This window comes from Somniosus microcephalus, chromosome 24 (assembly GCF_052327205.1).
Source record: "Somniosus microcephalus isolate GS21.2 chromosome 24, FLI_Smic_1.0, whole genome shotgun sequence".
Lineage (NCBI taxonomy): Eukaryota > Metazoa > Chordata > Chondrichthyes > Squaliformes > Somniosidae > Somniosus > Somniosus microcephalus.
In genome coordinates, this window is record NC_141010.1 from 4,238,537 (window position 1) to 4,309,791 (window position 71,255).

Genomic DNA, 71,255 nt, shown 5'->3' on the forward strand with positions numbered 1-71,255 from the left:
TCGTGGCCACAAATTCCCGGAGCTCCCTGATGGGAATAAGAACGAGGGGGGTCCCGGCGAGGGGCGCGAGGTCATCCATCGCCTCGTCGGCGATGGATTCTAAATCTTCCTCCGCCCCCACCACCGAGTCCCCGTCCTCCTCCGGGGGGGTCGCCACCGGCGGCCGAACCGTCCGCCACGCAGTGCGCATTGGGCGGCCCGGCCGCGACAGCCGGCCCCGCCTCCGCCCGGATCCCACCCCCAGGATCGGCAGCGGAGGATTCCCCCCCGGGCTCCTCTAGGGGGGCCGGGCCAGAAGGCGGCGGCGGTCCGGAGACCCCCTCCGCCCCAGGCGCCGGAACGACCGGAGAGACCGGAGAGACGGGAGAACACGTGTAACCGATCATCTCCAAGTCGCCCGGCGCCGGAGACACAGACGGAGGGCCCCCCTCTGCTACGCCACCGGCCTCCGACCCAGCAGATGGGGTAATTTTCCCACAGACCTCGACGAAGTCGAGCAGCACCTGGGAAAGGTCCGGGCCGCTCTGGGCGAGCTCATCATCGGATGACTCGCCCGGCCCGGTCCCCTGGCCGCCCGACCCGTCGAGGGGTAACGCCACCAACAGAGGATCCATCCCCGCCGCGGGTTGTCCCGCGACCCCCACCACGGGCAGGGTCTCGTCCCCGTCCCCGGGAGGCACGAGCTGGGCAGACGCTTCTGCCTCAGCCTCCCCGGGGACAGGCGACCCCTGCCATTCGCTCGCGATGGTGATAGCGGTGAGGTGGGGCGCAGCGCCCGCGGCGGGCGACGACTCCCCCTGACCGGAGGGACCTTCCACCTCCCGGTCCCCCCCCTTGTCCCGGGAGTCGCGCCTTCGCTTGAGCGCGGAGGGGTAGAGGGAGGCCTCCATGTCTTCAGGGGCCTCCCCTGCTCCTTCCAGAGGAGCGAGTTCTTTGGGTCCCCCGGACCCAAGCCCGGCCGCAGGTTCTGGTGGTCCCGCCTCGGCGGTCGCGGCCACGGGCTCAGGCACGGGGTCCCCCCCAGCTCCGCACTCCACTAACAACGCCGCGATGCTCTCGGGCGTCAAGGGGTCCATATTAAAGGGTTCGCCCTCCTCGGGGGGACCCACCCTACGGTGTTTACTTTTTCCCAGCGCCTTCTTCGCGACCGGACCTCCCTCCTCCCCCCCGCCGGAGGCCTGGATGACGATGGCCTCCGACGACGACCGCGCCCCGTTAGCTTTTGTTCGGGAGGGGGCGCGGCTAGACCCGGAGGGAGGAGCGGCGGCGGCGCCAGCCTTGGTCGCGCCAGATGACTTGGCGGCCTTGGAGGCGGGGCAGTTTTTCCGCACGTGCCCCACCTCCCTACAGGCGTGGCACCGCACGCCGTCCGTGGTCCAAAAGACGCGGTACGGGGTCCCCCCGTGGAGGACCGTGAAAGCCCCGTCCGTCTCCCCCTCCCGCGCCAGCTGGACAAAGGCCTGGCGCCGGAAGGAGAAGACATGGCGAAGGCTGCTTTCCCGGAGCCCGAGCGGGATCGGGGAAATCCCCGACCTCACCTCCCCGAGTTGACGAAGGTGGGGGAGGAGGAGCTCACCGGTGATATAGGGCGGGACATTCGACAAGACGACCCTCTGCGCGGTGGCCTCCAGCGGGTCCACCGGCAGGAAAGTCCCGCCCACGGTGAGCCCCTGGGCGATGGCCAGGGCCACCGCCCGCTCGGACTCCAGGAAGAAGACAGCCTTCCCGTACATTTTTGAGGCGGCGACTATGGCCGGAGGGCCGACAACCCCGGCCATAGCCTTCACGCACGCCTCAATAGTCATGTCGGGGTGGGTGTAGCTCTTCACCCCGAGCTTGATGGTCATCAGCCGGAACGGCGCCGGGGCGGCGGCAGCAGCGGGAGCGGCCGAGGCTTTGGCCGCCGCCGCCGCATAGGTCATCGCCGGCCCCGTCACCGCCGAAGAAGTACTGGCCATCATGGGGTGGTTCTTAAAAAAAAAAAAAGAGCTACACACACCCCAACTTTGTCGCAGGCCTGGAGGTGTTCAATGGCCTCGGAAAAAGAGTCCTGAGCAGAGGGAGTGTAAATGTACTGGGCCACCTCTCCCCTTGATGGAATAAATTGGGAGGGGGCCCTTCCTTCCCTCTGCTCAATTAGTAATAATAAATGAGGAAAGAGGTGCCTTTTGGAGAGGCAGAGAGAGGACAAAGAGAGAGAGAGGGGGGGGTGGGAAGGAGGGGGGGGGGGCCGCAAAGGCAGGGTCCCCACTCAAGGATGGTAGACGGTGGGTGGGCGTCGGCAGGGGGTGCACTCCCCGATGGAAAAATAAATAAAGTCTCTGCGGATGGTCTTCAGGCAGGGGGAGAAGATGTCTTCGCCTGGGAAGCTGGAGAAAAGCCCAGGCTCCGCCCCACACCAGGTCTTCGCGATGAAGGCTTCACCTGGGCAGCTCCAGCTAACCCAGGCCAGGCAATGGAAGGGGCTTTTGACACCCCTTTGTCTTCCGGCCCGGTCTTCTTTCCTCCCCCTACCCACAATACAAAGTCTTTGGCGAATGCACGAATGACACCCCCCTGCAGAAGTTCAAACAGAAAAGAAGTTGCTCCTACCCTCCTTCCAAGCAGTGGGTGTTGAAGGCCGCTCCTCTCCCCTCTCTCCCTCTCCTGGAATGGAGGCCAATTTGGGGAGGCAGTGATGGAAAAAGCCTCTCTTGTTGTAAATGCTGGCCTCCTTTTTCCCTCTCCTCCTCTCTCTCCAGGCACCTCGGTAGATGAAGTTGGTAGATGGTTGAAGGTAGTGGTGGCCTGGGGTCTCTCCTTCCCCTCCACTCCCTGGTCAAGGCGACCACCACTTTACACAGCAGCTGCAGCACAACCTGCTCCACAGACAGCAAGGTCCAGAATGAGTGTGAGGGTGCCAGTCAGTTCCTTCTTGTCACCTCTAGATGGCACCTTCACTTGTTCCTCTTTTGGTAAAACCATAAATTTAGACAGATAAAAACTGTAAATAAACCATTAAAACTGTAAATAAACCAATAAAACTGTAATAAACCAATAAAACTTCAAATAAACCTTAATAATCAAATTAAAATTTGGTTCTCCAGCCCAATCATGCACTCCAGTCCCCGCGGCGCCCACCGGTCACGAAAGTGAACTAGCGCGCCGGCGGACACCGCGTGCTCCAGCTCTAGGGCCACCCGGGCGCGAACATGGCCACGGAAGAGAGGGAGGCAATCCGGCCGGACGACCCCCTCGACCGCCCGCTGCCTGGACCAATTAATGGCCTTCTTCGCCAGGCCCAGGAGCAGACCCACGAGGAGGTCCTCCGACCCGCCCGCTCCCCTCCGCACCGGGTGGCCGTAGATCAAGAGCGTGGGACTGAAGTGCAACCAAAACTTGAGGAGCAGCCCCTTCAAATAATGGAAGAGGGGCTGCAACCTCTCACACCCCGTGTAAACGTGAAAGACGGACTCCTCCAGACCGCAAAACAAACAGGCGGTCTGGGAGTCCGTAAACCTACTTAAAAATCTATTGCACGGAACTGCTCTGTGCAACACCCTCCAGGCCAAATCCCCGATAGAACACGGGAGGACTCCCGCATAGAGAGCCCCCCATTGGGGACCTCCGCCTCCGTCCGGAGGTAAAACGGCACGCCACGGCGTGTCCGGACGGCAGGCGAAGATGGCAAAGTGGAAGGTGTGCAAGAGCAGCCCGTACAGGAAACCCCTCCGCGCAGAGTGAAAAAGCATGGAGGGTATTTCTTCGAGACGGCTCAAGTTGTGAGGCGCCGATCCCCGAGGGGAGTCTCGGGGCAAGGCGCCGATAAGGAATTCCATCCGAACGGGAGTAAGCTCGGACGGGATCTCCCCACGTGCCCGAGCCGCCTCGACGCACCTTGTGGCGCCGGGGGGCAGCATTGCTTTCACCGCCCCGATGGCATCGACCGCGAGCCGGACGTCGTCCCAGGACATGCTTTGTTAATGTTTCTTGTTTTCTTTGTTAATTGCTCCTTGCTTTCTGTGTTAAGTTTTAAACAGCCTGTTAGCTGTTTATGGGTGGCACCTGGTTTTCTTGGTATATAAGTTCTGTTGTTGTTTCACTCAGGGCTCAGTTCTCACTAGGGTGAACCAGGGAGTTAGTCTTGACAATGGTCCTTGTCTTGACTAGGTTCTCTGTGTGACTAGCCTTTCCTCTATGGCAGCTTGCCTTCACAAGCTGGCTGCCATAGTTCTCTTGAGCTATGTATCTAAGTCTGTGTTCTAGTTCTCTCGAGTTATGTATCTAAGTCTGTGCCATAGTTCTCTCGAGTTATGTATCTAAGTCTGTGTTCTAGTTCTCTCGAGCTATGTACCTAAATTTGTGTTCTAGTTCTCTCGAGCTATGTATCTAAGTCTGTGTTCTTGTTTCTGGATTTAAGATGTATTTAAGTCTTGTTCTGTTGAGCTGCTTGTCTTGGTAAGGTGCTGTTTGGACTAGCGTGTTGCTATGTGGGAGCCGTTGGGATCTTGTCTTGAGCTTTGCATTGATAAGCCGATTACCCTTGGGGTAGCTTGTCTGGAGTTTAGCCTCGGCAAGCCGGTTGCCCCTTGTGGTAGCTTGTCGCAAGCTCAGTATAGACAAGTGGGCTTCCTCATGGAAGCTGTCCTGAGTTCCTATCTTGACTAGCTGTCTTGTAACTTGTCTCTAGTTCTTATGTTTCTGTCTCGAGTTCTCTTGTCTCTAGTTCTTATGTATATTGCTGTGTTAATCTAGTTATGTGTGAATCTAGTAAAGTTCAAACAAAGTACTGTATATGTGTCTCTTGTCTGGTTTCTGCACTTGGGTCCAGAACCTACCTCGCCCGGAGAGCACGGCCTCGTATTTATACGGCCCCGTGGCTCCCCAACCCTGACAACCTTAGAAACTATAAACCAAGGAGATTTAAGCTTAAAAAGGGAGAAATACTTACCAACCAATCACTTACCTGCTTTGTGGTGACGTCACACCTTGAATACTTTTTACCTCTCTCCTTCCCTGAGATTGGTGAGGCCTACCTGAGCCTCTGGGGCCTCTTGTAGTCGCTCTGCCGCTCAGCTCTGCCTCCACCCACTGCCGATGCCGCACTGGGGCCTACCTGAGCCTCTGGGGCCTCTTGTAGTCGCTCTGCCGCTCAGCTCTGCCTCCACCCGCTGCCGATGCCGCACTGGGGCCTACCTGAGCCTCTGGGGCCTCTTGTAGTTGCTCTGCCGCTCAGCTCCGCCTCCACCCGCTGCCGATGCCGCACTGGGGCCCACCTGAGCCTCTGGGGCCTCTTGTAGTCGCTCTGCCGCTCAGCTCTGCCTCCACCCGCTGCCGATGCCGCACTGGGGCCTACCTGAGCCTCTGGGGCCTCTTGTAGTCGCTCTGCCGCTCAGCTCCGCCTCCACCTGCTGCCGATGCCGCACTATCCTCCCACTAGATTTGGCTACCTTATATGCCCTTGTTTTTAGTCAGATACTATCCTTTATTACTTTACTTAGCCACAGATGGCTGTCTTTTCTTTTACACCCTTTTTTTCTCAGTGGAATATATATTTTTTGAAAGTTGTAAAATAACTCCTTGAATGTACACCACTGATCATGTACCGTCTTACCCTTTAATCTATTTTCCCAGTCCACTCTAATCAATTCCGCTCTCATACCTTCATAGTCTCCTTTATTCAAGCTCAGTACGTTTGTTTGAGATCCAACCTTCTCACCTTCTAATTGAATATGGAATTCAACCATGTTATGGTCACTCGTTCCAAGGGGATCCTTTACTAGGACATTTTTTATTAATCCTGTCTCATTACACAGGACCAGATCTAAGATTGCATGCCCCCTGGTCGGTTCAGTTACATACTGCTCAAGAAACCCATCCCTAATACACTCAATGAACTCTTCCTCAAGGCTGCCCTGCCCAATTTGATTTCTCCAGTTAATATGAAAGTTAAAATCCCCTATAATTATAGCTGTTCCCTTATTACAAGCCCCAACTATTTCCTGATTAATACTCCGTTCATTAGAGTTGCAAATGTTAGGAGGCCTATAGACTACGCCCATTAGTGTTTTTTTCCCCTTATTATTCGTTACCTCCACCCAAACTGTTTCATTATCCTGATCCTTTGACCCAATATCATTTCTCTGTATTGCAGTGATTCCTTCCTTTATTAACATAGCCACCCCACCTCCCCTTCCTTCCTGCCTGTCCTTCCTGATTGTTAAATACCCTCGTATGTTTAATTCCCAGTCATGGTCACCCTGCAGCCATGTTTCTGTAATAGCCACAAGACCATACCCATATGTAGTTATTTGTCCCGTCAACTCGTCCGTTTTGTTACGAATGCTACGTGCATTCAGATAAAGAACTTTCAAATATGTTTCGTGACACTTAGTTCCTGCTTTTTCCCCTTTTACTACTTTACCTTTTACTCCATACATTCTGTCCCTTCCTGACACTCTCTGGTTTTTAATTCCCCCACTGCTACCTAGGTCTATGACCTTCTCCGTTGTCATTTTTATTATTTGCTCTCTAGAAACCTCCCCCCCGACTAATTAGTTTAAAGCCCTCTCTACAGCCCTAGTTATATGGTTCACCAGGAGTCTAGTCCCAGCACTGGCCAGCTGAAGTCCGTCCCAACGGAACAGCTCTTTCCTGTCCCAGTACTGGTGCCAGTGTCCCAAGAAGCAAAACCCATTTCTCCCACACCAGTCTTTGAGCCATGCATTTAACACTCTAATTTTATTTATCCTAGCCCAATTCGCTCGTGGCTCAGGTAATAATCCAGAGATTATTACTCTTGTGGTTCTGTTTTTTAATTTGACCCCTAACTGCTCATACTCCTTTAACAGAACCTTCTTCCTTGTTTTATCTATGTCGTTGGTACCAACATGGACCACGACAACTGGATCCTCCCCCTCCCACTCCAAGTTTCTCTCCAGCCCAGAAGAGATGTCCTTAACCCTGGCACCAGGCAGACAACACAGCCTTCGGGACTCCCGCTCTCGACTGCAGAGAACCCTATCTATCCCCCTAATGATACGCTCCCCTACCACTACAACATTTCTATTTACTCCCCCCTCTTGAATGGCCCCCTGCTCCACGGTGCTGTGGCCAGGTTGCTCATCCTCCCTGCAGTCCCCACTCCCGCCCCCACAGGGAGTAAGAACCTCGAACCTGTTTGACGAGAGCAAGGGCTGCGGCTCCTTCAACATTACCTCCTGGATTCCCGTACCTGCCTCACTCATAGTCACACCGTCCTGTCCCTGACCACTGACTACATCTGAATTAATTAATTTCATAGGTGTGACTACCTTCTGAAACATAGAGTCCAGGTACTTCCCCCCCTCTCTGATGTGTCGCAGTGTCTGAAGCTCGGTCTCAAGCACATCAACATGGTGCCGGAGTTCATCTAGCAGCAAACACTTGTCGCAAATGTATTCACCGTGAGCATCAATGGTGTCCACCGGCTCCCACATTTCACAGCAGTAACACATCACCTACTCACCCATTCTATATAATTAATTAAATTTCTTATTATTAGTTATGAAGACCCTCTGCCCCGATATTCTATCAGTTACATCCTCAAAAAATTCCAGTAGATTAGTCAAGCACGATTTACCTTTTGTAAATCCATGTTGACTTTGTCCGATCCTGTCACTGTTTTCCAAGTGCTCTGCTATTACATCTTTTATAATGGACTCTAGTATTTTCCCCACTACCGATGTCAGGCTTACCGGTCTATAATTCCCCGTTTTCTCGCTACCACTTTTTTTGAATAGTGGGGTAACATTAGCTACCCTCTAATCCATGGGAACTGTTCCAGAGTCTATAGAATTTTGGAAGATGACCAGCAATGCATCTGCTATTTCTAGGGCCACTTCCTTAAGTACCCTAGGATGTAGATTATCAGGCCCTGGGGATTTATCGGCCTTCAATCCCGTCAATTTCCCTAACACCATTTCCCTACAAATACTGATTTCATTCAGTTCCTCCCTCTCATTAGACCCTATGTTCCCGACATCTCTGGGCAATTATTTGTGTCCTCCTTTGTGAAGACAGAACCAAAGCATGTATTTAATTGGTCTGCCATTTCTTTGTTCCCCATTATTAATTCCCCTGATTCTGACTGCAAGGGACCTACGCTTGACTTCACCAATCTTTTTCTCTTCACATATCTATAGAAGCTTTTACAGTCAGTTTTTATGTTCCATGCAAGCTTACTCTCATACTCTATTTTCCCCCTCTTAATTAATCCCTCTGTCCTCCTTTGCTGAATCCTAAACTGCTCCCAATCCTCAGGTTTACTGCTTTTTCTGGCAAACTTATATGTCCTCTCCTTGGATCTTATGCTATCCCTAATTTCCCTTGTTAGCCACGGTTGAGTCACCTTTTTTGTTTTATTTTTATGCCAAACAGGGATGAACAAATTCTGTAGTTCATCCATGCGATCTTTAAATGTTTGCCATTGTCTATCCACCGTCAACCCTTTGAGTGACATTCCCCAATCCATCCTAGCCAACTCGAACCTCATACCATCGTAGTTTCCTTTATTTAAATTCAGGACCCTAGGGGGAAAAATTCAGTTGTTAGCGCCACCCGTTAGCGCCTTAAGAGGGCGCTAAGTGGGGCGCAAACCAACTAGCGCCCGGGCGCGGTGATATCTACGCCTCTCGCGAAATTGACCGGACATTTTGTGGCGGCGCTAAACACTACTGCCATGATCTCCTGCGCCGGCAGATCGTGACGTCAGTCGAGTGCGCAACGCCCCGGTAGCGCCCGGACTGGAAATTGAGTGGCGCCCCCCTGCCTTAACGCCTGCCACTAGCAACGACAGGTTGAGGGGAGCGTTTTGCAGTCGGGTAGGGACTGGGGGAGCGCTATTTAAAGGTGACCGTTTCCTGCCTTTTTTTGTTGGTGACATTTTTGCACCACGCATTCTGTGAGAGAGAAAGAGACTTCTGGAGAGATTCAACGCTGTGTGAAGGAGTTTTGCATACTGAGCAGCACTTTGCAGGTTCATTTTGATTTGCCCTTCCTTGTATCGATTTAGAAGAGACTGTGGGAGCTGCACTCTGAGCTCTTTCCCTGGGTCTCTGCATTGTTCTTTCCAGCAGATTTGATGTACAGGTCTCTCCAGGCCGAGACTCAAGGCGTGGACGGAGACCAAGATAAACCCTCCCCTTTAAGATAAAAACAGAAAATGCTGGAGAAACTCAGCATGTCAAGCAGCATCTGTGAAGAGAGAAACAGAGTTAACATTTCAGGTCGATGACCATTCATCAGAACTCCCCTTTAAGAATTGGCCAGTGCCAGTGTGTCTGTGTTCCATTGCTGACTGACATCACATGAGCTTCGCCAGCGCTGTGAGTTAGCACCTCGCTCCTTGGCCTTTGCGCCTTAAGACAGGTGTGAAGCGCCTGATTTAGCGCTCCAATCACCTCCACGGGCGATAAAAGCCAAGTTTGCAGTCAGAGGCAATAATTAGCGCCAGGCGCTAATCTTTGCACCCGGCCGATAATTGTGCCCCAAATGGGGCGATACCGAATTTCTCCCCCCTAGTCTCTGAGTCAACTCCTTCACTCTCCATCTTAATGAAGAATTCTATCATATTATGATCGCTCCTCCCCAAGGGGCCTCGCACAACAAGATTGCTAATTATTCCTTTCTCATTACAAAATACCCAGTCTAAGATGGCCTGATCTCGAGTTGGTTCCTCGACATATTGGTCCAGGAAACCATCCCGTATACACTCTAGGAATTCCTCCTCCACAGTATTGTTACTAATTTGGTTAGCCCAATCTATATGTAGATTAAAGTCACCCATGATAACTGCTGTGCCGTTATTGCACGCGTCTCTAATTTCCCGTTGAATGCCATTCCCAACCTCAGCATTACTGTTTGGGAGTCTGTATAGAACTCTCACTAATGTTTTCTGCCCCTTGGTATTTCTCAGCTCTACCCATACAGATTCCACATCATCAGAGCTAATATCCTTCCTTACAATTGTGTTAATCTCCTCTTTAACCAGCAATGCTACCCCACCTCCTTTTCATTTTTGCCTATCTTTCCTGAATATTGAATACCCCTGGATGTTGAGTTCCCAACCTTGGTCACCCTGGAGCCATGTCTCCGTAATCCCAATCATATCATATCCGTTTATATCTATTTGCGCAGCTAATTCATCCACCTTATTATGAATGCTCCTCACATTAAGACACAAAGCCTTCAGGCTTGTTTTTTTAACACTCTTAGACCTTTTAGAATTATTATTTACTGTGGCCATTGTGATAATAATAATAACTTCCGGGAAGTTATGTCATCACTTCCTGTGAACTGTGAACTGTGTACATACCTCACTTCCTGTCATATGTCACTTCCTGTTGGACTGGTATAAATACTGGTCTGTTCAGTATTGTCAGAGGCATGGTAAAGACCTCTCTTGTATATAGTGTGTTTATAAGTTACTTAAAGCTTACTTTAAAGTTACTTGATGGTAAGACTCCTTTTTCTTACATCAATTTAAGTAACTTAAATTGATGTGCAGTATTGTAAGAGGCTTCTACCAGAGGCATGGTAAAGACCTCTCTTGTATATAGTGTGTTTATAAGTTACTTAAAGCTTACTTTAAAGTTACTTGATGGTAAGACTCCTTTTTCTTACATCAGCCATGTTTGATTTAAACCCGTGATTTCACTGACTGCCACTTTTGCTTTTCTCCTTCCTGTCTTTTGTTTCTATCCTTGTTTCCCTTTCCTCTGTCTCCCTGCACAGGTTCCCAACCCCCTGCCAGTTTAGTTTAAACCCTCCCCACAGCACTAGCAAACACTCCCCCTAGGACATCGGTCCCGGTCCTGCCCAGGTGCAAACTGTCCAGTTTGTACTGGTCCCACCTCCCCCAGAACCGGTTCCAATGTCCCAGGAATTTGAATTCCTCCCCCTTGCACCATTCCTCTAGCCATGTATTCAGCTGAAATATCCTTCTATTTCTACTCTGACTAGCACATGGCACTGGTAGCAATCCTGAGATTAATACCTTTGAGGTCCATTTTTAAAATTTACCTCCTAACTCCCTGTATTCAGCTTTTAGGACCGCATCCCATTTTTTACCTATATCGTTGGTACCTATATGCACCATGACAACTGGCTGTTCACCCTCCCCTTCCAAAATGCTCTGCAGCCACTCCAAGACATCCTTGACCCTTGCACCAGGGAGGTAACATACCATCCTGGAGTCTTGTTTGCGGCTGCAGAAATGCCTATCTATTCCCCTTACAATAGCATCCCCTATTACTATAGCTCTTCCACTCTTTTTCCTCCCGTCCTGTGCAGCAGAACCACCCATGGTGCCAGGAAGTTGGCTGCTGCTGTCTTCCCCGATAAGCCATCTCCCTCAATAATATCCAAAGCGGTATATCTGTTTGAGAGGGGGATGGCCACAGAGGACCCCTGCACTACCTGCTTGCACCTACTACTCTGCCTGGCAGTCACCCATTCCCTTCCTGCCTGTGCAGCCTTTATCTGTGGTGTGACCAACTCATTAAACATGCTATCCACGACATCCTCAGTATCATGAATGCTCCAGTATGTATCCATTCGCAGCTCCAGCGCCGCAATGCGGTCTGCCAGTAGGTGCAGCTGGATACACTTCCTGCACACATGGTCATCAGGGACACAGGAAGTGTTCCTGATTTCCCACATAGTGCAGGAGGAGCATACCACGGTGCCGAGCTGTACTGCCGTGACTTACCCTTTAATTAATTCAAAATAAATTAAACCAAATCAATCCCACCAATTACACTACAATTAAATGATATACTCAAGGGCCCTTGTTTACCAGCAGTCCCCACTACACAACAGAGACCTTAGCAACTATAAACCACAAAATTTAAGTTTGGAAAAAAGCGAGAAAGAGAGAAATACTCATCAACCAATCACTTACCTGCTTTCTGGTGATGTCACACTTCGATTATTTTTTACTTCTCTCTCTCATCTCGCTGACTCTGTGCCTCACGTAGGTCCACCGCCCAGCTCCGGTCCCAGGCCTCTGCACTCTTTTTATCCTCCTCTCGCTGACTCTGTGCCTCTCACAGGTCCGCCGTTCAGCTCCGAGCAGGGGAGTTCTCCCCGGCATCCTGGGCCAATATTTATCCCTCAATCAACATCACTAAAAAACAGATTATCTGGTCATTATCACATTGCTGTGTGTGGGAGCTTGCTGCCATGTTTCTTACATTATAACACTGACTACACTTGAAAAAGTACTTCATTGGCTGTAAAGCACTTTGGGAAGTCCTGAGGTCGTGAAAGGCGCTATATAAATGCAAGTCGGCTTGGATTGTGTTTGTGACTGCGAGGGGTCACAGTCTCAAGATTCAGGGCAGGATATACTGTCTGTGTGGAGTTTGCACATTCTCCCCGTGTTTGTGTGGGTTTACTCCGGGTGCTCCGGTTTCCTTCCACAGTCCAAAGATGTGCGGGTTAGGTTGATTGGCTATGATAAATTGACCCTTAGTGTTAGGGGGATTAAATACGTGGGGTTACGGGGATAGGGTGGGATGTGTGTTGGTGTAGGGGTTGCGGGGATCGGGTGGGATATGTGTCGGTGCAGGCTCGATGGGCCGAAATGGCCTCTATCTGCACTGTGTGGTTTCTGTGATTTCTGTGATTTCTGTGATTTAGGACTGAGATGAGGAGAAATTTCTTCACTCAGAGGGTGGTGAACCTGTGGAATTCTCTGCCACAGAAGGCTGTGGAGGCCAAGTCACTGAATATATTTAAGAAGGAGATAGATAGATTTCTAGACACAAAAGGCATCAAGGGGTATGGGGAGAGAGTGGGAATATGGTATTGAGATAGAGGATCAGCCATGATCATATTGAATGGTGGAGCAGACTCGAAGGGCCGAATGGCCGACTCCTGCTCCTATTTTTCTATGTTTCCTATGTTTCTAAGTCTTACTTTTCTATACAAAAATATTCAGGTCAGTTCTTAGCTTCGAGTAGGGCAGAGACCTGAAAAAACCCAAATCCTTCGGTGACATATTTCCCAAACTGCAACACTTCAAGGTTTACCCCCCATTTCTTTCTAAGCCAATTCCTCCCCTCTACCACTCCCCTCAGGGTGTTGACTCCTTTGGTGGTCTATGGGACCATAGGTTCTGGTCCTATGTCCAAGAAACCACCCTCATGTGTGAACATAGAGGAACCCGGTCTGAATTTTTTTGCCCCCTTTCTATCTCATTGGCATTGAGTGCACGGAATAGCACCTTGCCAATTCATCTAACTCAACACAGACGAGGCATTGGATCCGGCCCTTCTTATCTGTACAGCCTCAGGATTAGAGTTTAATAGCACTGCTAGCCTCTCGGAGCACAGCCACTTCTCATGATAGTGGCATTTGTGGGAATAGTCTGGGGGCTGTTTGCTTTCACTCTCTGGCCACCCACCCAAAGGGAGTACGGACTTCACTGAGGTACTAGGTGAAGAATTTCAGGTGGATTTTAACCCTTCCCGCTTGTCAGAAGCTGGGTGGCTAAGCAGTTAAAATCCATCGGGTTGCTTACCCGGTGATGTCCCGCCCCTTGTTTCCGACTGATACCAGCGGGTCCTTCCTTCAACAGGCAGATCGGGGTCTGATCACCTCATTAGTTTGCAGGTGACACTAAGTTAGAATCATAGAATCACACGGCACAGAAGGAGGCTATTCGGCCCATCGTGCCTGTGCCGGCTCTTTGAACGAGCTCTCCAATTAGTCCCACTCCCCCCTGCTCTTTCCCCAGAGCCCTGCAAATATTCCCCTTCAAGTATTTATCCAATTCCCTTTTGAAAGTTACTATTGAATCTGCTTCCACCGCCCTTTCAGGCAGCGCATTCCAGATCACAACAACTCGCTGCGTAAAAAAACTCTCCTCATCTCCTCCTCTGGTTCTTTTGCAAATTGGTTAATGACCCTCCTGCCAGTGGAAACAGTTTCTCCTTATTTACTCGATCAAAACCCCTCATAACCTTGAGCACCTCTATTAAATCACCCCTTAACTTCCTCATAGAGTCATAACCGCACAGAAGGAGACCACTCAGCCCATCGAGTCCACGCCGGCTCTCCAGCAACCCAGTCAGTCCCATTCCCCCGCTCTATCCCCGCAACCCTGCAAGTTTATTTCCCCCAAGTGCCTATCCAGTCTCCCCTTGAAAACATTGAGGCCTAGAAATTCAGTGGCCTGCGCCACCAGTTTGCGCCCAAAGAGGGCTTTTGCGCCACTGGCCACACCTACCGCGATATTTAGCGGGGCGCTAATGGCGGCGTTAGCCAGTAGCGCTGCGCCACCACCGATAATGTCATCGGTGTGCGTATCGCCCCGCTGGCCATATTTGGTCGCGCCCGCCTCCTCCGCGCTGGCCGCAAACAGCGACCGGTACACAGGGGCCTACCTGTGCCGGTAGTGGGGCGAGTTAAGGTGGAGGTGCGGCCGGCCGCTTTTTCGGCGGCCGCCTGCCCGCACCTCCGTCCCCGGCCTCCTACACCACCCACCCACCCCCCCCCCCGCGGCATTGCCGGCTGTTTCCCGAGAGCCCGGCACTTCTCCTTGGTGCCGGGTTCATTTGCCGGCACTCGTGAGCGGGGATCGCGCTGTTGCAGGCACCTCCCCCTTAACAGTGGGAGGAAGGCCTGCAGTACCGCAGCGTGCCGTGCTGCAGCGGGTGGCGCTGCGGCACTTTACGCGCCGATATTCAGTTTCAGCGCCCCAAGCGGGGCGCCGAAACCCTTGTTTAGCGGCCGGCTTCCACTTGGGGCACTGAAACTGAATATCCCGCTGGCGCAAGTGGCTCTGCGCGCAGCGGTAATTCCGGCGCCCAGGCAAGCTGGGCGCCCCAAACTGAATTTTTAGCCCAGAGTGTCTCCGCTTCCACCACTTCCGTCGGCAGCGAGTTCCAGGTCCTCACCACTCGCTGCGTAAAAAAGTTTTTCCTCACATCCCCCCTGTATCTCTTGCCCAAAACCTTAAATCTGTGTCCCCTAGTCCTTGTACCATCAACTAGTGGGAACAGCCTTTCCCCGTCTAGCCTATCCAAACCCGTCATGATGTTGTACACCTCTATCAAATCAGCCCTCAACCTCCTTTGCTCAAATGAAAACAAATCCAGCTTCTCCAACCTGTCCTTGTAGTTAAGATCCCCCATCCCCGGAACCATTCTGGTAAATCTCCTCTGCACCCTCTCAAGGGCCTTCACATCCTTCCTTAAGTGCGGAGCCCAGAACTGGCCACAATACTCCAGCTGGGGCCTAACCACGGATTTATAAAGGTTTAGCGTCACGTCCTTGCTTAGGAGGAACTGTAAGTGCAGATGGGAGCAGGAAGTTACAAAGGGACAGAGACAAACTAAGTGAGTGGGCAAAACTGTGGCAGGTGGCATTCAATGTGGGGAAGTGTGAGGTCATCCACTTTGGAACCATGAAAGACAAGTCGTAATCTTTTCTCAATGGCGAGGGACTAGAAACTGTGGAGGAGCAGAGAGACTTGGGTGGCCAGGTGCACAAACCACTAAAAGCCAGTGGATGGGTACAGAATGTCATCCAAAAGGCGAATGGAATGTTGGTCTTTATCTCCAGGGGCTGGAATACAAAGGGGAGGAAGTGATGCTTCCGCTGTGCAGAGCCTTGGCCGCTGTATCTGGAGGGGGGCAGCGCTGATTTACCAGGATGACACCGGTGCTAAAAGGGTTAAATCATGGGGACACCTTGCATAGACTAAGCTTGTATTCCCTTGACTTGAGAAGGTTCAGGTGTTTAAAATGGTTAAGAGATTCGATAGGGTAGATGGGCTGCCCCTCCGACAGTGCAGTGCCCCCTCAGTACTGCCCCTCCGACAATACAGCGTTCCCTCAGTACTGCCCCTCCGACAGTGCAGCGTTCCCTCAGTACTGCCCCTCCGACAGTGCAGCGCCACCCCAGTACTGCCCCTTCAACAGTGCAGCGCTCCCTCAGTACTGCCCCTCCGACAGTGCAGCGCCCCCTCGGTACTGCTCCTCCGACAGTGCGGTGCTCCCTCAGTACTGTCCCTCCGACAGTGCAGCGCTCCCTCAGTACTGCCCCTCCGACAGTGCAGCACTCCCTCAGTACTGCCCCTCCGACAATGCAGCGCTCCCTCAGTACTGCCCCTCCGACAGTGCAGCGCTCCCTCAGTACTGCCCCTCTGACAGTGCAGCGTTCCCTCAGTACTGCCCCTCCGACAGTGCCGCGCTCCCTCAGTACTGCCCCTCCGACAGTGCAGCGCCACCTCAGTACTGCCCCTCTGACAGTGCAGCGTTCCCTCAGTACTGCCCCTCCGACAGTGCAGCGTTCCCTCAGTAGTGCCCCTCCGACAGTGCCGCGCTCCCTCAGTACTGCCCCTCCGACAGTGCCGCGCTCCCTCAGTACTGCCCCTCCGACAGTGCAGCGCTCCCTCAGTACTGCCCTTCCGACAGTGCAGCGCTCCCTCAGTACTGCCCCTCCGACAATGCAGCGCTCCCTCAGTACTGCCCCTCTGACAGTGCAGCGCTCCCTCAGTACTGCCCCTCTGACAGTGCAGCGCTCCCTCAGTACTGCCCCTCTGACAGTGCAGCGCCACCTCAGTACTGCCCCTCTGACAGTGCAGCGTTCCCTCAGTACTGCCCCTCCGACAGTGCAGCGTTCCCTCAGTAGTGCCCCTCCGACAGTGCCGCGCTCCCTCAGTACTGCCCTTCCGACAATGCAGCGCTCCCTCAGTACTGCCCCTCCGACAGTGCAGCGCTCCCTCAGTACTGCCCTTCCGACAGTGGAGCGCTCCCTCAGTACTGCCCCTCCGACAGTGCAGCGCTCCCTCAGTACTGCCCTTCCGACAATGCAGCGCTCCCTCAGTACTGCCCCTCCGACAGTGCAGCGCTCCCTCAGTACTGCCCCTCCGACAATGCATTGCTCCCTCAGTACTGCCCCTCCAACAGTGCAGCGCTCCCTCAGTACTGCCCTTCCGACAGTGCAGTGCTCCCTCAGTACTGCCCCTCCGACAGTGCATTGCTCCCTCAGTACTGCCCTTCCGACAGTGGAGCGCTCCCTCAGTACTGCCCCTCCGACAGTGCATTGCTCCCTCAGTACTGCCCCTCCGACAGTGCAGCACTCCCTCAGTACTGCCCCTCCGACAGTGCAGCACTCCCTCAGTACTATCCCTCCGACAGTGCAGCGCTCCCTCAGTACTGCCCCTCCGACAGTGCAGCACTCCCTCAGTACTGCCCCTCCGACAGTGCAGCGCTCCCTCAGTACTGCCCCTCCGACAGTGCAGCACTCCCTCAGTACTGCCCCTCCGACAGTGCAGCGCTCCCTCAGTACTGCCCCTCCGACAGTGCAGCGCTCCCTCAGTACTGCCCCTCCGACAATGCAGCGCTCCCTCAGTACTGCCCCTCCGACAATGCAGCGCTCCCTCAGTACTGCCCCTCCGACAGTGCAGCGCTCCCTCAGTACTGCCCCTCCGACAGTGCAGCGCTCCCTCAGTACTGCCCCTCCGACAATGCATTGCTCCCTCAGTACTGCCCCTCCAACAGTGCAGCGCTCCCTCAGTACTGCCCTTCCGACAGTGCAGTGCTCCCTCAGTACTGCCCCTCCGACAGTGCATTGCTCCCTCAGTACTGCCCCTCCGACAGTGCAGCACTCCCTCAGTACTGCCCCTCCGACAGTGCAGCACTCCCTCAGTACTGTCCCTCCGACAGTGGAGCGCTCCCTCAGTACTGCCCCTCCGACAGTGCATTGCTCCCTCAGTACTGCCCCTCCGACAGTGCAGCACTCCCTCAGTACTGCCCCTCCGACAGTGCAGCACTCCCTCAGTACTGCCCCTCCGACAGTGCAGCGCTCCCTCAGTACTGCCCCTCCGACAGTGCAGCACTCCCTCAGTACTGCCCCTCCGACAGTGCAGCACTCCCTCAGTACTGCCCCTCTGACAGTGCAGCGCTCCCTCAATACTGCCCCTCCAACAGTGCAGCGCTCCCTCAGTACTGCCCCTCCGACAATGCAGCGCTCCCTCAGTACTGCCCCTCCTAAAGTGCAGCGCTCCCTCAGTACTGACCCTCCGACAGTGCAGCACTCCCTCAGTACTGCCCCTCCGACAGTGCAGCACTCCCTCAGTACTGCCCCTCCGACAGTGCAGCGCTCCCTCAGTACTGCCCCTCCGACAGTGCAGCGCTCCCTCAGTACTGCCCCTCCGACAGTGCAGTGCTCCCTCAGTACTGCCCCTCCGACAATGCAGCGCTCCCTCAGTACTGCCCCTCCGACAGTGCAGCACTCCCTCAGTACTGCCCCTCCGACAGTGCAGCGCTCCCTCAGTACTGCCCCTCCGACAATGCAGCGCTCCCTCAGTACTGCCCCTCCGACAATGCAGCGCTCCCTCAGTACTGCCCCTCCGACAATGCATTGCTCCCTCAGTACTGCCCCTCCGACAGTGCAGCACTCCCTCAGTACTGCCCTTCCGACAATGCATTGCTCCCTCAGTACTGCCCCTCCGACAGTGCAGCGCTCCCTCAGTACTGCCCTTCCGACAATGCAGCGCTCCCTCAGTACTGCCCCTCCGACAGTGCAGCGCTCCCTCAGTACTGCCCCTCCGACAATGCATTGCTCCCTCAGTACTGCCCCTCCAACAGTGCAGCGCTCCCTCAGTACTGCCCTTCCGACAGTGCAGTGCTCCCTCAGTACTGCCCCTCCGACAGTGCATTGCTCCCTCAGTACTGCCCCTCCGACAGTGCAGCACTCCCTCAGTACTGCCACTCCGACAGTGCAGCATTCCCTCAGTACTGTCCCTCCGACAGTGGAGCGCTCCCTCAGTACTGCCCCTCCGACAGTGCAGCGCTCCCTCAGTACTGCCACTCCGACAGTGCAGCATTCCCTCAGTACTGTCCCTCCGACAGTGGAGCGCTCCCTCAGTAGTGCCCCTCCGACAGTGCCGCGCTCCCTCAGTACTGCCCCTCCGACAGTGCCGCGCTCCCTCAGTACTGCCCCTCCGACAGTGCAGCGCTCCCTCAGTACTGCCCTTCCGACAGTGCAGCGCTCCCTCAGTACTGCCCCTCTGACAATGCAGCGCTCCCTCAGTACTGCCCCTCTGACAGTGCAGCGCTCCCTCAGTACTGCCCCTCTGACAGTGCAGCGCTCCCTCAGTACTGCCCCTCTGACAGTGCAGCGCCACCTCAGTACTGCCCCTCTGACAGTGCAGCGTTCCCTCAGTACTGCCCCTCCGACAATGCAGCGTTCCCTCAGTAGTGCCCCTCCGACAGTGCCGCGCTCCCTCAGTACTGCCCTTCCGACAATGCAGCGCTCCCTCAGTACTGCCCCTCCGACAGTGCAGCGCTCCCTCAGTACTGCCCTTCCGACAGTGGAGCGCTCCCTCAGTACTGCCCCTCCGACAGTGCAGCGCTCCCTCAGTACTGCCCTTCCGACAATGCAGCGCTCCCTCAGTACTGCCCCTCCGACAGTGCAGCGCTCCCTCAGTACTGCCCCTCCGACAATGCATTGCTCCCTCAGTACTGCCCCTCCAACAGTGCAGCGCTCCCTCAGTACTGCCCTTCCGACAGTGCAGTGCTCCCTCAGTACTGCCCCTCCGACAGTGCATTGCTCCCTCAGTACTGCCCTTCCGACAGTGGAGCGTTCCCTCAGTACTGCCCCTCCGACAGTGCATTGCTCCCTCAGTACTGCCCCTCCGACAGTGCAGCACTCCCTCAGTACTGCCCCTCCGACAGTGCAGCACTCCCTCAGTACTATCCCTCCGACAGTGCAGCGCTCCCTCAGTACTGCCCCTCCGACAGTGCAGCACTCCCTCAGTACTGCCCCTCCGACAGTGCAGCGCTCCCTCAGTACTGCCCCTCCGACAGTGCAGCACTCCCTCAGTACTGCCCCTCCGACAGTGCAGCGCTCCCTCAGTACTGCCCCTCCGACAGTGCAGCGCTCCCTCAGTACTGCCCCTCCGACAATGCAGCGCTCCCTCAGTACTGCCCCTCCGACAATGCAGCGCTCCCTCAGTACTGCCCCTCCGACAGTGCAGCGCTCCCTCAGTACTGCCCCTCCGACAGTGCAGCGCTCCCTCAGTACTGCCCCTCCGACAATGCATTGCTCCCTCAGTACTGCCCCTCCAACAGTGCAGCGCTCCCTCAGTACTGCCCTTCCGACAGTGCAGTGCTCCCTCAGTACTGCCCCTCCGACAGTGCATTGCTCCCTCAGTACTGCCCCTCCGACAGTGCAGCACTCCCTCAGTACTGCCCCTCCGACAGTGCAGCACTCCCTCAGTACTGTCCCTCCGACAGTGGAGCGCTCCCTCAGTACTGCCCCTCCGACAGTGCATTGCTCCCTCAGTACTGCCCCTCCGACAGTGCAGCACTCCCTCAGTACTGCCCCTCCGACAGTGCAGCACTCCCTCAGTACTGCCCCTCCGACAGTGCAGCGCTCCCTCAGTACTGCCCCTCCGACAGTGCAGCACTCCCTCAGTACTGCCCCTCCGACAGTGCAGCACTCCCTCAGTACTGCCCCTCTGACAGTGCAGCGCTCCCTCAATACTGCCCCTCCAACAGTGCAGCGCTCCCTCAGTACTGCCCCTCCGACAATGCAGCGCTCCCTCAGTACTGCCCCTCCTAAAGTGCAGCGCTCCCTCAGTACTGACCCTCCGACAGTGCAGCACTCCCTCAGTACTGCCCCTCCGACAGTGCAGCACTCCCTCAGTACTGCCCCTCCGACAGTGCAGCGCTCCCTCAGTACTGCCCCTCCGACAGTGCAGCGCTCCCTCAGTACTGCCCCTCCGACAGTGCAGCGCTCCCTCAGTACTGCCCCTCCGACAATGCAGCGCTCCCTCAGTACTGCCCCTCCGACAGTGCAGCACTCCCTCAGTACTGCCCCTCCGACAGTGCAGCGCTCCCTCAGTACTGTCCCTCCGACAGTGCAGCACTCCCTCAGTACTGCCCCTCCGACAGTGCAGCGCTCCCTCAGTACTGCCCCTCCGACAGTGCAGCACTCCCTCAGTACTGCCCCTCCGACAGTGCAGCGCTCCCTCAGTACTGCCCCTCCGACAATGCAGCGCTCCCTCAGTACTGCCCCTCCGACAATGCAGCGCTCCCTCAGTACTGCCCCTCCGACAATGCATTGCTCCCTCAGTACTGCCCCTCCGACAGTGCAGCACTCCCTCAGTACTGCCCTTCCGACAATGCATTGCTCCCTCAGTACTGCCCCTCCGACAGTGCAGCGCTCCCTCAGTACTGCCCTTCCGACAATGCAGCGCTCCCTCAGTACTGCCCCTCCGACAATGCATTGCTCCCTCAGTACTGCCCCTCCAACAGTGCAGCGCTCCCTCAGTACTGCCCTTCCGACAGTGCAGTGCTCCCTCAGTACTGCCCCTCCGACAGTGCATTGCTCCCTCAGTACTGCCCCTCCGACAGTGCAGCACTCCCTCAGTACTGCCACTCCGACAGTGCAGCATTCCCTCAGTACTGTCCCTCCGACAGTGGAGCGCTCCCTCAGTACTGCCCCTCCGACAGTGCAGCGCTCCCTCAGTACTGCCCCTCCGACAGTGCAGCACTCCCTCAGTACTGCCCCTCCGACAGTGCAGCACTCCCTCAGTACTGCCCCTCTGACAGTGCAGCGCTCCCTCAATACTGCCCCTCCAACAGTGCAGCGCTCCCTCAGTACTGCCCCTCCGACAATGCAGCGCTCCCTCAGTACTGCCCCTCCTAAAGTGCAGCGCTCCCTCAGTACTGACCCTCCGACAGTGCAGCACTCCCTCAGTACTGCCCCTCCGACAGTGCAGCACTCCCTCAGTACTGCCCCTCCGACAGTGCAGCGCTCCCTCAGTACTGCCCCTCCGACAGTGCAGCGCTCCCTCAGTACTGCCCCTCCGACAATGCATCGCTCCCTCAGTACTGCCCCTCCGACAGTGCAGCACTCCCTCAGTACTGCCCCTCCGACAGTGCAGCGCTCCCTCAGTACTGTCCCTCCGACAGTGCAGCACTCCCTCAGTACTGCCCCTCCGACAGTGCAGCACTCCCTCAGTACTGTCCCTCCGACAGTGCAGCACTCCCTCAGTACTGCCCCTCCGACAGTGCAGCGCTCCCTCAGTACTGCCCCTCCGACAGTGCAGCGCTCCCTCAGTACTGTCCCTCCGACAGTGCAGCGCTCCCTCAGTACTGCCCCTCCGACAGTGCAGCGCTCCCTCAGTACTGCCCCTCCGACAGTGCAGCGCTCCCTCAGTACTGTCCCTCCGACAGTGCAGCACTCCCTCAGTACTACACTGGAATTATCAGCCTGTATTTTGTTCTCAAGTTTCTGGAGTGAGACATGAACCCAGAGGTGAGAGACTGCCCACTGAGCGGTGGTCTTTGTGTATAAATTCCCAGAACTATCTCCTCCTATGACAGGAATGTAGAAAGAACTCTGTAAAGAGCCACCCTTAACCACAGGAACGGCTTTCCATTGTTATCCAGCCCAGAACCTCCCAGGCATGTTGCGCAATTATTCTGCTGCACCTGTTGATGATTATTGAGTTCGTGCTAGTATTTTCTGAGACAAGTGTCTTTTAGAATCTCCCAAATATCCTTCCCTTTGTTTTTTTGCAAATATTTGCAGTTTCCTGAAGGTGGTAATTGCTGCCTTGATGAATTCCTCCCGCTGCTCACCATCTCTTGGGATCTCGCCCAACCTGCCATCGTGTGAGTCTAGACAGCAAGTGTTGATACTCCACTCAACCATGGAGGGTATAATGGTCCAGTCCAGACATTCACATTGCTGCACTGTCTGACTGGCGAGCAATCAGGAGAGGCTGATATTCCCTTCTTGTTTCCAGCCCAGGGACACCCAACAGTGCCCTGGCTAAACTCAGCTAATAGAACAGAGACAGAGGGCTTCACATTCTGCCTCTCGTGGGGTGTGACCTCAGTGCCGCAACACCTTCTGCAGCGACTTTCGCCTGTTCATGTCTCACGGTGCTGTGCAAATGGGATTGGGGAAGACACAAAGAAAAAGAGAGGGAAGGTGACTGAAAACATGTTCGGAGAGATAAGGGCGGAGGAGTTCAGGAAGCATATTCCAGCATGTGGAGGCGGGGCGGGGGGGGGGGTGCGCGTGGAAACAGGAAAGAGTCTGCGATAGTGGAGCAACACATAGTGGATGAGATTTTTGTGCTCATGTCTCTGGAGTGGGGCTTGAAACCACAACCTTCTGACTCCAAGGCGAGGCTGAAACCTGAGTACTAGGATATTGGAATGGAGAAGGTTTGCTAGTGCTGTTGGAGGGGGTTTAAACTAACTTGGCAGGGGGTGGGATACGGAGTGGAGCTATAGTAGGGGGTGATGCACAGCCAAATATAGAGGGAAAAACAAGTCAGCCTGGAAGGCAGAGCAAATATATAATGGTACAAGGGAGTATGGCAAGGCTGGATGGCATGTATTTTAATGCAAGGAGTCTTGCGAATAAGGCAGATGAATTGAAGGTGTTGATGAACACATGGGAGTATGGTATTGTTGCTATCACAGAGACATGGTTGAGGGAGGGGCAGGACTGGCAGCTCAATATTCCAGGGTATAGAATCTTCAGGCGAGACAGAGGGGGGAGTAAAAGAGTAGGGGGTGTTGCAATATTAATCAATTACTGCTGTAAGGAGGGATGATATCTTAGCAGGTTCCTCTAATGAGGCCATATGGGTAGAACCTAAAAACAAAAAGGGGGCAAGCACTTTGCTGGGAGTGTACTATAGGCCCCCAAACAGTCAGGGGGAGATTGAGGAACAGATATGTAGGCAAATCTCAAAGAAGTGTAGAAATATTAGGGTAATAATAGTAGGGGATTTCAACTTCCCCAATATTAACTGGGATAATCAGAGTGTGAAAGGCTTAGAGGGTGCAGAATTCTTAAAGTGCATCCAGGAGAGCTTTTTGAGCCAGCATGTAGAAAGTCCTACAAGAGAGGGGGCGGTACTGGACCTAATTCTAGGGAATGTAGCCGGGCAAGTGAAAGAAGTGTCAGTAGGAGAGCATTTTGGTGACAGTGACCATAATTCGGTGAGATTTAAGGTAGTCATGGAAAAAGACAAAGATAGACCGGAAATAAAGGTTCTAAATTGGGGGAAGGCCGATTTTAATATGATAAGGCAGGATCTGGCCAAAGTGGACTGGAATCAGCTACTTGTAGGAAAATCCACATCAGAGCAGCGGGAGTCTTTCAGAAAGGAAATTGAGAGAGTACAACGCCAACATGTTCCCGTAAAGGTCAAGGGTGGGACCAACAAGCCCAGGGAACCCTGGATGTCAAAGGATATACAAGAATGGATTAGGAAAAAAAGGGAGGCTTTTGGCAGATACAAAGGACTAAAAACAGTGGAAGCCCTAGAGGAGTATAGAAAGTGCAGGGGGTACTTAAAAAGGAATTAGGAGAGCAAAGAGGGGGCATGAAAAAACACTGGCGGGCAAAATAAAGGAAAATCCCAAGGTGTTTTATAAGTATAATTGGCCCAGAAATTCGGCTCTCCCTGGGTGAGTACGCACGGGGTGCTCACCCGTAGGCCGAATGGAATTGCCGGTTTCCTGCATGCACTGCGCATGCGCGGGAAACCGGCACTTCCGATCCTCTAAACGAAGGGGTTCAGAGGTCGAACGCGCGCGCAGGGGTGGCTGCGCGTGCACTTTGAACTTAGTTTTTTTTTACAGGTTTTCCCGGGAGGGTAAGCCTGCAGGATTTACACATTTAAAAAGCAGGCGTAAGGCCTGCTTTTTGCAAGGTAAGTGGTCATTTAATTAAAATTAAAACATTTTTTCCACAGGTTTATTATTTTTAAATACTTTAAAGCAAGGTAAGTTTATTTTTAGCCCCATTATAATATAAAATTATTTTTTTCAAAAATTTAAATTATTGTTTAAAATAGTTATTTAATGTAATTTATAGTTTATTTAAAAAGTGTGATTTTTTAAAAATTTATTTGAAGGTTTACTGCTATTTTGGGCCCGTAGTATTTATAAGTTTTGACAGGTCTACCTGTCAATCTTATGAATGGGCTTTTCCCTCCTCCGATTGGCTGCCCATGGCTCACGTGATCCCAGGGGACGCATCGCACTAACTACGCCCCTGGGACACGCAAGCACAGCGCGCCGGCAGCTGGGCCAGGCCCCGGAGCGGAATTCCACGGGGCCCTACAGCTCAACGGCCGGCGCGCAAGGTAAGTGCAGGTCGGGGGCTTACACCCGCGGGAAGCCCCCGACCCGAATTTCTGGGCCATTAATGGCAAGAGGATAACCAGGGAAAGAGTGGGGCCCATTAGGGACCAAAGTGGCAATCTGTGTGTAGAGCCGAAAGATATAGGTGAGGTTTTAAATGAATATTTTGCATCTGCGTTCACTATGGAGAAGGACGATGTAGGCATAAAAATCAGGCAGGGGGATTGTGATATACTTGAACAAGTTAGTATTGAGAGGGAGGAGGTACTAGCGGTTTTAGCGGGCTTAAAAGTGGATAAATCCCCAGGCCCAGACGAGGTGTATCCTTGGCAGCTGTGTGAGGCAAGAGAGGAGATTGCAGGGACTCTGACACAAATTTTCAGAACCTCGCAGGCCACAGGGGAGGTGCCAGAGGACTGGAGGACAGCTAACGTAGTACCATTATTCAAGAAGGGTAGTAGGGATAAACCAGGGAATTACAGGCCAGTGAGCCTAACATCAGTGGTAGGGAAATTATTGGAAAAAATTCTGAGGGACAGAATTAGTCTCCACTTGGAGAGGCAAGGATTAATCAAGGATAGTCAGCATGGCTTTGTCAGGGGGAGATCATGTCTAACCAATTTGATTGAATTTTTCAAGGGGGTGACTCGGTGTGTGGATGAGGGTAGTGCAGTTGATGTAGTCTACATGGACTTCAGTAAGGCTTTTGACAAAGTCCCGCATGGGAGACTGGTCAAGAAAGTAAGAGCCCATGGGATCCAGGGCAATTTGGCACATTGGATCCAAAATTGGCTTAGTGGCAGGAGGCAGAGGGTGATGGTCGAAGGTTGTTTTTGTGACTGGAAGCCTGTGTCCAGTGGTGTACCCCAGGGATCGGTGCTGGGTCCTTTGCTGTTTGTAGTGTACATTAATGATTTAGATATGAATGTAGGAGATATGATCAGTAAGTTCGCAGATGACACGAAAATTGGTGGAGTGGTAAATAGCGAAGAGGGAAGCCTCAGGCTACAGGATGATATAGATGGGTTGGCTAGATGGGCAGAACAGTGGCAAATGGAATTTAACCCTGAAAGGTGTGAGGTGATGCATTTTGGGAGGAATAACAAGGCAAGGGAATACACAATGAATGGTAGGACCCTAGGAAGGACAGAGGCTCAGAGAGACCTTGGTGTGCATGGACATAGATCCCTGAAGGCAGCAGGACAGGTAGATAAGGCGGTTAAAAAGGCATATGGAATACTTGCCTTCATTAACTGACGCATAGAATATAAGAGCAGGGAGGTTATGATGGAGCTGTACAAAACACTAGTTAGGCCACAGCTGGAATACTGTGTGCAGTTCTGGTCACCACACTATAGGAAGGATGTGATTGCATTGGAGAGGGTGCAGAGGAGATTCACCAGGATGTTACCTGGGCTGAAGTGCTTCAGCTATGAAGAGACTGGACAGGCTGGGGTTGTTTTCCTTAGAGCAGAGAAGGCTGAGGGGGGACCTGATTGAGGTGTACAAAATTATGAGGGGCATAGATAGGGTAGATAGAAAGGAACTTTTCCCCTTAGTAGAGGGGTCAATAACCAGGGGGCATAGTTTCAAGGTAAGGGGCAGGAGGTTTAGAGGGGATTTGAGGAAAAACTTTTTCGCCCAGAGGGTGGTTGGAATCTGGAACTCACTGCCTGAAAGGGTGGTAGAAGCAGGAACCCTCACAACATTCAAGAAGCCTTTAGATGAGCACTTGAAACGCCATAGAAAGATAGAAGATAGGAGCACGAGTAGGCCATTCGGCCCCTCAAGCACGCTCCACCATTTAATGCGATCATGGCTGATCATCCAAATTCAGTAGCCTGTCCCTGCTTTCTCCCCATATCCCTTGATCCCTTTAGCCTCAAGAAATATATCCAACTCCTTCTTGAATATATTTAATGAATTGGCCCCAACTGCCCTGTGTGGCAGAGAATTCCACAGGTTCACCATTCTCTGGGTGAAGAAATTCCTCCTCATCTCAGTCATAAATGGCTTACCCCTTATCCTTAAACTGTGACCCCTGGATCTGGACTCCCCCGCCATCGGGAAGATCCTTCTTGCATCTAATCTGTCTAGTCCTGTTAGAATTTTATAAGTTTCAATGAGATCCACTCTCATTCTTCTAAACTCTAGTGAATGTAAGCCTAATTGACCCAATCTCTCCTAATACGTCATTCCTGCCATCCCAGGTATCAGCCTGGTGAATCTTCGCTGCACTCTCTCCATGGGAAGAACATCCTTCCTCAGATAAGGCGACCAAAACTGCACATAATACTCAAGGTATGGTCTCACCAAGGCCCTGTACAACTGCAGCAAGACATCCTTGTTCCTGTACTCTAATCCTCTCGCTATGAAGGCCAACATACCATTTGCCTTCTTAACCGCCTGCTGCACCTGCATGCTTACCTTCAGCGACTGGTGCACAAGGACACCCAGGTCTCGCTGCACTTCCCCTTTTCCCAATCTATTGCCGTTCAGATAATAATCTGTCTTCCTGTTTTTGCCACCGAAGTGGATAACCTCGCATTTATCCACATTATACTGCATTTGCCATGCATCTGCCCAATCACCCAACCTGTCCAAATCGTATTGGAGTTTCTCTGCATCCTCCTCACAGCACACACGCCCACCCAGCTTTGTGTCGTCTGCAAACTTGGAAATATTACATCTAGTTCCCTCGTCTAGATCATTAATATATATTGTGAATAGCTTGGGTCCTAGCACCGATCCCTGCGGTACCCCACTAGTCACTGCCTGCCACTCGGAAGAAGACCTGTTTATTCCAACTCTTTGCTTCCTGTCTGCCAACCAGTTCTCTATCCAAGACAGTACCTTACCCCCAATCTCATGTGCTTTAACTTTACACGCTAATCTCTTATGCGGGACCTTATCGAAAGCCTTCTGAAAGTCCAAATACACCACATCCACTGGTTCTCCCTTATCTATTCTACGAGTTACATCCTCAAAAAATTCCAGTAGATCAGTCAAGCATGATTTACCTTTTGTAAATCCATGTTGACTTTGTCCGATCCTGTCACTGTTTTCCAAGTGCTCTAGTATTACATCTTTTATAATGGACTCTAGCATTTTCCCCACTACCGATGTCAGGCTTACCGGTCTATAATTCCCCGTTTTTTCTCTACCACCCTTCTTAAATAGTGGGGTTACATTAGCTATCCTCCAATCCATGGGACCTGTTCCAGAGTCTATGGAATTTTGGAAGATGACCAGCAATGCATCTACTATTTCTAGGGCCTCTTCCTTAATTACCCTAGGATGTAGATTATCAGGCCCTGGGGATTTATCGGCCTTCAATCCCGTCAATTTCCCGAACACCATTTCCCTACAAAAACTGATTTTGTTCAATTCCTCCCTCTGATTAGACCTTATGTTCCCCGACATCTCTGGGAGGTTATTTGTGTCCTCCTTTGTGAAGACAGAACCAATGTATGTATTTAATTGGTCTTCCATTTCTTTGTTCCCCATTATAAGTTCCCCTGATTCTGACTGCAAGGGACCTACGCTTGACTTCACCAATCTTTTTCTCTTCCCATATCTATAGATGCTTTTACAGTCAGTTTTTATGTTCCTTGCAAGCTTACTCTCATAATCTATTTCCCCCTCTTAATTAATTCTTTTGTCCTCCTTTGCTGAATCCTAAGCTGCTCCCAATCCTCAGGTTTGCTGCTTTTTCTGGCCAAATGATATGTCCTCTCCTTGGATCTTATGCTATCCCTAATTTCCCTTGTTAGTCACGGTTGAGTCACCTTTTTTGTTTTATTTTTATGCCAAACAGGGATGAACAAATTCTGTAGTTCATCCATGCAATCTTTAAATGTTTGCCATTGCTTATCCACCGTCAACCCTTTAAGTAACGTTCCCCAATCCATCCTAGCCAACTCGTGCCTCATACCATCATAGTTTCCATTATTTAAATTCAGGACCCTAGTCTCTGAGTCAACTACTTCACTCTCCATTTGAATGAAGATTTCTTTCATATTATGGTCACTCCTCCCCAAGGGGCCTCGCACAACAAGATTGCTAATTAATCCTTTCTCATTACATAATACCCAGTCTAAGATGGCCTGATCCCTCTAGTTGGTTCCTCGACATATTGGTCCAGGAAACCATCCCGTATACACTCCAGGAATTCCTCCTCCACAGTATTGTTACTAATTTGGTTAGCCCAATATATATGTAGATTAAAGTCACCCATGATAACTGCTGTGCCCTTATTGCACGCGTCTCTAATTTCCCATTTAATGCAATCCCCAACCTCAGCATTGCTGTTTGGGGATCTGTATACAACTCCCACTAATGTATTCTGCCCCTTGGCATTTCTCAGCTCTGCCCATACAGATTCCACATCATCAGAGCTAATATCCTTCCTTACTATTGTGTTAATCTCCTCTTTAACCAGCAATGCTATGCCACCTCCTTTTCCTTTTTTCCTGTCCTTCCTGAATATTGAATACCCCTGGATGTTGAATTCCCAGCCTTGGTCACCCTGGAGCCATGTCTCTGTAATCCCACATCTGTTTACATTTATTTGCGCAGCTAATTCATCCACCTTATTACGACTGCTCCACGCATTAAGACACACCTAGAAATTCAGTGGGCTGTGCCACCCGTTAGCGCCTTAAGAGGGCGCTAAGTGGGTCGGAAGACACTGGCCACGCCTCCCGCTAAATTCAGCGGGACGCTAATGGCGGCGCTAGCCGTTAGCGCTGCGCCGCTAGCGATGACGTCATCGGTGTGCGCAGTGCCCCGATCACGATATTTAGATGCGCCCCCCGCCTTAACGCCGGACGCTATCTGCGACCGGTTCAGGGGGGCCTACCTGCGGCGGTAGAGGCGCTAATTAAAGGAGAGGTGTGGGGCGGCCATTTTTGTTGCTGGCTGCCTGCCAGCACCTCTCCGCGCTGCTGTCCCCGGCCTCCTGAGCCCCCCCCCCCCCCCCCCCGCGGAGTGCCGACTGCGTTCCAAGAGCCCGGCACTTCTCCTCTGTGCCGGGCTCTTTTGCCGGCACTCGCGATCCTCGGGGGCCCAGCTGGGCCCCAGATCGCGCTGCACAAGGCCCCTCCCCTTTAAGAAGGGGAGGAAGGCCTGCAGTACTGCAGCGCAATGTGCCACAGCGTGTGGCGCTGCGGCATGTTGCGCAGTGATATTCAGAGTCAGTGCCCCAAGAGGGATGCGGGGCGCCTCCAGTAGCGCCGCGCTTCCCTCTGGGGCGCTCCAACTGAATTTCCGGCGGACAGCCGCGACTGCTTCCGGGGCGCTACTTTTAGCGCCCTAGCGAGGCTGGCGCCCCAAACGGGGCAATAGTGAATTTCTAGGCCAAAGCCTTCAGGCTTGATTTTTTAACACTCTTAGTCCTTTTAGAATTCTTATTTACTGTGGCCCTGTTTGATTTACACCCTTGATTTCTCTGCCTCCCACTTTTGCTTTTCTCCTTGTCTTTTGTTTCTATCCTTGCTTCCCTTTTCTCTGTCTCCTTGCACAGGTTCCCAACCCCCTGCCAGTTTAGTTTAAACCCTCCCCAACAGCACTAGCAAACACTCCCCCATGGACATCGATCCCGGTCCTGCCCAGGTGCAAACCGTTCAGTTTGTACTGGTCCCACCTCCCCCAGAACCGGTTCCAATGTCCCAGGAATTTGAATCCCTCCCCCTTGCACCATTCCTCTAGCCACATATTCATCTGAAATATCCTTCTATTTCTACTCTGACTAGCACGTGGCACTGGTAGCAATCCTGAGATTACTATCTTTGAGGTCCTATTTTTTAATTTACCTCTTAACTCCCTATATTCAGCTTTTAGGGCCTCGTCCCAGTTTTTACCTATATCGTTGGTACCTATATGCACCACGACAACTGGCTGTTCACCCTCCCCCTCCAGAATGCCCTGCAGCCGCCCCGAGACATCCTTGACCCTTGCACCAGGGAGGCAACATACCATCCTGGAGTCTTGTTTGCGGCCACAGAAACACCTGTCTATTCCCCTTACAATAGAATCCCCTATTACTATAGCTCTCCCGCTCTTTTTCCTCCTGTCCTGTGCAGCAGGACCACCCATGGTGCCAGAAATTTGGCTGCTGCTGCCTTCCCCCGATAAGCCATCCCCCTCAACAATATCCAAAGTGGTATATCTGTTTGAAAGGGGGATGGCCACATGGGATCCCTGCACTACCTGCCTGCACCTACTACTCTGCCTGGCGGTCACCCATTCCCCTCCTGCCTGTGCAGCCTTTACCTGCGGTATGACCAACTCATTAAATGTGATATTCATGACGTCCTCAGCATCGTGAATGCTCCAGTATGTATCCATTCACAGCTCCAGCGCTGCAATGTGGTCTGTCAGTAGCTGCAGCTGGATACACTTCCCGCACACATGGTCGTCAGGGACACAGGAAGTGTTCCTGATTTCCCACATAGCACAGGAGGAGCATGCCATGGGGCCGAGCTGTCCTGCCATGACTTACCCTTTAATTAATTTTAATTAATTTAAATCAAATCAATACCACTAATTACACTACAATTAAATTATATACTCAAGGGCCCTTGATTACTAGCACTCCCCGATACACAACAGAGACCTTAGAAAGTATAACCACAAAAATTAAGACCTTCCAAATTTTATAAACTATTAATCTTAACTGTCAAACTACAGAGTAGTGTTCTGTCATCCTCACGACTATGATTCGACAGACAGCTAAACCCTCATCACCAAACAGGAGGCGTTGTTACTTTTTTATCCAGTTTAATGACACAGGGTGAAACTATAAAGAGAGCAAGAAATTACAACATCAAATAAGGCCGATTGGTATTACAATCACGATCTGAATACACGAAATAAACCTAGGATAGTAGAATGAAACGTTACCACTATAACTCAACGGTTCTATTGCAATTTGAGGTAAATCTGATACAACAATCAAAGGTCTAACACATGAATGCCAGGGGAAAGACTAATAGCCAGCCACATGGAAACTCCACAAAGTGCAATATTTTAACTCATCTGGCCACAAATATCAAGAAATGGTGACATAGATCAAACATAAAGACATCTGATAAAAGGCTACTTACAGACAATGCCAATCAAAGGGGGAAACTGGGAAGGATGGCATTAGATACTGTATACATCACCAGCCATGAATTCTGGGCTCCCTCGTGGTTGTGTTTTACTTTCACTTTCTCATCATGTCACATGACATAAATCAACAATAAGGAGGTAAGTAGTAAAACCACTAGGGGGAGACAAAACACAATACTAAAAGTCTCATAGGGGACATAACACTCCCCGTCTGGTATCTCTAAGATGCCACATAATAAAGAAATACAACTTATCAGGGAGCAACTGTCTAGTCTTCCTTGGAGAGAAGAAGCACAATCTCTGTGATTGGCCTGTAGAAGAGCTTTGTCCCATCTCCGATTGGGATCTTGACCTCTACCTTCCGAACTCTACCATCTTTGCTGGGGAAAACCTTTGAGATGATCCCCATCGGCCATTCACTTCTTTTGTTCTGACTGTCCTTCATTAAAACTATGTTCCCCGTCTGGACGTTGGTCTTTGATGACTGCCATTTGCTACGTGCTTGGAGAGTTGACAGGTACTCGCGTCGCCAATGGCGCCAGAAGTTGTTGGCCAGACTCTGTACCTGCTTCCACTGACGTCTCTAGAGGTCCTTGCTGCCGAACTCTCCTGGAGGTGTAGGAATGGCTTCTCCTTTCTGAGTGAGGAGGGTGGCAGGCGTCAGGATGAATGGTAACTCTGCATCTGATGACGGAGGGACAAGTGGTCTTGCATTGATGATGGCTACCACTTCGGCCATGAATGTGGTGAGGACTTCATGAGTGAGTCTGGAAGATCCATGTTCCAGAAGCATTGCATCCAATATGCAGCGTGTGATACCGATCATTCGTTCCCATGAACCTCCCATATGTGAGGAATGTGGCGGATTGAAGATCCAGGTGCAACCTTGGTCTGCGAGGTATCTCTTAACTGTGTTGTCATCATTAGGAGGAGGAATGTCGAGCTCCTTGCAGGCTCCGATGAAGTTGGTACCACAGTCAGATCGAAGCTGCTTGGCCGGTCCACGTATGGAGAAGAATGACACTTCTGTGACTTTCTGCTGGGGACGACACAGGAATTCAGGTCCGAGAAGCCATGTGGTAACCCTAAAGCGAGCTGCAGTGACAGATCTGGTGGCGTGATCGGCTGGATTCAGGTGAGTAGGCACGTAGTGCCATTGTTCAGGTTGTGTTGACCTTCTGATGCATTGGACTCTGTTATTGATGTACACATAAAACCTTCGAGTCTGGTTGCATATGTAGCCCAGCACCACCTTACTGTCTGTGTAGAACTGGATAGAGTCAGGCTTGAGATCAATCTCGGAAGTGATCAGTTCTGCCATCTCTACAGCCAGAACGGCAGCACAGAGCTCCAGTCATGGAATGCTGTGTTCGGGACGTGGTGTTAACCTTGCCTTGCCGAGGATGAAGCCTGCTTCACAATCTCCATTGGGGTTTGTGACCTTGAGGTAAGCAACTGCAGCTATGGCATCGTTTGGAGCATCAGAAAAGACACATATTTCTTTGTGTTGAGCTTCAGAGGGAGAGATGAGAATATAGGGTCTTGGAATTTGAAGCTTTCTAAGGTCTTGGAGAGAGTTTCTCCATGTGTGCCAAGATCCCTCCTTTTCTCGAGGTAGTGGTGAATCCCAATCGTTCGTGTCTACCGTGAGGTCTCTAAGCAGAGCTTTTCCTTGGATGATGACTGCTGCCACAAAACCAAGGGGGTCGAACAGGCCATTCACCGTAGGAAGGACACCACGACGAGTGGAGGGCTTTTCGCTGTCTTCAACTTGGAAGGTAAAGGTATCCGTATTCAGGTCCCAACTGAGCCCAAGGCTGTGCTGTAGAGGAGGTAAGTCAACTCCAAGGTCCAGGTCCTTTAGGTAATTGGCGTGGTCTTCTGAGGCAAGGGCTTTCTGCATGAATGAAATGAAGTGGTCCTTTGTATCCAGCTTTCTTTCCGGCGTGCGGCGGAAAGAGATGAGTCGATTGAGTGCTTGTCCTCGGTTGTTAGGAAGCCGTCGTCTTGGAGTTCTGAACGGTAGAGGAGCGACCCAGCTATTGCTACTGTCCATGAAGACTTCTTCATCCATGTTCTTTATAAAGAGTTTGTCCTCAATGGGAGGAGCTAACTTGTCATCGTCACGCGTCCTTTTGAAGACTGCCTGACCAAGACGATCCTCTTGCTTTCCGTGTTCTGGTTGCTCAGTAGGATCATCAGAGAGAGAGCTTGGAACCTGTATGCCGTATCTTTCTTTCACTTGAAAGCTGTTGGGGCACGGGTCAAAGAGTGAGGGGCGACCATTCTCCAGCACATTTGTATGGAATGTGTTCACTTTGGCAGGTCTGTGGGCGTTTCCCAGACAAACATCACCGATGATGACCCACCCTAGGTCAAGTCTCTGAGCATAAGGTGAGTCGTGTGGACCATTTATCTGTTCGCGTACCTTGTGGATTCTCAGTATGTCTCTGCCTAGTAGAAGCAGGATGGGAGCTTGAGGGTTCAACGGTGGAATCTGGTAAGCCACTGGTTTGAGATGAGCATGATGAAGCGCTGCTTCAGGTGTAGGGATCTCTGACCTGTTATTAGGCACCTGGTTACACTCTATTAGTGTGGGCAGAGGCAGGCTCGTCTTTCCATCAAGGGTCTCCACTACGAAACCACTGGCCCTCCTTCCTGATGTCTCCACTAGGCCGGCACACGTTTTCAGTGAATATGGGGAGCTGTTTCCTTCTACGTTGAAGTGGTCAAAGAACTGAGACTTGGCGAGTGATCTGTTACTCTGATCATCCAGCATGGCGTATATCTTTATGGCTTTTTCTTGCTGTCCTTCAGGGTAGACCATCACAAGACAGATTTTGGAACAGGATTTGCCGCTGATGTGTGCTCCGCAGACCTTGGTGCAATGTGAGGCTACTTCAGGTGTCAGAATGTCTTCCTCTTCCTCCCCGCCGTGCTCTGCTGTGGCGGTAGAGGCCGTTGAGACCCAGGGGGCTGGACCTGGGTGGAGTGCTGTGTTGTGGCCTTCGCTGTTGCATTCTGTGCATTTGACGGCCGTGTTACAGTCCCGTGCCAGGTGAGTTGAAGAGGAACAGCATTTATAACAGATGCCGCGTTCCTTTAAGAACGATTTGCGATCCTCCAAAGTCCGTTCTCTGAAGTTCCGACACCTCCTGAGCGGGTGCGGCTTGTTGTGAATGGGGCATTGCTTGACGGGGTCATCCGTTTTCCCATCTGCGTCGTCGCTGGAGGAGGTGGTGGACAGTGACATTTCAGTTTTATGAACTGACGCTGGAGTTCTCTGGCTGGGCCTTGTAGCAGACTGTGCTGTCTTCAGTGGCCCAGGGCTTTGAGTGGAGAAGAAGAAGCTTGGGTCGTTTCTTATTTTAGCCTGCTGGCAGATAAACTTGGCAAAAAAGGAGAAAGGTGGGAAGGGAACGTTGTGATCTTCCTTATACTTTGATCCCTGAGTTATCCATTTTTCTTGCAAGTTGAATGGTAACTTTTCAACAATGGGATTTATCCCACATGCCGTGTCAAGGTACAGAAGACCTGGCAGACATCCCTCAGTTTTCGCTGAGTCAATTTCCATTAGGACGTCACCTAACTCTCTGAGCTTCAGGCGGTCTCGATTGAGGATCTTGGGAAAGTTCTCCAGCTTCTTAAACAGTGCATTCTCAACCACTTTTTCTTGCTGTCCTTCAGGGTAGACCATCACAAGACAGATTTTGGAACAGGATTTGCCGCTGATGTGTGCTCCGCAGACCTTGGTGCAATGTGAGGCTACTTCAGGTGTCAGAATGTCTTCCTCTTCCTCCCCGCCGTGCTCTGCTGTGGCGGTAGAGGCCGTTGAGACCCAGGGGGCTGGACCTGGGTGGAGTGCTGTGTTGTGGCCTTCGCTGTTGCATTCTGTGCATATGACGGCCGTGTTACAGTCCCGTGCCAGGTGAGTTGAAGAGGAACAGCATTTATAACAGATGCCGCATTCCATTAAGAGCGATTTGCGATCCTCCAAAGTCTGTTCCCTGAAGCTCCGACACCTCCTGAGCGGGTGCGGCTTGTTGTGAATGGGGCATTGCTTGACGGGGTCATCCGTTTTCCCATCTGCGTCGTCGCTGGAGGAGGCATAGCTCTCGTCCGGGGAGCCATAGCTCTCGTCCAGACGATCCCATATCATCTTCAACCCCCTTTCCGGGAGGTCAATGTGCACAGCTCGAATTCTCTTGGCGTGCTCAGAGGATTCCTTACCCAGCCATTTAGCAAGTAGGTCGATTTCTTCGCTCGCTGACAGGTCTAACCCTCTTATGGTGTTCCGAAAAGTAGACCTCCATGCTCTGTAGTCTTCAGGTTGGTCGTTGAACTGTAGCAACCCGGTGGTGACGAGTTCACGACGTGCGAAGAACCTCACGAAATCTGACATGCCTTGGGTCTGTTCGTAGTGAGGTAGAGCAGCTGGACTGCGATAGGTCTGCAGATGTTGTGAACGATAATGATGGGTTAGCCTTTGGTCTTCTGGGTGGAACTTGTGTTCATCCTCTTCCACAGTGTTTTTGTTGAGCTCACAACGGCGCTGAGACGCATGGCCAGGCTCTTCCTGTTCACGTATTAACTCTGGAACAGGCTCTATGTCGGGCATTGACGAGTTAACAGTTTGTGACCTGGAGTGGCTTTGTATGTATTCTGTGGTGCGTTGCACTGGATCTTGGTGAGGGAGATGTAGGTTAAGGTTGCTGCCTGTTGCTTCACCACCGACAGCTGCTTCAAGGACTTCTGCCTCCGCTAGAGCTGCTGCTGCCTCTTTTTCCATATCCAATACGGCTAATGTTGCTTCAATACATGCCCTTTCCATTTTTATGTCCATTTCCTTTTGAGCAAAGGATATCTTTGCTTTTGCTGCTTCGGCCTTGGCTCTGGCCATCGCTGCTGCTGCGCCAGTAACAGACCTACTTGAATGCCTGGAGGAGCCAGAACAGTGAGATCTGGTCTCCTCTGCTTGTTTCAATGGTGACTGTTCCTCCATTTCAGCTTTTGTGACTGGTGTCTGGAATGTGTGGCTTCGGAGATGCATTGAATCGTGTTGGTGTTGAGTATCTGTACCTTTAGTAGATTCGCCCATGGGAAAGGTGTCTTTTCACTGTTCTGTCCTCCTCACGACTATGATTCAACAGACAGCTAAACCCTCATCACCAAACAGGAGGCGTTGTTACTTTTTTATCCAGTTTAATGACACAGGGTGAAACGACAAAGAGAGCAAGAAATTACAACATCAAATAAGGCCGATTGGTATTACAATCACGATCTGAATACACGAAATAAACCTAGGATAGTAGAATGAAACGTTACCACTATAACTCAATGGTTCTATTGCAATTTGAGGTAAATCTGATACAACAATCAAAGGTCTAACACATGAATGCCGGGGAAAGACTAATAGCCAGCCACATGGAAACTCCACAAAGTGCAATATTTTAACTCATCTGGCCACAAATATCAAGAAATGGTGACATAGATCAAACATAAAGACATCTGATAAAAGGCTACTTACAGACAATGCCAATCAAAGGGGGAAAATGGGAAGGACGGCATTAGATACTGTATACATCACCAGCCATGAATTCTGGGCTCCCTCGTGGTTGTGTTTTACTTTCACTTTCTCATCATGTCACATGACATAAATCAACAATAAGGAGGTAAGTAGTAAAACCACTAGGGGGAGACAAAACACAATACTAAAAGTCTCATAGGGGATATAACAAGTAGTATAAATACTCACCAGGCCATACTCACCCAATCAGCTGCTTCCTCTTGCTCGCATCACTTTTTGAATCGTGACGTGGATCCGGAATGCCGCCGCCGGTCTGTGAGATTGGTAAGCCTCTGTAAAAAAGCCTGCAAAAGTGAGTTTAAGTACTCACTGTACCACCGCTCGCTCCGCTCCCGACACCGGCCTCAATCAGCTCCCTCCCCTTGTACCGCCGCTCTCTCCGCTCCCGACACTGGCCTCAATCAGCTCCCTCCCCTTGTGCCGATGTCACTTTTGACTTCTGACGTCACTCTTTGAAAGTTCTGCCGGTGCTGAGTTGGTATCGCCGTCTCGCCGCTCTTCCCAGGTCCGCACTGCCGCCGCTGCATACAAGGCTACAGACCAAGTGCTGGAAAATGGGGTTAGAATAGACAGGGCTTGATGGTGCGGGGGAGGGGGAGGGTGTGAGGGAGGAGGGGGAGGGTGCGGGAGAGGGGGAGGAGAAGGGTGTGGGGGAGGGGGAGGGGAAAGGTGCGGGGGAGGGGGAGGAGAAGGGTGTGAGGGAGGAGGGGGAAGAGGAGGGGGAGGGTGCGGGAGGAGGGGGAAGAGGAGGGGGAGGGTGCGGGAGAGGGGGAGGAGAAGGGTGTGGGGGAGGGGGAGGAGAAAGGTGCGGGGGAGGGGGAGGGTGTGAGGGAGGAGGGGGAAGTGGAGGGGGAGGGTGCGGGAGAGGGGGAGGAGAAGGGTGTGGGGGAGGGGGAGGAAGAGGAGAGGGAGGGTGCGGGAGAGGGGGAGGAGAAGGGTGTGGGGGTGGGGGAGGGGGAGGAAGAGGAGAGGGAGGGTGCGGGAGAGGGGGAGGAGAAGTGTGTGGGGGAGGGGGAGGGGAAAGGTGGGGGGGAGGGGGAGGAGAAGGGTGTGAGGGAGGAGGGGGAAGAGGAGGGGGAGGGTGCGGGAGAGGGGGAGGAGAAGGGTGTGGAGGAGGGGGAGGGGAAAGGTGCGGGGGAGGGGGAGGAGATGGGTGTGGGGGAGGGGGAGGGTGCGGGGAGGTGAAAGGAGAGGGGTGCGGGGGGAGGGTGCGGGAGAGGGTGCGGGGGAGGGGGAGGAGAAGTGTGGGGAGGGGGAGGGGTGGGGGGGAGGGGGAGGGGTGGGGGGGTGGGGGGAGGGTGCAGGGGAGGGGTTGGGGGAGGTTGCGGGGTTGGGGAGGGGTTAGGGGAGGGGGAGGTTGGAGGGGAGGGGTTGCGGAGGGGTTACGGGAGGCGGAGGGGGAGATTGCGGGGAGGGGAGGGGTTGCGGAGGGGTTAGGGGAGGGGGAGGCTGCGGGGGAGGGGTTGGGGAGGGGGAGGTTGCGGGGGAGGGGAGGGGTTGGGGAGGGGTTAGGGGAGGGGAGGGGTTGTGGGGGAGGGGAGGGGTTGGGGGAGCGGGGTGAACCCAGCCAGACACAGAGGTCCTGTGCCCGGTAGCTGACCAAATCGACCAGCTGGCGAGCGGAAAAAACAGTGGCAGGAGGCCACAGCTGGAGACCCTTGGGGACTGTCCCTGGCAATCGGGTGGGCGGAGGGAGCGAGAGATCAGGTATTGCCGGGGGCGGGGAATGTCGCAGGGTGGGAGAGAGAGGCTGCGATCGTCTGAAGGTTTGTTTGAGGGACCGGGGGGGTTTACCCGTGGAGCCGGCAGCTCCCGCCTTCCTTGCACTGCCGGGTTTCCCGAGCCCTGGGAAACCCGTGCGACGATTTTAAATTTAAATCAGCCTCCCAATTGCACTGTGGGAAGCTGATTTAAATATGTTAATGAAGTGTCCTCCCTCTCGAGGGCGGGAATCGCACGACACGAAACCCGCCGTAATAATGGACAGGTATTTGAGGATGAGCAACTTACAGGGTTACAGAGAAAGAGCGGGGATGTGGGACTGAGTGCGACCGCTCTTTCAAAGAGCCAGCACAGGCATGGTGGGCCGAATGGCCTCCTCCTGTGCTGTAAGTATCTATGATTCTATGATAACGGGTCCGGCGGGCTGGGGGCACGTTTCCCCCGATCTTTAATTTTTAGCCATACGTTCTTCCTCACATTGTGGGGTGTTAATCTCGAGCCCTTTATGGCCAAAGGCTCAGTGGACGAGCCTTTAACTTAATCAGGAAGACTTTGCTTCCCTTTTGATATTGTTTTGATAGTGATATATTTTATGAATTGTCTCCCAACTGTTCAGTTCATCCTGTGGCTGCGTAAGTCGGTGCGATTCACAAACGCTTGCTGACGGCGGTGCTCCTCTCCAGTGCGGGTGCGGAGGACGCTGATGGAGTTTTGTGCTGCTGGTTTGGGATCCACTTCACCCTAGTTTGAGATTTCTCGCCCCCAGACGATCTCTCTCAGTTCACAATCCCTCTCGCGCACCAGCAGCACTTGTTACCAGCCTTCGACAAACACCCTGGCTTATTTCTGGGGAGTCTGCCCACAAGTGCTGGGGGATTGAAACGCTGTCTGTCGTGGACACTCTGTGCCAATGTCAAGCATTGCCAGGCCAAAGGCAGCAAGCAGGCTTAGACACTAAACTAGCCGGCCCAGTGATGAGCCCACCCTGCAGCCCCCAACAGATCCCCCCCCCGGGCCTTAATGTGCCAGTGTGCTTTCCAGTCCCTATGGCAACCATCCTGAGACCTCTAATAGAACGCTGAGTTTGGGTTGGTTTTGTGCTGTGAGCCATCCCGACCACCAATCACCACAACTTGTATTTATACAGCGCTTTTAACAGTAAAACGTCCCAAGGCGCTTCACCGGAGCGATTATCAGACAAAACTAGACCCCGAGCCACATAAAGAGAGATTAGGGCAGGTGACCAAGAGCTTGGTCAAAGAGGTCGGCGTTAAGGAGCGTCTTAAAGGAGGAGAGAGAGGCGGAGAGGTTTAGGGAGGGAATTCCAGAGCTTAGGGAGGGAATTCCAGAGCTTAGGGCCCAGGCACTGAAGGCACGGCCGTCAATGGTGGAGCGATTAAAATCGGGGATGTGCAAGAATCCAGAATTGGAGGAGTGCAGAGATCTCGGAGGGTTGTAGGGCTGGAGGAGTTTACAGAGATAGGGAGGGGCGAGGGCTGGAGGAGGTTACAGAGAGAGGCAGGAGCGAGGGCCATGGAGGGATTTGGAAATAAGGATAAGAATTTTAAAATCATAGGAACAGGAGGAGGCCATTGACCCCTCGAGCCTGTTCTGCCTTTCAATGAGATCATAGTTGATCTGTGACCTAACTCCATATGCCCGCCTTTGCCCCTTTTCCCTTAATAAGTTTGGTTAACAAATATCAATCTCAGATTTAATATTAACCATTGATCTAGCATCAATTGCCGTTTGCAGAAGAGAGTTCCAAACTTCGACCACCCTTTGTGTGGAGAAGTGTTTCCTAATTTCACTCCTGAAAGACCTGGCTCTAATTTTTAGGCTGTGCCCCCCAGTCCTAGACTCCCCAACCAGCGAGGCATTGCTGGGCCAGGAGCCAATGTAGCTCAGCGATCACAGGGGGCGATGGGTGAACGGGACTTGGTGTGAGTTCGGATACGGGGCAGCAGAGTTCTGGAGGAGCTGAAGTTTATGAAATTAGATTGTAATTACCCCAAACCCTCATTTCATTTGCGACAGAGGGAATGTCCCATTTTCTAACCCCCATCCCCGAGTTTCAGGGTCGCCGATGGTGGAACCCCATGAGGATTCAGACTTGCTGCTTAGGGACGGACTGGCCCCTAGACATTGGAGCTTGTATTGAGTTTGAGGAGATGTGATAACGAAGACTTGTGTCTGCAGAAAGGAACTGGAAACATCAGGACAACCATTTCCATGAGACTTTATTAAATCCCCAGCAATACAGAAAGTGGAAAATCAATTAACAGTTGTGTATATTGGGTTTGATTAGTTCTTATTGTAAAAAGAGTTTTGTTTCTGAAAAAGCAGAAAAAAGAAATTGGTGTTTCACTTTCTACTCATCGATCACAACCTCCTCCACGCGCGAAGACACAACTTTTCCATTAATCCTTTCTTCCACCACAGTCATCACTTTCTTCTTTGTGGTGATGACAGGCTCTGTAAAATCAAAATGTTATCCAGCGGATTCATTGAATGATTATTTGAAGCATTCATTCATTAATCTGAAGTTTATGGGGGGGGGAAATTCGGTATCGCCCCATTTGGAGCAGGTTAGAGGTAGAATGAGGTGTTCTCAACATAATCCCAATAACACCTTAATCCTAACCTCTTCAGAGCACCCTTGCTGCATCAGAGTGACCATAAACTCCATCAGTAGTGTAGACCTTCTTGTGAGCTCTGTATTAACAGGACTTCATGTTCTATGTTTGTGGTGAGAATTCATGGATCAAAGATTACAGTAGACCCAGTAAACAGTTTGACTAGTCGCTGACGGCAGTCAATTGACCCACCAGTATAATGGGAATGAATAACCTACTTGCTGTACTTTATACTCTAGGGGGAAAAATTCAGTATCGTCCTGTTTAGGGCGCCATTATCGGCCGTGTGCAAAGTTTAGCGCTTGGCGCTAATTATCACCTCCGACAGCAAACTTGGCTTTTATCGCCCCTGGAGGTGATTGGAGCGCTAAATCAGGCGCTTCACACCTGTCTTAAGGCGCAAACGCCGAGGAGTGAGGTGCTACCTCAGAGCGCTGGCGAAGCAAGGAAGGGCAAATCAAAATAAACCTGCAAAGTGCTGCTCAGTACTCAAAACTCCTTCACACAGCGTTGAATCTCTCCAGAAGTCAGTCTCTCTCTCTCTCTATCTCAGAATGCGTGGTGCAACAATGTCACCGACAAAAAAAGGCAGGAAGCGGTCGCCTTTAAATAGCGCTCCCCTAGTCCCTTCCTGACTGCAAAACGCTCCCCTCAACCTGTCGTTGCTAGCGGCAGGTGGTAAGGCAGGGGGCACCACTCAATATCCGGTCCGGGGCGCTAATGGGGCGTTGCGCACTTGAATGATGTCACAATCTGCCGGCGCAGGAGATCGTGGCGGTAGTGTTTAGCGCCGCCGCAAAATGTCCAGTTAATTTCGCGAGCGGCACAAACATCGCCGCGCCCGGGTGCTAGTTGCTTTGCGCCCCAATTGGCGCCCTCTTAAGGCACTAACGGGAGGCGCAAACAACTGAATTTTTCCCCCTATGAGTTTACAATTCTGGCCACACCTGGGTTGCCAGCTCTGGTTAGACATATTCCTGGAGGCTTCATCACATGACCTCCACCCCCCACCGCACCGCCCCTGCACTCCGCCATTGGCCGCCCCCACACTCCGCCATTGGCCGCCCCCACACTCCGTCATTGGCCGCCCCCGCACTCCGCCATTGGTCGCCCCCACACTCCGCCATTGGTCGCCCCCACAGTCCGCCATTGGTCGCCCCCACACTCCGCCATTGGTCGCCCCCACGTCCATCCTCACGGTGCATTTACTGGTTTATATTTTGCACATTATACAAGAATCTTAACATTTAAGTATTTTGGTTGAGGTAATATTCACTACACTAGGTGACAGTAGATTCTACTCCATCAACCAATAACACCTTGCCTCTTAAATCCTGCCCAGAAAGAGTTCAATTCTCCCCCCCACCCTCCGCTCCACACCTCACTTTCCCCTCCCCTCCTTTCTGGAACCTGCCGCCACAGTAAGATACCAGGCGTTGGCATCCCATCGGTTTTCAAGAGTGGCCATAATTCACATGTGAGTTTAGACGGTCAGTGTTGGTTGGCTATTGAACTGTGCGGGGCATCGTGGGGGAGTTTGATGCTCCCCTGAGCGACAATCACACACAGGCACGGCTTCAAACAGAGCTCGGCAGCTGGTCGTCAGGCGTGAGAACCCAGCCTGATTCTCGTCTCCCTACCCACGAGGCGTTGAGGTAGAATGTAACAGCCGAATTGTTGCTCCGGCTGGGATCAGACTTTTCCCACCCTGCGTGACTCAGCCCCACACCAGGCGGTGAAGTTATGGATTGAGGTGTCTGGGAATATTGGCTCTCTCTGCCTGTACCAGTCAGCATGATGCTAGCTGCCATATCTACAAGCTCCAGCTGTACATATCCTTCCTTCTGTGTGTGAGCTTGTGATGCACTCACGATGACAGTAAGATTGAAATAATGTCCAACTCACCCCTTATTTCCTCCTTGACTATAGATTGCTTGGTTATTTGTTTCGTTGTATGAGCAGTTGATGCTTGGCTGCTTGATATTTGGCTCCTGAAATCAAAGAGTAAACAGTAAGCATCCAAAAACCTGTACAGCAGGAAAATCGCGAGGGCCGGGTGCGAGTGTAAAGGAAGAACTTGCATTTATATAGCGCCTTTCACAACCTCAGGATGCTCCAAAGCATTTTACAACAACAACAACTTGTATTTATCTAGCGCCTTTAACGTAGTAAAACATCCCAAGGCATTTCACAGGAGAGTAATCAGACAAAGAATGTGACTCCGAGCCACATGAGGATAAATTAGGGCAGGTGACCAAAAGCTTGGTCAAAGAGGCAGGTTTTAAGGAGCGCCTTAAAGGAGGAAAGAGAGGCGGAGAGGTTTAGGGAGGGAATTCCAGAGCTTAGGGCCCAGGCAACAGAAGGCACGGCCACCAATGGTTGAGCGATTATAATCAGGGATGCTCAAGAGGGCAGAATTAGAGGAGCACAGAGAACTCTGGGGGGAATTGTGGGGCTGGAGGAGATCACAGAGATAGGGAGGGGCGAGGCCATGGAGGGATTTGAAAACAAGGATGAGAATTTTGAAATCGAGGCGCTGCTTAACCGGGAGCCAATGTAGGTCAGTGAGCACAGGGGTGATGGGTGAACGGGACTTGGTGCAGGTTAGGACACGGGCAGCCGAGTTTTGGATGAGCTCACGTTTACATAGGGTGGAATGTGGGAGGCCGGCCAGGAGTGCGTTGGAATAGTCACCAGCTCATGTTTAGTATCTAACTAAGATCATTTGGCAGTGTGGTGGCTCCATTACTGGGCTGAGAATCCAGGGAACACCAGCTCAAATCCCACCCAGGCACTTTGAGAATTTGAATTTAGTTTTTAAAAATTTGGAAATAAAAGGCTTGTTTCAGCCTCGATTATGGGCTCAAGTCTCTTTGTGACTCAGAGGCGAGAATAGTCCCACTGAGCCACAGCTGACTCCTGAATTATTCAATAATTTGAATTAAGCAACGTAAATAACAGAGCAAAGTGGAACATATTAGTGCTTAAAGAGAGGCAAATCATGGGAACTGAACTAGAACATCACTCGGGCTGCAAGGAATGGGGAACGATCACTAGTGCAGTCAGGGTTTTCTTCTGTGGTTGGTGCTGGAACATCTCTGGCATAGAATAGAGGGAGTGTTACTCTAGAATCGAATTTGTGCAATGGCAAGGAATAGTCCTGACACGGACTGCCTGAAATGGAAAGTGTTCCAATTCCCAGACTATCATTCCTCATTCCAGGAGCACAAAATTCACCAAAAATGTGATATCACCCAAAGCACCTTTACAGGCAGTGATCATTCTGAAGTACATCGAACATGTTTAGTTAGTAACAGGAGTCCGGGTGTCAGGAGTTGGGTTCGGTTTGGTTAATTTCTTACCCGTATCCTTCTCCATCCAACAGGCGACGGTATGTGGCGATTTCCATCTCCAGCCTACATTTAATATTCAGCAGGTTGGTGTAGTCGGTGGCATGGCTTTGCACCTTAGACCGGATTTCCCTCAGCTCCCCCTCCAGGCTGCTGATGTTGAGCTGAATTCTGTTCCGCTCGTCTGTGTAGCGATTCTCGGTGTCCCGAAGAGTTCCCTCCAGAGAGGCGAGCTGCACACAAACAGCGACTGGTCAGACCTGCGCCCAGTGACACCCCAACACCCAGTGACGGTGAGGTTGCTGCTCTCCCGTGCTGTACTCACCATGCTGAGGTGGGTCTGCAGCTCCATTTCCAGCCCCTGATAGGTGTGCCTCAGTTGGCTGAGCTGTAACTTTTCTACCTGGAGCGCCTCAGTGTTGGTGGAGACATCCTTCTGCACAGTCATGCACTGCAACAAGTAAAACAAGTCATCAGCCAACATACGAACAGAAGGATTGGGAGCAGGAGTTGGCCATTTGGCCCCTCGAGCCTGCTCCGCCATTCAATCAGATCATGGCTGATCATCGACCTCAACTCCACTTTTACGCCCCATCTCCATATCCCTTGATTCCCTTCATGTCCAAAAATCTATCGATCTCAGCCTTGAATATACTCAACGACTGAGCCTCCACAGCCCTCTGGGGCAGAGAATTCCAAAGATTCACAACCCTCTGAGTGAAGAAATTTCTCCTCATCTCAGTCTTAAATGGCCGACCCCTTACCCTGAGACTGTGACCCCTGGTTCTAGACTCTCCAGCCAGGGGAAACAACCTCTCAGCCTCTACCCTGTCAATCCCCCTCAGAATCTTGTATGTTTCAATGAGATCACCTCTCATTCTTCTAAACTCCAGAGAGTATCGGCCCATTCTACACAATCTCTCCTCATAGGACAGCCCTCTCGTCCCAGGAATCGGTCTAGTGAACCTTCCTTGCACCGCCTCCAAGGCAAGTACAATGCACTGTGTCTTCATCAAAGCCACTAACACGAACTATCTGGTGTCTGAACAATCAAGGATTGACATTTGTCATTAACAGTATTTTGTGAGAAAAAATTACGCCTACTTATTTTGAAATCTGGTCACCAAAGAGCCAAGTTATCCCAACACATAGCACCGTGGCAACCTGTTTATTTCTGATGCTGAAGTTGCGAGACACTTTACTGCATGTTACAGTTTGAGGGAGATGGGGAATCAGAGAAACCCTCGGGGTTTATGCTGAAACGGGCCAAGTGACCAGTACTTGTCTAGTGAAAGTCAAAATGTGATTTTCTGAACTGAAGACCAGGTTTGTTCTATTTTTAGCTCTTTCTTTGCGATTATGGTGAAGGAATTACACTGGGCTTCCCGTCCCTGTGAATCATGGTTCATAACTCTCAGCCTCCCTCGGTCACTGGGCTCTCTGTCCCTGTGAATCATGGTTCATAACTCTCAGCCTCCCTCAGTCATTCACCAACTCCGGACCTCCCAAAGCGCTTCACAGCCAATGAGGTACATTTGGAGTGCAGTCACTGGTGTACTCTTCTGGATTCACCCTAAACCAAATAAACTGTAACTAATAAAACTTTAAATGAAACTTAACAAATTAAATTAAAATTTGGTTGGCCGGGATGACGATGCACTCCAGTCCCCGCGGCGCCCACCGGTCACGGAAGGCCTCGAGCGTGCCGGCGGACACTGCGTGCTCCATCTCCAGGGCCACCCGGTCACGAACGTGGCCACGGAAGAGAGGCAGGCAGTCGGGCTGAACGACCCCCTCGACCGCCCGCTGCCTGGACCAGCTGATGGCCACTTTGGCCAGGCCCAGGAGCAGTCAGTCACTGTTGTAATGTAGGAAACGCGCCAGCCAATCTGCACACAGCAAGCTCCCACAAACAGCAATGAGGTCATGGACAGTTTTGGTTGAGGGATAAATATTGGCCCAGGACACTGGGGAGAACTGGATCAGATCAGCCATGATCTTATTGAATGGCGGAGCAGGCTCGAGGGGCCGATTGGCCTACTCCTGCTCCTATTTCTTATGTTCTTATAACTCCCCTGCTCTTCTTCCAATAGTGCCATGGGATCTTTTACGTCCACCTGAGTGCAGACAGGGCCTCAGTTTAACGTCTCATCCAAAAGACGGCTCCTCCGGCAGTGCAGCGCTCCCTCAGTACTGCACTGGGAGTGTCAGCCTGGATTATGTGCTCAAGTCTCTGGGGTGGGGCTTGAACCCACGACCTTCTGACTCAGAGGTGGGAGTGCTAGCCATGGCCAGTACCTTAAAAATTGTGTGATAGTGCAGTGATCACACTGGAATGGTGCAGTGATCACACTGGAATGGTGCAGTGATCACACTGGAATGGTGCAGTGATCACACTGGAATGGTGCAGTGATCACACTGGAATGGTGCAGTGATCACACTGGAATGGTGCAGTGATCACACTGGAATGGTGCAGTGATCACACTGGAATGGTGCAGTGATCACACTGGAATGGTGCAGTGATCACACTGGAATGGTGCAGTGATCACACTGGAATGGTGCAGTGATCACACTGGAATGGTGCAGTGATCACACTGGAATGGTGCAGTGATCACACTGGAATGGTGCAGTGATCACACTGGAATAGTGCAGTGATCACACTGGAATGGTGCAGTGATCACACTGGAATGGTGCAGTGATCACACTGGAATGGTGCAGTGATCACACTGGAATGGTGCAGTGATCACACTGGAATGGTGCAGTGATCACACTGGAATGGTGCAGTGATCACACTGGAATGGTGCAGTGATCACACTGGAATGGTGCAGTGATCACACTGGAATGGTGCAGTGATCACACTGGAATGGTGCAGTGATCACACTGGAATGGTGCAGTGATCACACTGGAATGGTGCAGTGATCACACTGGAATGGTGCAGTGATCACACTGGAATGGTGCAGTGATCACACTGGAATGGTGCAGTGATCACACTGGAATGGTGCAGTGATCACACTGGAATGGTGCAGTGATCACACTGGAATGGTGCAGTGATCACACTGGAATGGCACAGGAAGCTCACAGATTCCCCATTACCTGCTGCTTGTACCATTCTTCAACCTCATTCTTGTTCTTGTTGACCAGTTCCTCGTACTGGCTCCGAATCTCTGCCAGAACCTTAACCAAATCAACGGAGTTTTCAGATTGGACTTCTACGGTGATATTGCCACTCAGCTGGCCACGCAGTCCCTTCAGCTCCTATAGAGAGAACATTGGGTTAGTCCACATTCACACTCTTAAAAGAACACTCAACTCGGAGGCAATAATTTACCAAACAAGAAATGCATTTTCTACTTATTGGTGTTGCTTACATCCTCGTGGTTTTTCCTGATGTAGATGAGTTCCTCCTTTATGCCCTCAATCTGCATCTCCAGCTGGCTCCTGTCCAGGGTCATGTTGTCCAACATTGTACGTAGTCCATCAATGTCTCTCTCTACTGCCATTCTGATCACCAGCTCAGATTCAAATCTATTGAAATGGGAAAAGGGGAAAAATGTTTCTTATTCCTTGTAGAGTGATGCTGAAGTTACAAGGCATTTACTTGCCTGTTTCAGTGAGATTGTTGGACTGGTTTATGTTATCTCCCCTGAGGGGGTCAGAGGGGAATGTTCCAGATTTCCCCCTCGCCCTTTGATTTACTGCCGCTCCCAGAGATTACATACCTGTGGGGGGAGTGTGTCTAAACATAGAAACATAGAAGATAGGAGCAGGAGGAGGCCATTCAGCTCCTCGAGCCTGCTCCGCCATTCAATGAGATCATGGCTGATCATCCAAACTCAGTACCCTGTCCCTGCTTTCTCCCCATATCCCTTGATCCCTTTAGCCTTAAGAAATATATCTAACTCCTTCTTGAATATATTTAATGAATTGGCCTCAACTGTCTTCTGTGGTAGAGAATTCCATAGGTTCACCACTCTCTGGGTGAAGAAATTCCTCCTCATCTCTGTCCTAAATGGCTTACCCCTTATCCTTAGACTGTGACCCCTGGTTCTGGACTCCCCGGCCATCGGGAACATCCTTCCAGCATCTAGTTGTGATGCTCCAGGTGTCGTGAGTGTGGGGCAGGTTTAATGGACTCAGCTGGTCTTTTCCTGCCTGTCATTGTTGTATGTTCGTATGTATCTGGCATGTTACAGAGTTAGATTGACTAACATATACAAGACTGGACCCTCCCCAATGGAGCCATTCTCTAATGTAAGACTCACAAGTAGAGAACTCCAATCGGTGCAGCTTGACTTTGTCAGCAAGGCCTGATCTCACCCGTGTGGACGCTGGGCGAGAAAAACTTTTCTGTTTTGAGTTCTACCTACTTCCCCTGGTGCCTCAGTTATTCACATACTCTCTGTGTGTCTCCCGAATGTCTGCCATCTCCCTCATTAGGCCTTATGTCCCCTCATGTTAATATCAGTTCAGCCACTTAACCATGTCTCTCTCCCATGGGTGGACTTGGGAATAAGAGTGAACACTCATTCCCATTCTGGGCCAGAGAGGTTGATTGGCAATCATTAACAATTATCACATCGGTAAAAGGGTTTCTTACACTTTAACTTTCTGCGGCCAGTTTAATGGGCAATCGACACGGAGGTGAGATGCTGTTTGTGCGGTAAATCTGGAGATTCACAACTCACGACGCATCTCTCAATCCCTGCATTTGCTGGCTGGTTTGAGCATGGACAATGCTGGATGTCATTAACACCCTGGTGTTTCTCCAGCAAGACCCGAATCTGAAGATTATTTTTTGGGTCACATGCCATCCATTCAGCAGGAGGGGGAGAATGGAGCAGGCGCAGGAGAAGGTTGGAAGTAGGGGAGGTGGAAGACAAGTCGGCAGGACAGGGGCTGTCAGCTCAATGAAGACATTGCACACCCACCCACACACTGACTCCAAAAACTCACTTAATTCTGAAGTCTTCAGCCGCAAGTTTGGAATTGTCCACCTGCAGCATGAACCTGGAGTTGTCAAGGATTAGACCATTAATCTGAAAAAAATAGAGATTAACAATATGGTTTCTGACAGTAAATGAGAAGAATGTAGCCAACAGCAACCTCACGTTACTATCCAACCATCGCCACAGCTTTCAGTTTACAGTGAAAGGTTATCCAGGTCTATAACATCCCCTGCACTTCCACCTCTAGTCTATTGTCTCTCTCCCTCTCTCTCTCCCTCTCTCTGTCGCTCTCTCTGTCTGTCTCTCTGTCACTCTCTCTCTGTCAATTCAATTCAATTCAATTCAAATCGCTTTATTGGCATGACAAGTTACATCTTATGTTGCCAAAGCATCGGAAAACATTCATGTTTGTTCACAAAAATACAGATCTATCCATACAGTGTATAAACAGATATATCCGAGTGTATAAATATACTTTCATATAATTTATATATACTCTTATCTTATCTTTAGTGGTTGTCCCTCTGTCACTCTCTCTCTGTCACTCTCTGTCACTCTCTCTCTCTCTCTCTCTGTCACTCTCTCTCTCTGTCACTCTCTCTGTCACTCTCTGTCACTCTCTCTCTCTGTCACTCTCTCTCTCCCTCTCTCTGTCATACTCTCTCTCTGTCACTCGCTCTCTGTCACACACACTCTCTCTCTCTCTCTCTGTCACTCTCTCTCTCTCTCTCTCTCTCTCTCTCTGTCACTCTCTCTCTCTCGCTCTCTCTGTCACTCTCTCTCCCTCTCTCTGTCACTCTCTCAATTCAATTCAAATCGCTTTATTGGCATGATAAGGTACATCTTATGTTGCCAAAGCATCGAAAAACATTTATGGTTGAACACATAAACGCAGATCTATTCATACATTGTATAAACAGATATATCCCTGAGTGTATAAATATACATTCGTATAATTTGTATATACTCTTTTCTTAGGTTTACTGGTTGTCCCTCTGTTTATGGCAAGCTGTAACATAGTGTGCCGCTAAGGTTACACAGTTTCTCTGTTCCCCTAGTAGGTATGGGAGTTTTTGGTCGTCATTCAAATTTCTGAATTCAGGGCATATTTGTGTGAATCTTTGGTAGAAATTCTCCCTGATGCCCTGATATTTTCCACAAGCTGTGAGGAAGTGCATCTCTGTCTCCACCACTCCCTGATTGCAGTGAGAGCATATCCTGTCCTCTCTTGGCAGCCGGGTCTGTCTGTGTCTGCCTTTTTCGATGGCCAGGCTATGTTCACTAAGTCTGTACCTTGTCAAGGTTTTTCTCAGTTTGCTATCCTTTACCATGGTCAGGTATTCAGCCATGTTGTATTGTCTGTTTAGGGCCAAGTAGCAATTGAGTTTGTTTTGGGTTTTTGTTGTTTCTGCCCAATATGACAGGTATTTTTCCTTTTGCTTAGTGACAATTGTGTTGGGTCGAATTCTCTGTGCTACGATGTCACTGTCCTGGGGCTGGTTATTGTTAGTAGTGTTAGTGGTTGCTTCACTGAGTCCCAGGACTAGTTGACTGAGGGTATTCTTCTTTATGGTCCTCTCTTGGCATTTCAGGGCTTCGTAATGGTAGCAGTGGGGGTTGCTCATTTTTAGGTGATTCCAAAATTTGGTGGCTCTTTTTTGGATAGTAATTATTAATGGATATTGGCCTAGTTCTGCCCTGCATGCATTGTTTACGGTTTTCCTTTGAGTCCGGAGGATACTTTTACTTTTACTCACTCTCTCTCTCTCTCTCTCTCTCTCTCTCTGTGTTACTCTCTCTGTCACACACACTCTCTCTCTCTCTCTGTCACTCTCTCTCTGTCACACACTCTCTCTCTGTCACTCTCTCTCTCTGTCACACACTCTCTCTCTCTGTCACACACTCTCTCTCTCTGTCACACACTCTCTCTCTCTCTCTCTCTGTCACACTCTCTCTCTGTCTCTCTCTCTCTGTCACTCTCTCTCTCTCTCTCTCTGTCACTCTCTCTCTCTCTCTGTCACACTCTCTCTCTGTCACTCTCTCTCTCTGTCACTCTCTGTCACACACTCTCTCTCTCTGTCACTCTCTCTCTCTCTCTCTGTCACTCTCTCTCTCTCTGTCACTCTCTCTGTCACTCTCTCTCTCTGTCACTCTCTCTCTCTGTCACCCTCTCTCTCTGTCACTCTCTGTCACACACTCTCTCTCTCTGTCACTCTCTCTCTCTCTCTGTCACTCTCTCTCTCTCTCTGTCACTCTCTCTCTCTCTGCTCCTCTCTCTGTCATACTCTCTCTCTCCCTCTCTCTGTCATACTCTCTCTCCCTCTCTCTCTCTGTCACTCTATTTCTCTCTCTCTGTCACTCTCTCTGTCACACACTCTCTCTCTCTCTCTCTCTCTGTCACTCTCTCTCTGTCACACACACTCTCCCTCTCTGTGTCACTCTCTCTCTCTCTGTCACTCTCTCTCTCTGTCACTCCCTCTGTCACACTCTCTCACTCTCTCTCTCTCTCTCTCTGTCACTCTCTCTCTCTCTCTCTCTCTGTCACTCTCTGTCACACACACACTCTCTCTCTGTCACACACACTCTCTCTCTGTGTCACTCTCTCTCTCTCTCTGTCACTCTCTCTCTGTCACTCTCTCTCTGTCACACACACTCTCTCTCTCTCTCTCTCTGTCACACTCTCTCTCTCTGTCACACTCTCTCTCTCTCTGTCACTCTCTCTCTCTCTCTCTCTGTCACTCTGGTTTGATGTACCCCTCTCATTCCTCAGTGGCAGCCTTCACTCATCATTGCCGGAAAACTCTGCCCAACTTCAAAAACCTCCTCAAAAGCCACCGCTTGGACCGCACCTTAGGTCGTCTCCCTGACTCTTGTCCCAATTCCTGTGCGGTTTGTGTTCCTCCTGCCCCTTGTGAAGCCGCCTGAAAGACTCTCAGGTTGCAAGTGTTGCACAGAGAGCCGGGCGGGTCTTTAAACACCACGAGCGAGTCTCCACTATGGCCAGGTTAGCTGTGCTGACTGGGGTGTCGGGCACCTACCTGGTCGCGGAGTCCTTGGATGGTGACCCAGAAGGCGCTCAGATCTCTGGTGGCAGGAGTTGTCTTCTCGTAGAACTGGCGGATTTCCAGCTCTAGCTGACTGTTGGAGGTCTCCAGGGAGCGGACCTTCTCCAGGTAGGTGGCCAGGCGCTCGTTCAGGTTCTGCATGGTCGCCTTCTCGTTGAAGTTTACAGACGAGGAGCCGGAGCCATAGCCGCCGGCCCCCATGCCGAAGCTGCTGGAGCTGACGCTGGATATGCGGCTCCTGGCCAAACCACCGTGCAGACTGGCTGCCTGGGAATAGTTGCCCCCGAGCATGCTGCCCCCGAGCATGCCCCCGCTGCTGCGGGTCCTGGAGGAGCCCAGGATCAGGGAGCCACCGCTTCGGCTCCTGGTGCTGATGGGGTAAGAGCTGGAAGCCATGCCGCCGAGTCTGGAGATGTGCTGTGGTGGCCAGAACCTCTCTCACCTCCTTATATCCCATCCAGGTGGCTGCTGCCGTCCCGCCTCTCCCCGGCCATTGGCCGGGGCCAGGCGACACATTCCTTGGCAGAGGCTTGGGGTTTGGATGAATGGACACGGCGCCTCGCCCAGAACACTCCCTGGGCTTGGGCTGTGCCCGCAATCATTGCAGAGAGTTTTTAAAAGAACCATTTTCTCACGATCGTTTTTGATGCAATGGTTGCAGAATTGGTGTTAGATTTTGTAAAAATGGATTAAATGTTGTCGATGTTTTACGTGTGATTTATTATTGAATGGTTTGTGTGTTTTTTTTTAATTGAAACTTTTTTCAGTCTAGACCTGTAGACACTTGCCTGGGGAGTTGCTCACGGTTCAGGGGCGAAGCTCCGCTGTTGACTGACATGGTTCAGGTCCAGCAAGTTTTGAAGATTTGGTTTTACTCTGAAGGCGAACATTCGCAATTCCAGCAGATTCCTGGCGAGGGGGTGGGACTTCTTCTTTCTCTCCCCTCCCCAATCAACCTCCTTCAGTGTGAGCACATTGCCATCTGAGAATTAACATTGAGTCCGGGAAGTTGGGCATTACCAGCCTCAGAACTTTAGGGGCGAGGAGACCAGGACAGGTTTCTGGAGGTGGATGAACCCGTCACACTCAATTCAATTCAATTCAAATCGCTTTATTGGCATGATAAGGTACATCTTATGTTGCCAAAGCATCAAAATACATTTATGGTTGAACACATAAACGCAGTTCTATTCATACAGTGTATAAACAGGTATATCCCTGAGTGTATAAATATACATTCGCATTATTTATATATACTCTTTTCTTAGTTTACTGGTTGTCCCTCTGTTCATGGCAAGCTGTAACATAGTGTGCCGCCAGTGCTACACAGCTTCTCTCCTCCCCCAGTAGGTATGGGAGTTTTTGGTTGTCATTCAGATTTCTGAATTCAGGGCATATTTGTGAGAATTTTTGGTAGAAATTCTCCCTGATGCCCTGATATTTTCCACAGGCTGTGAGGAAGTGCATCTCTGTCTCCACTACTCCCTGACTGCAGTGAGAGCATATCCTGTCCTCTCTTGGCAGTCTGGTCTGCCTGTGTCTGCCTTTTTCGATCGCTAGGCTATGTTTGCTAAGTCTGTACCTTGTCAAGGTTTTTCTCAGTTTGTTATCCTTTACCATGGTCAGGTAATCAGTTATGTTGTATTGTCTGTTTAGGGCCAAGTAGCAATTGAGTTTGCTTTGGGTTTTTGTTGTTTCTGCCCAATATGTCAGATATTTTTCCTTTTGCTTAGCGACGATTGTGTTGGGTCGAATTCTTTGTGTTACGCTGTCACTGTCCTGGGGCTGGTTATTGTTAGTAGTGTTAGTAGTTACTTCACTGAGTCCCAGGACTAGTTGACTGAGGGTACTCTTCTTTATGGTCAGCTCTTGGCTCCCCACTGAAAACCAGTTTAGTGGCTGGAAATGTGAGCCGCGACAGAGCTCGCCTTTGTTAACACCAGTGCAGTTCTGACCATTTTGTTGCAGATTCCTCATTCTTCAGTGACAATCCCAGGGTGTTTGATTCGGATAATCAGAGATAGGGAATGACTGTGGGAGGGAGGAATGGGATGGAGGGACTGGTCGGGAAGTGATTGAGAAGATTATTTTTCTCACCCATGTTGTCCAATCTACTCCATCTATGTAAAGAGAGACTTACATTTCTATAGCGCCTTTCACAACTTCAGGACGTCCCAAAGCGCTTTACAGCCAATGAAGTACTTTTTGAAGTGTAGTCACTGTTGTAATGTAGGAAAGGCGGCAGCCAATTTGCGCAGAGCAAGATCCCACAAACAGCAATGTGATAATGACCAGATAATCTGCTTTAGTGATGTTGATTGAGGGATAAATATTGGCCGGGACACCGGGGAGAACTCCTCTGCCCTTCTTCAGAATAGTGCCATGGGATCTCTTAACTCCACCTGAGAGAGCAGACGGGCCCTTGGTTTAACATCTCATCCGAAAGACAGCACCGCAGTCAGGGGCAGTACTGAGTGTAAGCGGTTTTTGATCCTAGCCCAATTGCTAGACGGACGGTTCGAATCGCCCCCGCCTTACGAAAGTTCTATACCCAGGAATTATTATTCAGAGTGTAAATGAAATAAGTCATGGACAGGAATGCTTCAGTGAAAAATCAAACTTGTATTTATTTGGTTTAACAAACACTGGCTAAAACATGCACTACTAAACAAAATCACTGTCCCTGTGGAGAATAAAATCCAGATTACAATCAATATACATACAGTGCACAACTGGGGCCTATAACAAGCAGTAATTCCCTTGTTGCTATGGTGGACTCTAATTCTACCCCTACCAATGAATTACCCAGTCGCATAAACCCCTTCACCTGGCTGAACCAAACAAAGCTCCCCCCCCTCGGAATAGCCCAAAAACTTCACTTCTGAGAAAACTCTGAGCCCCTTACACCTCACGGGTTACTGGCTTGGGACACTCGAGACTGTGCTTACCTCCACACGCAGTCGGTTTCGATCACTCTGCTCGTTGGCTTCTCTGGTACTTCTTGTTAGTTCGATCTTGTAGGAGCAGGGAGCGAGAGAGAGAGGGAATGGTGGAAAAGAGTCGATCTTTATAGTGGTCCCTATCTTTTCCCGCCAATCTTTAAAATCCATTTGCTTCTGAGCACTGTGATGAGTCATCATCTGACCCATGCGTATTCCGTGATTGGATTAATAGAAACATAGAAGATAGGAGCAGGAGTAGGCCATTCGGCCCCTCTAGCCTGCTCCGCCATTCAATGAGATCATGGCTGATCATCCAAATTCAGTACCCTGTCCCTGCTTTCTCCCCATATCCCTTGATCCCCTTAGCTTTAAGAAATATATCTAACTCCTTCTTGAATATATTTAATGAATTGGCCTCAACTGTCTTCTGTGGCAGAGAATTCCACAGGTTCAGCACTCTCTGGGTGAAGAAATTCCTCCTCATCTCAGTCCTAAATGGCATACCCCTTATCCTTAGACTGTGACCCCTGGTTCTGGACTCCCCCGCCATCGGGAACAGCCTTCCCGCATCTAGTCTGTCTAGTCCTTCTAGAATTTTATAAGTTTCAATGAGATCCCCTCTCATTCTTCTAAACTCTAGCGAATATAAGCCTAATCGACCCAAGCTCTCTTCATACGTCATTCCTGCCATCCCAGGTATCAGTCTGGTGAATCTTCGCTGCACTCCCTCCATGGAAAGAACATCCTTCCTCAGATAAGGCGACCAAAATTGCACACAATATTCAAGGTGTGGTCTCACCAAGGCCCTGTACAACTGCAGCAAGACATCCTTGCTCCTGTACTCGAATCCTCTCGCTATGAAGGCCAGCATACCATTTGCCTTCTTAACCGCCTGCTGCACCTGCATGCTTACCTTCAGCGACTGGTGCACAAGGACACCCAGGTCTCGTTGCACTTCCCCTTTTCCCAATCTATTGCCATTCAGATAATAATCTGCCTTCCTGTTTTTGCCACCAAAGTGGATAACCTCGCATTTATCCACATTATACTGCATCTGCCATGCATCTACCCAATCACCCAACCTGTCCAAATCGTACTGGAGTTTCTCTGCATCCCCCTCACAGCACACACGCCCACCCAGCTTTGTGTCATCTGCAAACTTGGAGATATTACATCTAGTTCCCTCATCTAGATCATTAATATATATATTGTGAATAATGGGGTCCTAGCACCGATCCCTGCGGTACCCCACTAGTCACTGCCTTCCACTCGGAAAAAGACCCGTTTATTCCAACTCTTTGCTTCCTGTCTGCCAACCAGTTTTCTATCCAAGTCAGTACCTTACCCCCAATTCCATGTGCATTAACTTTGCACGCTAGTCTCTTATGCAGGACCTTATCGAAAGCCTTCTGAAAGTCCAAATACACCACATCCACTGGTTCTCTCTTATCTATTCTACCAGCCTCAAAAAATTCCAGTAGATTAGTCAAGCATGATTTACCTTTTGTAAATCCATGTTGACTTTGTCCGATCCTGTCACTGTTTTCCAAGTGCTCTGTTATTACATCTTTTATAATGGACTCTAGCATTTTCCCCACTACCGATGTCAGGCTTACCGGTCTATAATTCCCCATTTTTTCTCTACCACCTTTTTTAAATAGTGGGGTTACATTAGCTACCCTCCAATCCATGGGAACTGTTCCAGAGTCTATAGAATTTTGGAAGATGACCAGCAATGCATCTACTATTTCTAGGGCCACTTCCTTAAGTACCCTAGGATGTAGATTATCAGGCCCTGGGGATTTATCAGCCTTCAATCCCATCAATTTCCCTAACACCATTTCCCTACAAATACTGATTTCATTCAGTTCCTCCCTCTCATTAGACCCTATGATCCCCGACATCTCTGGGAGTTTATTTGTGTCCTCCTTTGTGAAGACAGAACCAAAGTATGTATTTAATTGATCTGCCATGTCTTTGTTCCCCATTATAAATTCCTCTGATTCTGACTTCAAGGGACCTACGCTTAACTTTACCAATCGTTTTCTCTTCACATATCTATGGAAGATTTTACAGTCAGTTTTTATGTTCCCTGCAAGCTTACGCTCATACTCTATTTCCCCCCTCTTAATTAATCCCTTTGTCCTCCTTTGCTGAATCCTAAACTGCTCCCAATCCTCAGGTTAACTGCTTTTTCTGGCCAATTTATATTTCCTCTCCTTGGATCTTATGCTATCCCTAATTTCCCTTGTTAGCCAATGTTGAGTCACCTTTTTTGTTTTATTTTTATGCCAAACAGGGATGAACAAATTCTGTAGTTCATCCATGCGATCTTTAAATGTTTGCCATTGCCTATTCACTGTCAACCCTTTAAGTAACATTCCCCAATCCATCCTAGCCAACTCGCGCCTCATACCATCATAGTTTCCTTTATTTAAATTCAGTACCCAAGTCTCTGAATCAACTACTTCACTCTCCATCTTAATGAAGAATTCTATCATATTATGATCGCTCCTCCCCAAGGGGCCTCGCACAACAAGATTGCTAATTAATCCTTTCTCATTACATAATACCCAGTCTAAGATGGCCTGATCTCTAGTTGGTTCCTCGACATATTGGTCCAGGAAACCATCCCATATACACTCCAGGAATTCCTCTTCCACAGCATTGTTGCTAATTTGGTTAGACCAATCTATATGTAGATTAAAGTCACCCATGATAACTGCTGTGCCCTTATTGCACACATCACTAATTTCCCATTTAATGCCATCCCCAACCTCAGCATTACTGTTTGGGGGTCTGTATACAACTCCCACTAATGTTTTCTGCCCCTTGGTATTTCTCAGCTCTACCCATACAGATTCCACATCATCAGAGCTAATATCCTTCCTTACTATTGTGTTAATCTCCTCTTTAACCAGCAATGCTACCCCACCACCTTTTCCTTTTTTCCTGTCCTTCCTGAATATTGAATACCCCTGGATGTTGAATTCCCAGCCTTGGTCACCCTGGAGCCATGTTTCCATAATCCCAATTATATCATATCCGTTTACATCTATTTGCACAGCTAATTCATCCACCTTATTACGAATGCTCCTCGCATTAAGACACAAAGCCTTCAGGCTTGCTTTTTTAACACTCTTAGACCTTTTAGAATTATTGTTTACTGCGGTCATGTTTGATTTACACTCTTGAATTCTCTGACTTCCACTTTTGCTTTACTCCTTCCTGTCTTTTGCTTCTATCCTTGCTTCCTTTTCCTCTGTCTCCCTGCACAGGTTCCCAACCCCTGCCATTTTAGTTTAAACCCTCCCCAACAGCACTAGCAAACACTCCCCCTAGGACATCGGTCATGCCCAGGTGCAAAGCGTCCAGTTTGTACTGGTCCCACCTCCCCCAGAACCGGTTCCGATGTCCCAGGAATTTGAATCCCTCCCCCTTGCACCATTCCTCTAGCCACGTATTCATCTGAAATATCCTTCTATTTCTATTCTGACTAGCATGTGGCACTGGTAGCAATCCTGAGATTACTACCTTTGAGGTCCTATTTTTTAATTTACCTCCTAACTCCCTATATTCAGCTTTTAGGACCTCATCCAATTTTTTACCAATATCATTGGTACCTATATGCACCACGACAACTGTCTGTTCACCCTCCCCCTCCAGAATGTTCTGCAGCCGCTCTGAGACATCCTTGACCCTTGCACCAGGGAGACAACATACCATCCTAGAGTCTCGTTTACGGCCGCAGAAACACCTATCTATTCCCTTTACAATAGAATCCCCTATCACTATAGCTCTCCCACTCTTTTTCCTCCCGTCCCGTGCAACAGGACCCCCCATGGTGCCAGGAAGTTGGTTGCTGCTGCCTTCCCCCGATAAGCCATCCTCCCCAACAATATCCAAAGCGGTATATCTGTTTGAGAGGGGGATGGCCACAGGGGACCCCTGCACTATCTGCCTGCGCCTACTACTCTGCCTGGTGGTCACCCATTCCCTTCCTGCCTGTGCAGCCTTTACCTGCGGTGTGACCAACTGATTAAACATGATATCCATGACGTCCTCAGCATTGCGAATGCTCCAGTATGTATCCATTCGCAGCTCCAGCACTGCAATGCGGTCTGTCAGTAGCTGCAGCTGGATACACTTCCTGCACACATGGTCGTCAAGGACACAGGAAGTGTCCCTGATTTCCCACATGGTGCAGGAGGAGCATACCACAGGGCCGCGCTTTGCTGCCATGACTTACCCTTTAATTTTTTTTTTTTAATTCATTGATGGGATGTGGGCGTCGCTGGCTAGGCCTGCATTTAGTGCCCATCCCTAATTGCCCTTGAGAAGATGGTGGTGAGCCGCCTTCTTGAACCGCTGCAGTCCATATGGTGTAGGTACACCCACAATGCTGTTAGGAAGGGAGTTCCAGGATTTTGGCCCAGTGACAGTGAAGGAACGGCGATACAGGTCCAAGTCAGGATGGTGTGTGGCTTGGAGGGGAACTTGTAGGTGGTGATGTTCCCATGCGTCTGCTGCCCTTGTCCTTCTAAGTGGTAGAGGTCGCGGGTTTGGAAGGTGCTGTTGAAGGAGCTTTGGCAAGTTGCTGCAGTGCATCTTGTAGGTGGTACACACTGCAGCCACAGTGTGCTGGTGGTGGAGGGAGTGAATGTTGAAGGTGGTGGATGGAGTGCCAATCAAGCGGGCTGCTTTATCCTGAATGGTGTCGAGCTTCTTGAGTGTTGTTGGAGCTGCACTCATCCAGGCAAGTGGAGAGTATTCCATCACACTCCTGACTTGTGCCTTGTAGATGGTGGAAAGGCTTTGGGGAGTCAGGAGGTGAGACACTCGCTGTAGAATTCCCAGCTTCTGGCCTGCTCTTGTAGCCACAGTATTTATATGGCTGGTCCAGTTCAGTTTCTGATCAATGATAACCCCCAGGATGTTGATAGTGGGGGATTCAGTGATGGTAATGCCATTGAATGTCAAGGGGAGATGGTTAGAGTCTCGCTTGTTGGAGATGGTCATTGCCTGGCACTTGTGTGGTGCGAATGTTACTTGCCACTTGTCAGCCCAAGTTTGAATGTTGTCCAGGTCTTGCTGCATATGGACACGGACTGTATCAGTATCTGACGAGTCTCGAATGGTGCTGAACAGTGTGCAATCATCAGCGAACATCCCCACTTCTGACCTTATGATGGAGGGAAGGTCATTGATGAAACAGCTGAAGATGGTTGGGCCTAGGACACTGCCCTGAGGAACTCCTGCAGTGATGTCATGTGATTGAGATGAATGACCTCCAACAACCACAGCCAACTTCCTTTGTGCTAGGTATGATTCCAACCTAATTTAAATTAAACCAATACCACCAATTATACTACAATTAAATGATATACTCAAGGGCCCTTGTTTCCTAGCACTCCCCACTACACAACAGAGACTTAGGAACTATAATCACAAAATTAAGACCGTCTAAACTTTATAAACTATGAACCATAACGGTCAAACTATAGAGTAGTATAACTACTCACCCAATCAGCTGCTTCCTCCTGCCCGCATCACGTTTTGAATCGTGACGTGGCTCTGGAATGCCTGTGGAAAAAAAGCCTGTGAAAGTGAGTTTAATTACTCACTGAACCTCCGCTCTCACCGCTCCCGACACTGGCCTGTGAAAAAAGCCCACGAAAGTGAGTTTAAATACTCACTGAACCTCCGCTCCCACCGCTCCCAACACTGGCCCTAAGTCTGGGACATATCTTTGGTCTTTGTGTTGGGAAAAACTGGCTCCGCTTCGGCTGGGTGAAGCTAGTGGGTCCATTGTTCTGCTTCTCTTCTGAGATGGAAGTGAGAAGTGCTTTTGCATATTAGAGTGGCTTTTCTAATCAAGTTCAATGGCCCCCTTCCTTTTTCCAGGACTGTCGGGCGAACCCATACATACTGGATGACTGACAGTTCTTTTGTCACAGCCAACTGCCATGCGTTCTCTGGAGTTTTAACAAAACCAGTCTTTCACGTATCTGCACAGGGCGATCCCATAAGGCACGGTGGCATAGTAGTTAGCACTGTTGCCTCACAGCGCCAGGGACCCGGGTTCGAATCCGGCCTCGGGTGACTGTCTGTGTGGAGTTTGCACATTCTCCCCGTGTTTGCGTGGGTTTCCTCCGGGTGCTCCGGTTTCCTCCCACAGTCCAAAGATGTGCGGGTTAGGTTGATTGGCTATGATAAATTGACCCTTAGTGTTAGGGGGATTAAATACATGGGGTTACGGGGATAGGGTGGGATATGTGTTGGTGTAGGGGTTACGGGGATCGGGTGGGATATGTGTCGGTGCAGGCTCGATGGGCCGAAATGGCCTCTATCTGCACTGTGGGGTTTCTGTGATTTCTGTGATTTCTGTGAACAGGAAACACACTCTCAGAAAAATCCCATAAAGTCCACAAAATATTCCCGACTGAGTCCATTCTTCGGAGACTTTGCGATCTCTTCATGAGGGCGTGCTGCACTGTCGGAGGGGCAGTACTGAGGGAGTGCTGCACTGTCGGAGGGGCAGTACTGAGGGAGCTCCGCACTGTCGGAGGGGCAGTACTGAGGGAGTGCTGCACTGTTGGAGGGGCAGTACTGAGGGAGCGCTGCACTGTCGGAGGGGCAGTACTGAGGGAGCGCCGCACTGTCGGAGGGGCAGTACTGAGGGAGTGTCGCACTGTCGGAGAGGCAGTACTGAGGGAGTGTTGCACTGTCAGAGGGGCAGTACTGAGGGAGCGCTGCACTGTCAAGAGGGGCAGTACTGAGGGAGTGTCGCACTGTCGGAGAGGCAGTACTGAGGGAGCGCCGCACTGTCGGAGGGGCAGTACTGAGGGAGCGCCGCACTGTCAAGAGGGGCAGTACTGAGGGAGTGTCGCACTGTCGGAGAGGCAGTACTGAGGGAGTGTTGCACTGTCAGAGGGGCAGTACTGAGGGAGCGCTGCACTGTCGGAGAGGCAGTACTGAGGGAGCGCCGCACTGTCGGAGAGGCAGTACTGAGGGAGCACCGCACTGTTGGAGGGGCAGTACTGAGGGAGCGCCGCACTATCGGAGGGGCAGTACTGAGGGAGCGCTGCACTGTCGGAGGGGCAGTACTGAGGGAGTGCTGCACTGTCAGGGGGCAGTACTGAGGGAATGCTGCACTGGTGGAGGTGCTGTCTTTCAAATGAGACGTTAAATTGACCATATTTGTGGTCAGGTGGATGTGAAAGATCCCGTAGATTTTTTTCAAGGTGTCCTGGCCAACATTCAAAACAGAACCAGCACCACGGAAACAGATTATCTGATAAGCTATCTCATTGCTCTTTGTGGGACCTTGCTTTGTGCAAATTAGCTCCCACATCTGCCTACAAAACAACAGTGACTGCACTTCAAAAGTAACTCTGTCTGTGAAGCACTTTGGGACGTCCTGAGGATCTGAAAGGCCCTATATAAATGAAATTCCCTCCCTTATTGAGGGATATTTCAGCCCCTCGAACCTGTTACACAGGAACAGGGGGAGGCCATTCAGCCCCTTGAGCCTGTTACACTGGAACAGGAGGAGGCCATTCAGCCCCTTGAGCCTGTTACACAGGAACAGGAGGAGGCCATTCAGCCCCTTGAGCCTGTTACACAGGAACAGGAGGAGGCCATTCAACCCCTTGAGCCTTTTATACAGGAACAGGAGGAGGCCATTCAGCCCCTTGAGCCTGTTACACAGGAACAGGAGGAGGCCATTCAGCCCCTTGAGCCTGTTACACAGGAACAGGAGGAGGCCCATTCAGCCCCTTGAGCCTGTTACACAGGAACAGGAGGAGGCCATTCAGCCCCTTGTGCCTTTTATACAGGAACAGGAGGAGGCCATTCAGCCCCTTGAGCCTGTTACACAGGAACAGGAGGAGGCCCATTCAGCCCCTTGAGCCTGTTACACAGGAACAGAAGGAGGCCCATTCAGCCCCTTGAGCCTGTTACACAGATCCCGGTGGAGCGAAATCTATAATGCTAAAGAGAAAAGACAAGGAAGCAGTGCAGGAAAGTGATTGGGGTAAGGATAACCAGATAGTGTCAGGAAGGGACAGAGCGTACACACAAAGGAGTGCACTAACAAATAGGGTCCAGGTAAGAAAAAATGGTAATAAGACAAATAGGGCCACAGTACAAAAAAATGTTAAGATGTCTAAAAATGTTAAAAAAGACAAATCTAAAGGCATTGTATCTGAATGCACGAAGCATTCATAATAAGGTAGACAAATTAACAGCGCAAATAGATGTAAATGGATACGATATAATTGCGATTACGGAGACATGGCTGCAGGGTGACCAAGGCTGGGAGCTGAATATCCAAGGATATTCGATATTTAGGAAGGACAAGCAAAAAGGAAAAGGAGGTGGGGTAGCGTTGTTAGTAAAGGATGAAATCAGAGCAATAGTGAGAAAGGATATTGGCTCAGAAAATCAAGATGTAGAATCAGTCTGGGTGGAGCTAAGAAGCACCAAGGGGCAGAAAACATTGGTGGGAGTTGTCTATAGGCCTCCAAACAGTAGTGGTAATGTAGGGGATGGCATCAAACAGGAAATTAGAGATGCATGTAACAAGGGTACCACAGCAATCATGGGTAACTTTAATCTACATATAGACTGGCTAAACCAAATTAGCAATAATACTGTGGAGGATGAATTCCTGGAGTGTGTACGAGATGGTTTTTTAGACCAGTATGTTGAGGAGCCAACCAGGGAACAGGCTATCCTAGATTGGGTATTGTGCAATGAGAAGGGGTTAATTAATAATCTTGTTGTGCGGGGTCCTTTAGGGAAGAGTGACCATAACATGATAGAATTCTTCATTAAGATGGAAAGTGAAGAAGTCCAATCTGAAACTAGGATCTTAAATCTAAACAAAGGAAACTACAAAGGTATGAGGAGTGAGGCTATGATAGATTGGGGAGCTTCATTAAAAGGCTCTGATGATGTGGAATCTGTATGGGTAGAACTGAGAAATACTAAGGGGGAAAAAACGTTAGTGGGCGTGGTATATAGACCTCCAAACAGTAAGGCGGAGGTTGGGGATGGCATTAAAAGGGAAATTAAAGAAGCGTGCAATAAGGGCACAGCAGTCATCATGGGTGACTTTAATCTACATATAGATTGGGCCAACCAAATTAGTAACAATACTGTGGAGGAGGAAATCCTGGAGTGTTTACGGGATGGTTTCCTGGACCAATATGTCGAGGAACCAACCAGAGATCAGGCCATCTTAGACTGGGTATTATGTAACGAGAAAGGGTTAATTAGCAATCTTGTTGTACGAGGCCCCTTGGGTTGGAGCGATCATAATATGATCGAATTCTTCATTAAGATGGAGAATGAAGTAGTTGACTCAGAGACTAGGGTCCTCAATTTAAATAAAGGAAACTACGATGGTCTGAGGAGCGAGTTGGGTAGGATTGATTGGGGAATGGCACTCAAAGGGTTGATGGTGGATAGGCAATGGCAAACATTCAAAGACCGAATGGATGAACTACAGAATTTGTTCATCCCAGTTTGGCATAAAAATAAAACAAAAAAGGTGACTCAACCGTGGCTAACAAGGGAAATTAGGGATAGCACAAGATCCAAGGAGAGGACATATAAATTGGCCAGAAAAAGCAATAATCCTGAGGATTGGGAACAGTTTAGGATTCAACAAAGGAGGACAAAGGGATTAATTAAGAAAGGGAAAATAGAATATGAGAGTAAGCTTCCAGGGAACATAAAAACTGACTGTAAAAGCTTTTATAGATATTGTGAAGAGAAAAAGATTGGTGAAGTCAAGCGTAGGTCCCTTGCAGTCAGAATCGGGGGAATTTATAATGGAGAACAAAGAAATGGCAGACCAATTAAATACATATTTTGGTTCTGTCTTCACAAAGGAGGACACAAATAACCTCCCAGAGATGCCAGGGAACATAGGCCTAGAAATTCAGTGGCCTGCGCCACCAGTTTGCGCCCAAAGAGGGCTTTTGCGCCACTGTGCAAACCTACCGCGATATTTAGCGGGGCGCTAATGGCGGCGTTAGCCAGTAGCACTGCGCCGCCACCGATGACGTCATCGGTGTGTGCAGCGCCCCGCTATCGCCCCGCTGGCCATATTTGGTTGCTGCCGCCTCCTCCGCGCCGGCCGCAAACAGCGACCGGTACACGGGGCCTACCTGTTCCGGTAGTGGGGCGAGTTAAGGTGGAGGTGCGGCTGGCCGCTTTTTCGGCGGCCGCCTGCCCGCACCTCCGTCCCCGGCCTCCTACACCCCCCCCCCCCGCGGCATTGCCGGCTGTTTTCAGAGAGCCTGGCACTTCTCCTTGGTGCCAGGCTCATTTGCCGGCACTCGCGAGCGGGGATCGCGCTGTTGCAGGCACCTCCCCCTTAAGAGTGAGAGGAAGGCCTGCAGTACTGCAGGCTGCCGTGCCGCAGCGTGTGGCGCTGCGGCACTTTGCACGCCGATATTCAGTTTCAGCGCCCCAAGCGGGGCGCCAAAACCCTTGTTTAGCGGCCGGCTTCCACTTGGGGCGCTGAAACTGAATATCCCGCTGGCGCAAGTGGCTCCACGCGCAGCGGTAATTCCAGCGCCCAGGCGAGCTGGGCGCCCCTAACTGAATTTCTAGGCCATAGGGTCTAATGAGAGGGTGGAACTGAAAGAAATCAGTATTTGTAGGGAAATGGTATTAGGAAAATTGATGGGACTGAAGGCCGATAAATCCCCAGGGTCTGATAATCTACATCCCAGGGTACTTAAGGAAGTGGCCCTAGAAATAGTAGATGCATTACTGGTCATCTTCCAGAACTCGATAGACTCTGGAACGGTACCCATGGATTGGAGGGTAGCTAATGTTACCCCACTATTCAAAAATGGTGGTAGAGAAAAAGCGGGGAATTATAGACCGGTAAGCCTGACATCGGTAGTGGGGGAAATGCTAGAGTCCATTAAAAAAGATGTAATAGCAGAGCACTTGGAAAGCAGTGACAGGATCGGACAAAGTCAACATGGATTTACAAAAGGTAAATCATGCTTGACTAATCTACTGGAATTTTTTGAGGATGTAACTGGTAAAATAGATAAGGGAGAACCAGTGGATGTGGTGTATTTGGACTTACAGAAGGCTTTCGATAAGGTCCCACATAAGAGATTAGCGTGCAAAATTAAGGCACATGGGATTGGGGGCAAGGTATTGACTTGGATAGAGAACTGGTTGGCGGATAGAAAGCGAAGAGTTTGAATAAACAGGTCATTTTCCGAGTGGCAGGCAGTGACTAGTGGGGTACCGCAAGGATCGGTCCTAGGACCCCAGCTGTTCACAATATATATTAATGATCTGGACGAGGGAATTGGATGTAATATCTCCAAATTTGCAGACGACACAAAGCTGGGTGGGAGGGTATGCTGTGAGGAGGATGTCGTGAAACTCCAGTATGATTTGGACAGGTTGGGTGATTGGGCAGAAACATGGCAAATGCACTATAATGTGGATAAATGTGAGGTTATCCACTTTGGTGGTAAAAACAGGAAGGCAGATTATTATTTGAATGGCAATAGATTGGGAGAAGGGGAAGTGCAAAGAGACCTGGGTGTTCTTGTGCACCAGTCGCTGAAGGTAAGCATGCAGGTGCATCAGACGGTTAAGAAGGCAAATGGTATGTTGGCCTTTGTAGCAAGAGGGTTCGAGTACAGGAACAAGGATGTCTTGCTACAGTTGTACAGGATCTTGGTGAGACCGCACCTTGAGTAGTGTGTACAGTTTTGGTCGCCTTACCTGAGGAAGGACGTTCTTGCCATGGAAGGAGTGCAGCGAAGATTCACCAGGCTGATACCTGGGATGGCAGGAATGACGTATGAGGAGAGATTGTGTCGATTGGGCTTATACTCACTGGAGTTTAGAAGATTGAGAGGGGATCTCATCGAAACCTATAAAATTCTGTCAGGCCTGGACAGACTAGATGCAGGAAGGATGTTTCTGATGGCTGGGGAGTCCAGAACCAGGGGTCATAATCTAAGGATAAGGGGTAAGCCATTTAGGACTGAAATGAGGAGGAATTTCTTCACCCAGAGAGTGGTGAACCTGTGGAATTCTCTGCCACAGAGGGCGGTGGAGGCCAGTTCATTAAATATATTCAAGACGGAGTTGGATATATTTCTTAAGGCTAAAGGGATCAAGGGATATGGGGAGAAGGCAGGGACAGGGTACTGAATTTGGATGATCAGCCATGATCTCATTGAATGGCAGAGCAGGCTCGAAGGGCCGAATGGCCTACTCCTGCTCCTATCTTCTGTGTTTCTATGTTTCTATGATGATGGATAGGCAATGGCTAACATTTAATGAATGAATGCATGAACAGTTATACATTCCTTTCTGGCACAAAAACACAAAAGGAAAAGTGGCCCAACCATGGCTAACAAAAGAAATTAAGGATAGTATTAGATCCAAAGAAGAGTCATATAAAGTTGCCAGAAAAAGTAGCAAGCCTGAAGATTGGGAGTAGTTTAGAATTCAGCAAAAAAGGACCAAGAGATTGATTAGATGGGGAAAAATAGAGTATGACAGTAACCTTGCAAGGAACATAAAAGCGGATTGTAAAAGCTTCTACAAGTATGTAAAAAGAAAAAGATTAGTGAAGACAAATGTAGGTCCCTTACAGTCAGAAACAGGAGAATTTATAATGGGGAACAAGGAAATGGGAGAGCAATTAAACAAATACTTTGGTTCTGTCTTCACGGAAGAGGACACAAATAACTTCCCAGAAATGCTAGGGAACCAAGGGTCTAGTGAGAAGGAGGAATTAAAGGAAATTAGTATTAGTAAAAAGAATAGTGCTGGAGAAATTAATGGGACTGAAAGCCGATAAATCCCCAGGGCCTGATAATCCGCATCCCAGAGTACTAAAAGAGGTAGCCATGGAAGTAGTGGATGCATTGGTTGTCATCTTCCAAAATTCTATAGATTATGGAACAGTACCTGCAGATTGGAGGGTGGCAAATATAACCCCACTATTTAAAAAAGGAGGGAGAGAGAAAACAGGGAACTACAGACCGGTTAGCCTAACATCAGTAGTAGGGAAAATGCTAGAGTCTTTTATAAAGAATGTGATAACAGGACACTTAGAAAATATCAACAGGATTAGACAAAGTCAACATAGATTATTGAAAGGGAAATCGTGTTTGACAAACCTACTGGAGTTTTTTGAGGATGTAACTGGTAGAATAGATAAGGGAGAACCAGTGGATGTAGTGTATTTGGATTTTCAGAAGGCCTTTGATAAAGTCCCACATAAAAGGTTAGTGTGCAGAATTAAAGCACATGGGATTGGGGGTATTATACTGGCATGGATTGAAAATTGGTTAACAGACAGGAAACAGAGAGTTGGAATAAATGGGTCTTTTTCGGGGTGGCAGGCGGTGACTAGTGGGGTACCGCAGGGATCAGTGCTTGGGCCCCAGCTATTCACAATATATATCAATGATTTGGATGAAGGAACCAAATGTAATATGGAATAAGAGGAGGCCATTCAGCCCCTTCAGCGTGTTAGCCGGGAACAGGAGGAGTCCATTTAGCCCCTCAAGCCTGTTACACAGGAACAGGAGAAGGCCATTCAGCCCCTTGAGCCTATCACACAGGAGCAGGAGGAGGCCATTCAGCCACTTGAGCCTGTTACACAGGAGCAGGAGGAGGCCATTCAGCCGCTTGAGCCTGTTACACAGGAGCAGGAGGAGGCCATTCAGCCCCGTGAGCCTGTTACACAGAAATAGGAGGAGGCCCATTCAGCCCCTTGAGCCTGCTACACAGGAACAGGAGGAGGCCATTCAGCCCCTCGACACAATTACACAGGAACAGGAGGAGGCCATTCAGCCCCTTGAGCCTGTTACACAGGAACAGGAGGAGGCCATTCAGCCCCTTAAGCCTGTTACCATTCAGCCCCTCGAGCCTGCCCCCTCCTGTTCCTGTGTAACAGGCTCAAGGGGCTGAATGGCCTCCTCCTATCAGGTGAGGCAGCAACTGTGGAGAAACATAGGGTTAACCTGACCTTTCATAGTATCAGAGAATCTTACAGTGCAGAAGGCGGCCATTTCCTACATTACAATAGTGACTACACTCCAAAAGTACTTCATTGGTTGTAAAGCATTTCGAGACGTCTGGTGGTCGTGAAAGGCGCTATAGAAATGTAAGTCTTTCTTTCTTTTCATTCGGCCCATCGTGCCTGTGCCGGCTCTTTGAAAGAGCTCTCCAATTAGTCCCACTCTCCTGCTCTTTCCCCACAACCCCGCAAATAGAGATCGTCAAGTTCAGCACCGTATGATTCATGGGTGGACTCAATCCTACACATCAGCAAGTGTACGAGCTGACATCTCTTGCGGGTTTCACACAATCCAGGGTTAATCCTTTATTAATATCTGTCAGTTACCCAACAGAGCTCTTTTTTTTTGCTGGTTCTTAAATTACTTTGTTCACGATACAGCCTCGGGTAGCGTCACGCCCAGCCGCAGCAGTGTGTGTCAGCTTCTAATGCAACAAAGACTTGAAAGGGATCAATTTAATAGTTTAAACATCAGGGCGATAATAGTGGAAGAAAATCGTTCTGACTTCAAGTTGGGACTTGAGAAGTCATTGCAAAAGCATGAGGCAGTTCCTGAACGACAACAATTCCCATCCTGGACCCGGAGCCTGCGGGGAAGGGCGGGGGTGGGGTTCCAACGAAACACATGAATGGACAGCTGTGGCATAAACA

General features: G+C 50.4%; 2 protein-coding genes across 5 annotated transcripts in view; one reads left to right on the forward strand and one right to left on the reverse strand.

Moving 5' to 3' along the window:
• Positions 1 to 41,799: 41,799 nt before the first annotated feature.
• LOC147100968 (keratin, type I cytoskeletal 19-like) lies at positions 41,800 to 54,004 on the reverse strand. The gene is made up of 8 exons (XM_085966087.1): positions 53,547 to 54,004; positions 50,516 to 50,598; positions 48,931 to 49,087; positions 48,656 to 48,817; positions 45,888 to 46,013; positions 45,575 to 45,795; positions 44,118 to 44,203; positions 41,800 to 42,051 (listed from the first exon to the last, which is right to left on the reverse strand). The coding sequence occupies exons 1-8, from the start codon at positions 53,967 to 53,969 to the stop codon at positions 41,948 to 41,950; spliced, it is 1,362 nt and encodes a 453-aa protein (XP_085822213.1). The 5' UTR covers positions 53,970 to 54,004; the 3' UTR covers positions 41,800 to 41,947.
• A 16,575-nt stretch (positions 54,005 to 70,579) lies between these two features.
• LOC147100969 (cholecystokinin-like) overlaps positions 70,580 to 71,255 on the forward strand; it is a 131,162-nt gene continuing 130,486 nt past the window's right edge. For all 4 annotated transcript variants that reach the window (XM_085966094.1, XM_085966092.1, XM_085966095.1 and 1 more), the window contains exon 1: positions 70,580 to 70,691. The gene's annotated coding sequence lies outside the window, so the exon portion shown is untranslated. The remainder of the gene's footprint in view (positions 70,692 to 71,255) is intronic.

Bases quoted from the DNA above. Each gene is read 5' to 3' on its own strand.
- LOC147100968 (XM_085966087.1), bottom strand. From the start codon at position 53,969: ATGGCTTCCAGCTCTTACCCCATCAGCACCAGGAGCCGAAGCGGTGGC. The intron at 46,014-48,655 runs GTAATGGGGAAT...TACTTGTTGCAG, and splicing joins AAGAATGGTACAAGCAGCAG to TGCATGACTGTGCAGAAGGA. The intron at 42,052-44,117 runs GTGAGTTGGACA...TTGATTTTACAG, and splicing joins AGTCAAGGAGGAAATAAGGG to AGCCTGTCATCACCACAAAG.